Source organism: Glycine max, chromosome 5 (assembly GCF_000004515.6).
Source record: "Glycine max cultivar Williams 82 chromosome 5, Glycine_max_v4.0, whole genome shotgun sequence".
Taxonomy (NCBI): domain Eukaryota; kingdom Viridiplantae; phylum Streptophyta; class Magnoliopsida; order Fabales; family Fabaceae; genus Glycine; species Glycine max.
Genome location: NC_038241.2, coordinates 25,509,872 through 25,581,960, shown reverse-complemented (window position 1 = coordinate 25,581,960; position 72,089 = coordinate 25,509,872). Strand labels below are relative to the sequence as shown.

The window sequence follows — 72,089 nt, the reverse complement described above, 5'->3', positions numbered from 1 at the left end:
CAAGTAGGATTGTCTCCCATGAATGATAATTATGGTGTTTATCATTATATAAGTAAATGTAATTTATTTTATGATATTATTAAAAAAGTAATTTAAAATTTTTCTATGGTAAAAATATAATTAATCAATTTGTTTGATATACTTTATACCATATTTATGATAAATAATTTATCATTATTATATAAATATTACTCAAAGTCTTTGTGAAATTTATTGATAATTTTACTTTCAAATCCCATTATGCTCCATATTTTATTAACTCCGACTAGGGTTTTACATAATGTGGAAGGTTGAAAAAGTCTTCCCCAACCAACAATATCGTTCTTTCTAGTCATTGTTCATTTGTCCACCATGTAGCCGCCATCGACAAATCGATAACTCGATTCTATAGGAGCTATTCTATAAATCATGCAAGGTCAACTATAAGTGGTCCTCAGTTAGTGAGAAGGTTGCCTCCAGGTTCACATCGCGACTCGAAAACTTGCTTCCAATCCATGTTAAAGGGCTAGGGTTTTATGAAATGTGGAAGGTCAAAAAAGTCTTTCCCACCCAACAATATCGTTCTTTTTAGCCATTGTTCATTTCTCCATAATGTTGCTGCCATCGAAAAACCGGTAATTCGATTCCTATATAAATCCATGATGATAGTATGCATGGTAACATTTTGTGGAATGAATTAATTTGATCCTGGGGTATTGAAAGTGTGTGTGGCCATGGTAGTACAATTGGGGTCACTCAAAGCCTTCACAACTTGGACATTCAATACAATATAGTACACAATGATAAGCATAGCTATTCTATGAACGATTCAAGGTCAACTACAAGTGGTCCTTAGTTAGTGAGAAGCTTGCCTCATGGTTCACATCACGACTTGAAAACTTGCTCCCACTCCTTCTGAAACAACTGGGATTTTCTGCAACTTGGAAGGTAAAAAAATTCTTCCCCAACCAACAATATCTTTCTTTCTAGTCATTCTTCATTTCTAGACCATGTTGCCACCATTGACAAACCAGTAACTCGATTCCTACGTAAATCCATTACGATAGTATGCTCAGTAAGATTTGGTCCGCACATTCTTAAAAATGAATCAATTTAGTCATCAAAATATTTTAAACCGTTCAAAATTGTGCTATAGTTGTTAACAATTTTGGGACCAAATTGATTATTTTTTAAGAATTTGACAGCCAAATTGATTCATTTAAAAAAAATTCAAGATCAAATTGAACCTTTTAAAAATTTGAGGACTAAATTGTTTTATTTTTGAGAACTAGAGGACCAAATTCAAGATTTTAAAAAATTGGGGACCATTATGGAGAGAGTGACATGAACTTTACTTCTTTGTGGAATATTTAAGGCTTAAATATGTTCTTAGTCCCTAAAATTTGAGTTATTTCTTTTTTAGTCCTTGAAATTTTAAGTTGCCTATTTTGGTCCCTAGAATTTGCATATTGCTTTTTCTAGTCCCTTTCCACAGTGTGAGCCAAACGAAAAATAAGATATTATAATTTGTGACAACTTTTGACTACAACAAATTGATTTTCTATTTTAATGTGTAAAATATGACTTTGATTTGTTTAAAACTTCCATAATTAAGTCAATAAGAAAAATAAAAGCAGATTTTAAAGTTGTCAATTAGTTTTAAATTATTTTTTTTAGTATTTGATTCTTGTGGTTTTTAATTTCCAAAAAAGATTAATGTGAAATATAAATAGAAAATTATATTGTGATAGTTAAAAGTTGCTACAAATTGCAAATTTCATATTTTGTGTTTGACTTATACCGTGAAGGATTAAAAAGAATATTTGATAAATTCTAGGAACAAAAAAATCAACTTTAAATTTGGAGGACCAAAAATAAAATGACCTAAATATGAAAAATTAAAAACATATTTAACTAAGCCAATGTTTAATAATCACACGAGTGAAAGACAAAACCATATTTTTCAATTCAAATCCATAGATTAGTTTTATCAGCTCCCTATATGAGAAAGGTGTGTTGCTTAACAAAAACGGATGTACACGTCCTAGTACGTGCAATAAAAGGTTGGTGGCTAAAAAATGCAAGGTCTATAACCAGGGACAGACCTAAGATTCAACTTAGGGGAGGCCAAAAAGTTAAATGTTAAATAAACAGTAAATTATAGTAGATAAAATACGTTGTACCTTTTATCTAAATTGTGCATGACGTTCTTTCTTATCATAAAATTCATCAACGATAGAATCTGTATCAAACTTTTTATTGATCTTTCTCTCAATGTAGGTAATCAAACAATCAGCTAGAAATTCATCCTCCATCTTGTTTCTGAGACTGTTTTTCACAATCTTCATAGCAATTTATGATCTCTAAGTCATGGCAGTTGAAACAGGAAGAGTCAACACCAAACGAATTAACTGATCAATCAAAGGATAATTCAAATATTTTCTTGTTTTCACCCATCTTTGACATAGCTAAAAAATTGTTGATAGATTTCTCAATTCATAATGGAAAGGAGCATCAAGTTCATAATGTTGAGCTTGTATTCTAAGATGCAACTTCTCTTGTTTAGTAAAATCATCAGGATAAAAGTTTGTTGGCAAATCACAAATTTTCTCCACAGCAAGTGATTTGTAAAGATCTTTAGGATCTAAAGTTGAACTCAAAGTAATCAATTCCACCATATTGTCACATAATCTATTATTAAGCTCATGTAATTGGGTGTCAAGGGTAGCAATGAACAAATTTATACAATAATAATGTTCAACTGTAATATGATCAACATTGTGGTAAGCTCGACCTCTTCTAGGAATATACAAAGTATTAATGCCAGGAACAATAATTTCATGCTTCTCACAAATGATGTGACTTCCTTGAAGAATCTACCCTAACCTGATTCTTTCATTTTTTGGAGCAAACTTTTAGTTTTGGAAACCAAATACATTGCATTCGAAATATCTTGATTCTTGCATTGCAAAGCATGACAAAGATCATGTGTAACCACTAATATATCTATCACAAGATGTAACAAAAAAATAAACTCAAAAGATGTGAGAATATCATAAGCACCGTTAGCATCACCATGGAGGGAATAATTACCATCTTCACTAGCATTTTGAAGAACTTCACAAGTAGCATCAATAGGCTTTGGACAGAATTTAAGTGAGATCCCCATTGAGTATCTATGGTTCTTTGTAATGTTCCAATTTGATTTAATCCACTACCCGTTTCAATATCATCACTAGCAATCAAATTTGCTATTATTGTCGCATGTGGAGCTTGCAATTGGTCATGCCACTTAGTAGAAGCAGCCACAACATTCACAAACAATGATAAACTTGAAAATAATTGATGAACATGACTAACTTCTCTAGCAGCTGCAACAAGAGCAAGTTGTAGGCAATGAGCAAGACACTGGATATAAGGACAATCCTTCAAGAATAAGGCTTGTAACCCATTCCACTCACCACACATGTTGCTAGCTCCATCATGCCCTTGGCCACAAATATTTTGAATATCAAGACAATGGCGAGAAAGAACACTTGAAATTTCTTTCTTCAATGTTAAAGAAGAAGCATCAACAACATGAATAAGATCAAAAAATCTCTTTTGAACATGCCCATCTTTATCCACAAATCTCAACACTATTTCCATTTGTTCTCTTTTTTATTCATCTCTAGCTTCATCAATATGAAAAAAATTAGAAATATCATTCTCTTCACATATTGCAGCTCGTGCCTTCTAGCAAAAATATACAATATCTCTTTTTGAATACTTGGTGAGATATATTGAGCATTTCTTGGAGCATTTTCAAGAACATTAGCAACATTAGGACTATAAGACATCATAAGCTTTATTAGCTCAATAAAATTTCCTCTATTTAGTGACTGAAGACTTTCATCATTGCCTCGAAAAGCACATGCTTGAAATGTGAGCCATCAAACTGCATCAATAGAAGTTTTTAGCCCTAAGCGGTTGTTTGCTATAATTTCAACACTTGGTTTGTCAAATACTTTTTCAATATGTTGAGATTGATCTAGTAAATCAACACAAAATTTTAGACATCTTTTATGCATTGAGTTAGGACTAACTCCTTCATGACATAGAAATGCACAATTCTTTCCATCATTGATGTTCTTCCATTTTGAGGTGAATACCAACCAACTTGGAAACTTATTATACCAAGAAGGTTGAAATTGTCGACATATTTTCCAATGGTAGAAGTTGGAAACACTATATTTTTAGGTTGATATGGTCCAACATTGATGTAAACTCTACGAATCTTGTCACGTTGGTCAACCAAATATTTTCGAATAAAAAGATGCTTTCCTGGATCTTTCTCAAGTGAGGAGATATCTACTTCTAGGAACTTTAAATTGTTGTTCTTGTGAAGATGATGGAAGAGTTGATGGATTACTTATTACTTGGGGAGCTTCATTACGTTGTCTTTTATAATATGCATCAAAAGTAGTTGTTTTCCCATAACAATCTCTACAAAAATTATTGATAAAAAAATAAAATTAGAAACAAAAATATATAAATTATTGATAACAATTCAAATTATTTTAAACGCTCAAATATTTGATAAAATAGTACCACTATAACATAAATTTATAGATAAAAAATTGCAAGTATTTTGAAATTTGAATTATAAGTTATATTGGATTTGTATTCTTATACTGGTATATTTCATAGACAATAATTAGACATTAATTTATAAATAAAAAACTATGTCTACATACTACAATCATTCTCTAATAACATAAATCTATAAATAAAAGTCATTGAGTTAACTTTCTCTCCTAATAATATAAATCTATAATTATAAATAAAAAAACTACAATCATTATAAAAAAATACTGATTAAGAATGTTTCAATACCATATCATTTTAAAAGCTTTAATCTTGATGGATTGATTTAAGAAAGGTAAAAGAGAGGAGTTACAAACTTGTAACAGCTTGCAACCTGCATAAAAAAAACTAAAAAAAAACTTGGTAGTTGCTACAACGCATTATATGATTCATTTAATAAAGTATAAGTAGTTACCTTATTGAGAAGGAAGAGACAAGAAAATGGAACAAATATTTATGGTTTGTTGTTGAACAATGAAGAATAGCTGCGAGACGAGAAAGCCTTTTCAATTTTTAATGATGAGTTCCCAATAGGCAAGACCACTAAGAGAAACAAACAAAAAGTTTTTTTTTTACTTTAGTGTGAGGAAAAGATTATTTTATCTCAACTTGTCCAATAAATTTCTCTTACTTTTTTTGTTTTAATATATAATAATATATGTATCTAATAATAATATAATATGAGAAATTGGAAAAGAGGGGGCGGGGCAATGCTTGCCGTCCTAATACCTGTCACTATCTATAACTCTATGATTACAATTGTACTGGTAAAGGGCAGCAAAGACTAATGTTACTGCTTCGTGAATGATAATCCATTTTTCTGTCAACATGGGATAAGTGTGTCAACATATACTCTACAAATTAAATTAGTCATAATTAATTTTAACCATTAAAATTATGAAGTAATTAATTAGGATTTACTGTAACAGAATGAATCGTGATAATCATTTTGTCAATTAAATTTATTTATTTATTGATTGAATCAATTAAATTTATTATTCATATTAAAATATTTATTCTATATTTTATGGTGATGTAAAAAGTTAAAATTAGACAGTACTACTAGTATGAAAATCGTAAACACCTGGGATTTATGGTGATGATATGATGAATGCTTTGCCAATAACTTTATATTTCATAACTTTGTAAATAGTGTAGCCTAATGTATGTCTAAAATTAATAACTCTAAACCAAGATGCCCTAAACAACACTTTCATGAATAATGCAAATATCTCCTTGGTGTAAAATTTGGCAACTGACCTCTCAAGTTGTGGAAAACTAGTAACAAGCATGGGGTTGCCATAGCTAGAATTGAAATCATACTCCATTTGCCTATAACGCATGAAATTCAAACAAAGTTGGTAATGCTAACAAAACTTAGTCAAATTGGACCGTGAACCAACAAACTTCTTAATCAGCACGTGAAGTGCCTCAGCTTGAGATGTTGTCCAAGCTTGAAAAATGATGTTTATGTAATTCTCTAATACTGATACTACTAATGTCGAGATCAACAACATCTTGCAAACATTCGATGGCATGACCTTCATTTATATCAGAAGCCTGATTGGATTGGTCTACTTCACATTCATATTGAGAAGAAACCTCATCATCACAATCAACATATCACCACTCCAACACTGATCATTGGAGTACACTGACATGTCCTCATCTCCCTACATTTAAATGAACCAAATCAAATCAACAAAAATTAAAAATTAAAAATTAAACCTACAATAAACAACAGCCCAAACCAACACATTTTTTCCACTAACTATATGTTTACACTACATATAAACTTCATGACCAAACTATTACCAGTGCCATCTCTTCTTGTTTGTTGCTGCACCATTCATATCCAGATTCTTCATCAATGCCTTCAAAGTCCTCTTGTACATTGCTACAGGATCCAACTTCCCATTCTTCATCCATACCATTAGTGTTCCCATCTACATTGCTGCAGAATCCACCTTTTCATTCTTCATACATTCCTTTAATGTCACCTTGTGCATTGCTACAACACCCAACTTCACATTATCCATCCATATTGTGAACGTCCATGTCTACATTGTTGTTGCATCCTCCTTCAATTTTTTCATCCATACCTAAACCAACACACACTTTGTCTACCTGTTATTACACACGAAAACAATTAACCATTCGCACAAAAATATGTCCATCCAACATCATTATTTTGTCTTCCACCCAACACAGAACGTAAACACCAATTAAAAACAATATTGCTGACAAATCAACCCAACACATTATCTAATAATATAATCTTAAAAAATAGCACAATCAATTGAGGTGCAAATTACTAAATTAATGACAAAAAGATTAACTCAGAAAATAGATGCATTGAAACCCTATTCGCTTACAAATCTTACCAATTCCAAAGTCAGGTCTAATGTGGAGTCCAACTTTAGGGCATATTTACTAAAAAAAAATCTTCTTTTGAACACTTGACCAATCAAACCACCTTCAATTAGTAAAATCTTATCAGGGATGTGAATGACCTTCACACCTTCAGTTATACTTGAAACCTTCATGTCAATTTTGAATAGGCCACAGTGACGGACTGACCCCACTCAGCCAAGAAGACCAAACAGATTTCATAGAAACCACCATCAACCATCAATGTTTCGGGATAGTGGGGTTATAAACAAGCATATAAGTTTACTTTTATCAGGATGGTGATTTAAATGTGACATCATTCAAATCAATACATGTTGGAGCGACTTAAAGATAAATCTCATAATTCCCCTAAGCAGGTATGTTTTACTGGTGATTGTTCTACTAGAAGTCAGTTTAAGATTTGCGGTTAAACCTTTTTTCCTGTACTATATACTAGTACTAATAATAATGTTATTTCATGTGACATACACATTTGTTTAAAGTAATTGATTTATGACTCAAATATTAATAAGCATTTTGTTTTCATTTTGTAAGTTTTCTATTGAAGACTGAATTCTCTTCCTATAAAAGTCATACTTGTAGCATGTGTTTTGACGCACAATTTAGTCACCAATAACCCAAGCAATAATGCGATAACCTTCCAAACACAAGCCACACTACTTAGTATGATAATTTTATGATTTTAAGAGAAATTTTAAGTGCAAGGCAACAAACACAAACCTATTAAGAAAACAAAAATTTTGATCATTCATACAATTCATCAAACAATTCGTATACACTTTACCTAATTCAATCAATAAGAGCAAGACACAAGGTCCAACTAAGCTCTATATGGTCAATCACAATACAATTATAATCCTCAATAGTCGTACAATTAGAATGAACAAAACATAATACACATAAGCCATGTTCTAAGCTATTCTCATTCTTTAAAATCAAATTAATCTAGCCTTCATCCCTTTACCCACTCAATATTGAAAACTAAAATCAATATTACCGTATTGTAACATCTAACTAGCATCCTAATTGAGGGATGAATAATGAAAAAACCAAAGCTCTTAAGTCTTACCTTTAGGTCAAAACTAAATGGTTTCTGCCCAAAGTTTACATGCACCCTGCCAGAGATAAATGAAACACACTCCTGAAAAATTAAACACCTCAAGTAATGATAAAAAGAATGTGCTATTTGAGAGTAAAAAGTTAGTAAGTAGTGTTGGCAATAAAAGAAAGGGTTCAGATAAAATGATAGGTTGGGCCAAGCACCTCCCCCTTGCCATGTACACGGTAGAGCCTGAATTATTACAATTGATCTATTGCTGTGATCCTTGAGTGTTATGTAACTTTTAAGTTCTTACATTAACCAAGAACTTCACTCTTAAATCTTGATCCATACATTTACAATGTGAGATATTAGGTCTCACCATAATTTTGTTCTCTAACATGATAAAATCATTGGAGATATTATGTACATTATATATTTTCAAAATTGCAGAATAAAAGAAAAGAACTTACAAGAAAGAAATAACCAAGTTGAACAACCCCATGAGGAAGCAGAGGAATAAATACTATTGTCTGTAAAAACAATATGATATGGTATGAAGTATCATGAGGCAACAATAAAAAGCCTTTTTTATAACAACACAAAGCATAATGAAAATCACAAACCTGTATTCCAGGTGAAAATTGGTTATTTACCTCAACATATACCTAAAAATATAGCACAAAGAAATCAAAATGAAGTTCACAAATATATATACTCAAATTCTTTAAAATTATCTAGAAAAAATACATATTTGCATTACTACTACCAGTTGATAACCAACTCCATACCTGTGGAGGATATGTATCTTTAGTGAAATTGTTCAAAAGAGTCCATTGATGTTTTTGGGTTGAAATTGTTAAAAAAAATACATTTTTTTGGGTACCTTCGACATAATCTTTAGCTCCAAACATAGTAGAGCCTACAACCAGAGCATTGGCTCCAACCTCAATTACTTGTCAATTAAGATTATACTGAAAATTGGATCTTAACCCTTAAATGGATCAATCTTATTACTATGTCTTGTTGAAAGCATTTTAATTCATTGAATAAAGAAGAATGAGCTCCTCCCTCATTATTTATTTTTAATTCCTTATTCTATCCAAGAATGAGTTCTTGTTCTTCTTGAAGTTGTTGTATCTCTTGATCATTGATGAACTGTCTAAGCCTCTCCCTCAAAAACCCTAATTGATGTTCTAGAAGTTTCTTATGCGACTCCACCTGCACCACAATCCACCAGAGCGACTCGATCACGTTGCGTTGTACTGTTGTCGCTCCTTTTTCACTATCTTCCTCCAGGACATTACGTTGAACACCTCATCCTCCATACTCTCCTCTCTCAAATGCTCTTCCTCCTTCGAATTGTTGTCTTTGGATGATAAATGATTTCTTGTGGTTGGAGAGGAGAAGAAGAGAGCATAGCAACCTGAGACAGAAGAAAAAGATTAAGAGGAGGCCGAGGAGGTTGAAGAGATGCGAGAAGTAATTAAGGAGGAGGAAGCAACAACCGAGTTCACTGGCTTGGGTGAAGAACTTGAATTTGGAAAGGAAATCCATTAACATAAGAAGAAGGAAGCGAAGAGAGAAATAAAGGAACTTTTGGTAGAAACCGAGAATAAGAGCAACCAACAAACCCAGAGTCTGCATCTTATTGGACAAGCGGCCTCAATAACTTAAGAGGGGGTGAATTAAGTTTTAAAATTTTTCCACTAATGAATTTTAACCCCCTTTTAAATGATATATGATAGGCTCATAATGCAGAAGAAGAAGAAGCAATCAATTTAATAATGTTCTTTTAACTGTGCAAGACAAAGTAATCTGCAATAAAATAGCTGAGATAAGGGAAGAGAGAAATGCAAACTCAATTTATACTGGTTCGGCCACTTCCCGTGCTTACGTCCAATCCTCAAGCAACTCACTTGAGATTTTCCACTATCTCTGTAAATCCTTTACAGTCTTTGAACTCACCTTGGGATCTCTCACCCTTGTGTTCAATATTCTCACAATCCAAGAGACAAACAATCTCTTGATTACAACTGAGTTTATGAGATGTACAGGAATATTTCTCTCCTTTAGAGTAGATGATACAAATTGAAGTTCCTAGAAGAATTCTCAATAGATTTGTAAGTGTTTGGCCAATAGTTGTTTAAAGAGAATTTGGCAATTAAGTTTTCTGAATCATCTCTCTTGTACTTTTCGATGTCAGACACACATATATATAGGTCCATTGTGCCTTTTCAAAATAGTTTGAAGAGATGTGTCTTTTCACAAAGTTTTTTCTAAAATTTTCTCACTGGTAATCAATTACAGGTTTCTGGTAATAGATTACACAGTTATATTTTGGAAAGGTCATGACTTTTCAAAGTGTTTTATGAAGTTTCGTTACTGGTAATCGATTACAAACATTTGGTAATCGATTACAAGATTTAAAATTCAAATTTCAAAACCCTTTTTGAAAAGCCCATTTGCAATCTATCTCTGGTAATTGATTACAATACCAGGTAATCGATTACCAATGCCTTGAGTTGTTGAAAATAATTGTTTGAGGCCAAAAATGATCAACCAGTGTGAGATTCTTTTAACAAATAAATTAAGACCTTATCTTTTTCTTGATCTTGTTTGCTTGACCTTGAATTAATCTTGAAGGAATCTTTGTTTGCTTAACCTTGAATGTTTCTTGAAGCAATCTTGTTTGCTTATACTTTGCCATCAACAAAAACCTATGTACATACATTCACATTCTCCCCTTTTTTGATGATGACAACCATTATCAAGTAAATTCTTTTGGCATCATCAAAACCTGCATGATTCATACATCTGTGTCATCGTCTGCGTGGCAGAAGTGGTGGACAATGGACGACACGATGGCGAAAAGGACCAGTGAAATGGCTCGAGGCACAATGACAAAGTGGGTTTCGAGAAAGACAAGGGGTTAGTGGCTCACGAGACAAAGAAAAAGGGTTTCTTATTTAAAACCTCAACATCGGTTATTTGAAAATTGATGTTGTATAAGCACTCATAACATCGGTTTTTAAAAAACCAATGTTAAAATTGCCCTGTTAAACCGATGTTGTGGGCACTTAGACAACATCGGTTTTCAAATAACCGATGTTAAAATTTCCTTGTTAACATCGGTTTTTCTAAAACCAATGTTAATGATGATATTTTATTTACAAAAATTTCATCGCGCATTTTGTAACATCGATTTTCATCATAATCGATGTTAACAAGACAATGTTAAAACCTACTATTTTAGTAGTGTGCTGAATTATTTTTGGTGGTTCTAATATATTTATTAATTTCAACTATTTGGAGTGTTGAAGCTTGATCGTGTTAAAGTGATTGAAACTTCATATATCTTCTTGCGTTTATGTTGTTAATAAACTTATTTCTATCTTGATGTGTGGATTAGTGTTGTGAAAACCTTTTGAACCATATATATGTCTTGGATGAGTATGTCTTTCTTGATGTGTAAACGCATGACTACTTAACTCACTTTATTTTGTGTGTAGTCGTGAATGTAGTAGTTGAAGTTTGTGATTCTTTAATACATCCTTAATAACTATTAAATTCTTACTTCTTATATGTACGTTGTATACTTATTATAAGAACCTTATAATTCTGGGTATGTTAGTAATATGGTGTTTTGCCTTAATTGCATAAATAGTATGGTTGTTCGTGATTTCTTGTTCTTAGCAATGTTGATACTCTATAGTTCGAGGACTCGTATCGAGATATATTTCATATAGAATACTCTTTTGACCGTACCTTATGATTCTAGTGTAAATTATTCTTTGTGTTGCGTACTTAAGTCAAGTAATTCGATTTCACTTGCAAGCTTGAGTATAATTCAATGTTTGTGTTATGAGCCTACATCAAACAATTGGATTATTGATGTTTCTGTCACAATCAAGTGATAGTTGATGTCTCCATATGTGCGTACACTGTGATTATGTTTTCGTTTCTAGAATTCATTTGGAGTATCTACTGTTGATTCTAGATGAGTGATCCTTCTTGATTTAAAATTATTGTCTCCTAATCAATCGAGTGTTCATCTTATTATTGGCTGCTCATCTTCCAATCATGTCTAGTTAAACTGCTTGATAATCTTTCTTGTTGTTACTTCTAATTCGAATAAAGAGAGACTTCGCCTTTGACAATCACGTTAAGATGTTTTGAGAGGAAATACTTGAGTAGACATGATCATTGTTACCTATAGACGAAAGTCAAACTTAGTAAGACGTGTACCTGTGTTCCTTGAGGATATGCTTAGTTACCACCTAAGTGCAAGATTGAGAATCTTATAAGTGTAGTACCCATAGAAACTTGTAACCGTAGTTCGTGGGAAAAGTTATGAAGTATAGTTAAGAAGTTTAATGTGGAACCTTAAGAAGAGAGTAAGGTAGTTAGTAAGACATTAATTGTTAAGCATAGAAGGATTCAAGAGTGAGTGTTCTTGCGTAAGGTAGGTGACCTAAAAGATTATTGATGATAGTTGTATGATTAGCAAGATAAATATTAGTTCTTTTTACCTTAATATGGAAAAAGTTTGTGTATGCTTTAAAAAATACCTTAGTACCTATTGTGACCTCTATGTGTACCTGGTCATGTCATAATATGATTGATGTCCATGTGTGTTCGTGGAATGCGTGACAGGATCTCTCACCCTGGGTTAGCTCTTGTTGTGGTTTTGATGATTAGTGTTTAGTATGTTTCCAGTTAAGTTGAATTATGATATGCATTATAAGGTTGTTATAGACCCTTGGGCATCATGTTCTGAGCTAAGAGTTTTGTTATGCATTTTAGTTAGATGAAGATGATCCTTAGAGTATGCTACGTCTAGGTGAAAGATAACTACAAATCCTTCTTGGGCATAAGTTGTTTTGAGATGAGAGGAAACCTAAGATTAAGATGAAATGTTCTTAACAAGTAGTCGAACCAAAAGGTTATTTTAGGACTCATTGGACCTTAATGCTTGTTGGAGATGACTCAAGTAAGTTTAAGTTTTTGAGTGAGATCCTTGTAAGGAGTAAGCCATAAGTTCATAGAGAAGTCGACAACTGTAAACTGTTGAGTGCTATCTTAGCCGCGTAGGTCCTTATTGGAGTAGTAAAATATTCGAAATAATTTTTAAGTTTAGAGGAGTGCTTGTAGGAGGACAAATAGTTATCAATGTTTCTTGACAACTTAAGACTTATGAAAAGATTTATCCTATATGTGAGTTAGAATAGGTAACCATGGGGTTCACCATAATATTTTGGGAGACATTACCGTTAGTTTGATACATTGTGAGGATCTTTGGAGTTGAATCCGAGATAAAAGAGATGGGTAAAATTCTCAAGAATCTTGTTGTGAGTTTAGTTTTAAACGTTAGAACTAGCTTAGTAGTTAGAGCTTGAATAGGAAACCGATGATATGACTAGTGTCCTAGTTATAGAGTTAGATATTGTAAAAAACAATCGAAACCTCAAGTTCAAGTGCAAAGTTATAGGGTTACATGAGTATATATGTGTGAAGATTACCTTAAGGTGAACAAACTTACAGAAGTAGGGAGTAATTTGTATTGCTTATCTAATTAGCACCCAGTTAGTATCAGGTAGGCAACCTTAGAGTTGAAAATCGTTACAATTCTTGGACCTAAGTGAGAGTTATGAGTCAAGTATACCTAAGTAAGGAAGATTTTGCTCAGGGAAGAGGGATAGATTTGAGGGTAGTTAAAAGAGTTGAAACTCATTATTTTTTTGAAACGTCCGATGTTCGAAAAAGAGTCAACCATGTGATCAGTCGTGTCTTCTTGTGTTTGTTTGTTCATTTCAAATTGTCATTAGCGTCTCCTATGATATTATTATACTCCAAATAGTATGTCATTCACATTCTATTATCGTTGAGATGTTACTCTTGTGATACAACTTAACTCATGAAAAACTATCATTGAGGGAACGAGGATCACTAGATTTATCATCAAGTGTAGAAAACTCTTATGATCAAAGTCACAGATAAGTGTTTCAACAGAGCACACAACTTGATATTGAAAACTATATGTGCAATATCTTTTTCTCGATCTTTCGGCAAAGTTTCGGGGACGAAACTTCTTTTAAGAGGGGTGGAATTGTAACATCCCAATTTTTGTAATCTAGATTAAAAATGATTGTTATTTATAAATAAATAGAGTTTTAGAAAAATAATGAGATTTTATAAATAAATAAATAAGGAGATATAATTATTAATTAAAATAATGATTTGAGAGAAAATAAAAAGGGTATTTCATTTATTTGTTTGATAGAAAATAAAATAGAGTTTGTTTTTATAAAATAAATAAATAAATAAATATAGAGCAAATAATAGGCTGAATACCCTAGATATAAATAGTTATGTTAAGTCAGGTGTCTCTTTTTGGCCTCATTTTCGTTTTTTCCCTTCTCCTCTCAAAACCGTTTCTTTTTCCCGCAATCCACCAAACCTGTCTCAGAAAAACGACGATCTCGGATTCGTTCACCGTTGGATCGTCATGAAATTTGAGTATCACGTTCAAAACCCAATTTCGAACATTCTCACCGTTGGGAATTTCAAAATCATATCTGAGCTTAGAGGAAAACCCTTTGCATTGTAGCATTTTAATTTCCAGCAGAAACCCAAAACTATCTCGGTAAAACTACGATCCCAGTTTCGTTAACCATTGGATTTTCATGAAATTTGGATATGTTGTTCACAATTCAATTGTGCACACTTCCACCGTTGGGATTTTTGAGATAATATTCATGGATGGAGAAAAGGGAATCGCATGAAGACAGTACAAGTGGAGGTTTCAATCTCTTCTCCGTCTCTGTGACGTTTGGGAATTCTATCGAAGCAGTCGGAGGAATAACTGAAAGAATCTTAGGGAACTGCTAGAGATGTTACTATTGCTGGCTAAAGACACGTGAGTCCGCTCAGAGTTAAGGGATGAGTTATTCACAATTGGGAATTAGTGAGAACATGTGTAGGGATCCTTAGAGATATCAATTGGAATGGGTTTTGGGGTGTTTTTGCAATTTTCATTTTATCCTTATAATTATTACAGTGAATTATATATGTTTGACAGACCAATCTTTGTGAAATTGATATGCTATTGTGTTGAGCGTGAACCCTATAAATCGAGTACTTTTTTTAATTAATATGAATTGATGAAATAAAGTAAGGAGAAATTTAGAGAGAGATATTGATTTTGTATTTTCTCTTTTTCTTGCTGTTTAGGTTTTTATATATAATTTTAAAAAATTAATATCATAATTGAAACTGACCAAAGTGTTCATATAATTATTTAGAATTTGTGCATTGAAAGCTTACTTTGAAATTTGTGATTCAATATGATGTATGCTAGTTTATAGATATAGAGGTAGTTATTTATATTAATAGTTTATGTAAATAATATTGTAGAGTATTATAGTATGATTCCAAAAATTATTAAGTGTTGGAGTTTGAGAATATTATGGTTAAATTTCATGAACATGTGTATGTTGTACCTTATGAATATCATTGGGAATGTTATGAGATGGTTGATGTGATGTTATGAGATGTTAAAGTGTGGACATGATATTCGATTGTGAATAAGTGGATGTGTTAACACTTGATGTTACATTAATTATATCGTGAGCTATGAATTATACAATAACCCGACCAATGTTTATGCACAGTGTTAAAGAGAAAGTGTAGGTTCCTAGTTAGGAACCAGTGTTAAATTGTAGCGTAATTGTGTTAAATATGTTTGAAACATGAGTGTGAGGTCGTGGTATTATATAATTCATGAGCAGTGTTTATAAATGAGATATGTGATGAATTATGGAATAATATGTTGCCTTGAGATTATAATATTGTTATTGAGATTGAGTAAAAGTGTAAAGTAGAACATGTATTGAATTGTGAGATACGTGAAAACATGTGATGGTGGATTGTGACATTATGAGATGTGAAATTGTGAATGAGTTTGGTTGTGAATAAGTATGCGATTAACTCTTGATGTGACATTATTTGTGTTGTAAGCTGTGAATTGTACAATAACTCGACCAGTGTTATCTTGAGAAAAGTGTAAATGCGCAGTGTTAAAGAGAAAGTGTAGGTTTCCTATTTAGGAACTAGTGTTAAATTGTAGCGCAATATGTTATACGTGTTTAACACACGAGTGTGAGGTCATGGGTATTGTATAATTCACGAGCAGCGTCTGTGTGCTAAAATGATTTTAGGGGTTGGACCTGAATCCGGAGGGAGAGGCCCTGACGGACTCTTCGGAGTGTAGGCCATGGGGGTCACCGGGTTTGAGTGCTCCTTTAAGCCTATGCTGATCCCATATGGTTGGAACATTCTCGCAAAACATCGTGACCCTGACTGGTCTCCCTATGATCTTACTTAGTGAGAGTGACCTGACAAACTCATTGTTTGGTGTGTCTTGTTATGTACTCCTAAGTGCCCTAGGGTGGTTTTTCATTGACATGGTACCACATTGCATATAGGCTTGAGTCTTAGCATAACTGTTTCATGAGCGTGCTAAATGTTTATTATGAAATTGATGTGTTATTATGTCTTGATCAGAGCTTGTGATTCTTGTGTAATGTGATTGATGATTGAAAAGTGAACTTTGGTTGACAAAGTGGTGGAATTACGTGAATTACGTGTAACTAAGTTTTATTTGGTTTATATGATATGTATATCTAGTTGTTTTGTTTCTCTATTAGTTAGGAATGTGATAACTCACTCCCCGTGTGTTGTTTGTGTTTGGATCCTGTGCTGATCTTGAACTTTGTGTTCGGGGGAGCAGATGACTAGGTGAATTGCTTTAAGGAACCATGTGTTGAAGGACGTCGGAACACAACGCTCTGATAGGATGTGGCATTGGGGTATAGGATTTTATAGACGGTCTTGTTTGAGCCGAAGTGAATTTATTATTTATTTAGAAATATTTTATGATGATGTTAGAAAGGTGAATGTGAGCCTGCTACCCTCTTGAAAGGCTTGTATTTAAATATGTTTTAAAAACTTGAATTAAGTTTAATTTTTTTAATTATTTCTTTTATTATTAGTACATATATGTGTGGGGTAGAGAGTGTCACATAAAGTCTCTTTTTTGTGCACTTGTGCTTGTCTATTATTTAAATATAAATTTAAATTTAAGCTATTTGATCATACAAACTTGTGCAAGCAAATTGTGGCAAGATAGAAGAAAAACATAAATGGAAAATATTGATATTAGATTTATAGTTTATCACCAATTGTTGTGATAGGCTGTGTTGGGCCATGAAGTTAGGGAAAAGGGTGATCCACATAATTGTCTAGATGATGCAAAAGCAACTATGGATCTTGTTCTTGCGATGATCAAACATGGAGTTGATAGGGAATTTTCAATTGCATTAGTTCAAGAGCATGTAAGCTAATATATATGTATACACACACACACACACACACACACACACACATATCTTCAGTTCTAGATTTTAGTTGTACTCATGGCGACGGGTAACTAAAGATCAATACTATTATAGTTATCTCGTTTTAGGTTCCAGAAAGTGAGATGGCAAAACTTCTTCTTCACAAGATACCAAACAATGTAAACATTGAAAAATTGCATAAAATTGTTCTGGGAGATTTCAAAATTAAATTCAAGGTAGTGTGTCCTATGAGTATCTCAATGTTTTAGAAGAGTTTTGTTGGTAATTATTGAAATAGAGTGTATGCCTTTAATTTGAGGACATTTAGGTTTGTCTTATGGCACTCTTGTTGGCAGTCTGCCTTGGGGTTACATTTTTTTGTTTGAGTTTTGAATTTAATGCATTTTAAAATCTATTGCAACCTTTAAGGAAAGATGTTAGGATTTTATTTCACGTTAGATTCAACTTATAGGCCAAGTGTAGCCCAATCATGATGTAGTAACTGAACTATCATCCAAGTCGTCTCCTAAAGGAATAAAGGAGGGATTTCATGTAATTATTTAACTAAAAACTAGGTTTTTGTATTTTTGTTTTGTGATTGTCACAAAATTATTAACATAGAATAAATTGTAATAAAAATTAAATGACAAATAAAAAATTAAGTAAAGATAAAAATACTAGACTTGGATGGTAACGTCGATCTTGATGAATGAATGTCTAGGTTTGGACTTAGAATTCACTCGATCTACTATAACTTCACAATTCTCTACTCATCTCTCTTGTTCATCCCCAATTCACTAATATATTTTATCCCAGCTCCTTCATGTTTGCAAACTCTAAACTACTTGCCCGATACCCAATCCCTTGAACATACCAACACAAGCAATCAACATTAATGGTCGAGAATTAGCGAGGCTTAACCAAGAATATTCTATGCCTAGAGATAATCTTAATTAAGTACTTGATTCATGTTCGGGTTTCAACAAGGCTCGCCAAATCGCAAGTCAATTCCTGAATTCATCTATAAGATGGGCAATCAAATAAAAGCATTAAGTATGAAAACAAATAAAGATTTCAAGATGAAGTATTGAATTGATTGAATTAAAGCAAAACAAGGTTCACCCTTTCCTCTCCTAGGTGGAAGGAATTGCACTCGTAAAAATAATACAATGAAACCTAGAGTGTTTAATGGAATAATGGAGGCGCCTAGTAGATGAAATTCTAAAATATAGGTCTAAGAACTGCGTGAGACTTCTACCCATTATAATGAATGCCTAGTCTCCTATTTATAAAATTGTAGTAGGGTTTAATTAATGAGATCATCACAAGAAATTGCAAACAAATAATATCTCTAATTAATTCAAGTAATTATCTTCTTCTTTAATTGATTTATCCTTGAAAAATATCTTATTCTTGTTTTTCCTAGCTTTTATCTTCAATTTTTGTAATTTCTTCTTCTAGAACTTTTTACTAATTTTGGGTCTCTGGAGTTTTGGCTAGAATGATGTGTTTTATTGCTGAAAAATTATAAAAAAATTCATTAAAAATAAGTAAAACATAAAATTCTACTTAAAACAAAATAAAAACTGAATTTAAAATTAGTTTGATTCAAAACAAGGCCTAAAGTTAACTAAAATGCCTAATAAATGTCACAAAATACATATGAAAATCCGATAATTTGACATTTACCAAAAGATCAAGGAGCAAATTATTTTGGCTTTTCAATTTTTAGAAATCCACAAGAGGTAAATGAGGCCGATGAAAATGTCGAAGGAAGCTAATTAAAGGTACATATATTGTATACCAGTGTCCAATGAGTCTACTTGATATCACTAAAACTGCTTGTTGATTAGATGAGCCAATGAAACACACAAATGTGGATTCCTCTCTCCACCATAATATTTGAACCTATTCGTTCCAATAGAAATTTTTTCAAGCTAGACATGTATTTGATTCCCCTACCAAAATTTGATGAACTCGATGACTTTTCCTTTATCCCTTGTTTAACAAAATGAGGATTTTTTTTTCATGTTAATAAATTGATATTGCATTTGTATATCACTTAAACATGTTTATTTACTATGGGATTGCTAATGTATCTCACACTTGTGATGCTTTTTTTTTTTTTGTGATGTGTGTTACTTTATGTTAGGATACATATGGACGTCCCTAGAAACTTGTAACATTTTTGCTGAGTACCAAATTACCTGTCAATCTCTTTGTTCAAAAAATGGTAACTATAGAACCCAATGACTAGACTCCATCTAAGACGACATTACAAATGGATGAGGCAGTCGGTGTTTCAAAGAAAGCAAAGGTGGATCCAAAAATTGAAGAGGATGCCTCCTCAGGCTTTGGCAAGTGTGACACTAATGCCCATTCGAATGAGATTGAAGCACTGGATGAACGATTGAAGCAAAGTGAATTGGAGATTGAATTATTGAGGCAACAGTTGATAAAATAAGATTTTGAAATATCCATGTTGCATAAAATGGTATCCTCCTTAAAAAAGAAAAAGAAGCAAACAATGTAGCCATGGCATGGATTGGTGGATGGTCAAATGAATTCAAAGGCATGCTCCTCACGAGAGTCCTTATAAAGTTATGGTAATCTCTTAAAAACTGGTTGGGGGATCCTTGAACTTTTGATACATCCACGTATAGTTGTCATGTTAATTGTCGAGGTTCCAAAGCTTGCAATAAAAAATTCCAAATCTGGAATTAAAATTTTGCCCCTAAACAATAAGTGGACTGATGAATGTTTTGTCTATTAAACATATGCACCTGCTATCTCTGAATGTTATTAACACTCTTCTCTCTGCCGAATTTCAAAAGATATACTAATAAACAAATCCACTCAGTCATAGATTCGAAACCAAAAGAAGTAAATAAATAAACAAACAAACAATAAATTTATTGAGGATAATATGTGAACAAAGGGATATAATCATGTGCAACTGAGGTTTAAATCACTTGAGCTTTGTTCATTATTTTGTTTAGGATGGAAAAGAAAAGAAATGGGCAAGAAGGGTGAAGTATATCCCTTTAGGCTTTAGCAAAGAAAAATAAAAAAAATTGGCATGACAAAGTATTTATAGACTTCACCAACCAGTTGTTTCACCCTAAGCACAATACTATAAATTTCAGTAGGTGTTTAAACACCATCAAATCACCCAAATGGGTGTTTTGGTCGTGTTCTTTATGAGAGTAAGAGGTGCTAATAGTTTACGAAAGACACAACAAGTTGGGTTTGCTGAATGATCACTTTAAAGGAAGTAGCAATTCAAAATTGATGATTTGTCAAATAAAAAGGAAGTGGCGATTCAAAATTATTGGTTTGTCACGTAAAAAAAAAAGTAACAATTCAAAATTGTTGATTTGTCATGCCAACATGACCAATTCAACAATTTAAAATTGTTGGTTCATTGATACAACAATCCACACTCGTTGGTTTGTGTTACGTACAAAAAATTTATTTTAGTAGTAAAAATAAATTTCAAATTTCTTTAAAAAAAAATAAAATTTATTAATTACACATACTAAATCACTTATAACTCAATTACCATAACAATTTCCACATACAAAAAAAATTAAAAGCAACGATTCAAATAAAGATACTGTAAGAACTACAAAACATGTATCTGACTTCCAAATTTTAGAAGCTAGCAAAACTTGAGTAATTGGTGCAAAGAAAGCCCACCAATTCTGAAATGTCCCAAAGTATCCAAACACAAAGGGAGAAAGTGAAAGAATAGAAGTAAAAATAACCACAAACAGACGAGTCTCATTATTTAACATAAGTAAAAAATATTATTTTAACTTGGGGAGTTAGCATTTTACATTTGTTGGATCAAAGCTATTTTCATGGGACCTTCTACATCGACGGGACAAGGGAAGTGACCTCTTGTTGTGATGAGACAAGCAAGCAAGCTTATGGTGACCAAGAAAATGAATTTGTTGTTTCAAGTACGCATCACATCAAATGAATAAGGACCAACAAAACAAATTTGTTGTTATGTAACCAGAAAATTGATGTTGTTGTTTTATATATGGCCGAGATAGGTGGTGCGCGTTGCTTGAACCAACAATTGAAGGTTGTTGTTTGTTTGTGTTCCATCTACCTGCTATGTGTTTTTGTTGTTTCATGGAGTATCATTAGTCTCAACTATCTAACAAAATGCAACTAACTTGGTGGTAGTTTTGAACCAACAATTGTAAATTGTTGATTTACGTGGAAGTCTTAATTTTTTTAAGCAAAAAAAATTCGTGATAATTGAACAACAAGTCAAAATAGTTGTTTCACCTTTTTCTGAGTCAAAAATAGACCTATGACATAAATTTGTTTTAGAATGAACCCATTTTGATAAAAAAAAAAATGTTTGTAAAAGTGACCAAATAGGTCAATGCCTCATTCTTTTACACCTTGTTAAGTCATTTTTGTAAAAAATTTATGTAATTTGAAAGTTGTTCTAAAATATTCACTAACTTGATTATAGGTTTATATTTTTAGTCTCTATAATGTATGTGTTGTGACTTTTATTTTTTTTTGGTGAATAAAAGGAGGCTAAAAGTTTCTAGGAAAAGCAATACATGCAGAGTCCACTCTTAAGGCATTAGCAATGAAACTAGGAGCAAATTCAAAAATATGAAAAGAAGTTGGCAAAGAAGCTTCGTGTTTGGCTAATGAATCCGCAACTTGATTTGCCCCTCTTAGCACATGCATCCAATAGATAAATCCTCCATGATGATGGATATCATGAATACTTCTCACTAGTTGATAGCAAGGATGAATCATGTAGCACCCTTTCATAAGCAAACTGACAACATTCATAGAATCAGTATAAATTCTAATTCTACGGAAGCCTCTCTCCCAAGCTTTTTTCAAACCATGATAGATTTCCCACAATTCTGCAAACAGAATTGAACAAGAACCAAGCTTCTTTGCAAAAGCCCAAAGGAATTCACCATAATCACCCTTGATCACGCCTCCACAAGTTTCTAAGGCTCCCAACTGAGACACTGTAATCAATATTAATAGCAATCTCCCCTTGATGAGGCATCTTCCAAGAAATAAGCTCACTTCTACCATTCAAAATATTTCTAACAAAATAATGACAATCATGACCTATAGAGATGGACATAATACTCTTCGAAATTTTCTCCTTCACATCTCCAAAATTCCAACCTTTATTTGGAATCATTCCCAGACCACCAAATCTTATCCAAAGTAACTCCAAATCTCAAAAACTAATCTCTAACTGGACCAATATAGCATAGACTATGCAGCAACCGGGCCTTCCAAATAGAAACTTCAAAAAAGGAATCAATCCTAGATATATGAATAAAAGGAATCCATAATGGCCCTACTTTCACACAATCACCAAAAATATGAAAAAGGGACTCATCCTGATCATTGCAAAGAGGAAAAGTAGCCATCTACGCTAACCTCAACCTCAATCTTCTACCATTTATAAGCAAACCTTCATGTTCAGCTTTCCAAATTAGCATTTAAACTCTTTCAAGTCCTCTCCACTTTGTAATTTCTTTTAAAACAAGAGAACTCGATTGAGAAGAAGTTTCTCCCAAAGAGTTATAAGCAAATTTACTTGAGAATTCACCATCATTAGTTAGACTCCATGCTACCAAATCCCTCCCAGCATTAGACTTGGGGCAAGGTGAAGCAACAATATTCTCCTTAGTATCTTGAGCTAACAAATTATCCAACCTATCCCAAGCCCAACCACCAGAAATAGAAGAATACTCAGCCACTGACCTCTCCAACTCAACTTCTGGAATAGAAGTCAACACTTAATCCTTCAAAATCCCACCATCTAAAAGCCATCTTGCCAAAAACGAATACTACTTCCATCACCAACCCGCCATATGAGGTGTTTCTCAAACTACTCCCAAATTGTGCAAATGCCTTTCCAAAAATTACTACCTGACTTTTTAGCATTAATATTTGGAATAAACTCATTACCACAACCGTACTTACTCCTGATGATCCTTGGCCAAGCACTACTTCTATTTGTCCTTAATCTCCAGTTTGCCCTCATCATGAAAGCCAAATTCACCTCCCTTGTTCCCCTAAGTCCTAATCCTCCATTTCGTCTAGGGGAACAAATCGCATTCCATGAAATTACATGCAATTTCCTTCCAAAATCATTATCTCCCCAAACAAACTTTCTACAGGCTCTATCTATATCTTCACACACAAATTTCAGTACAAAGTTGAATGCATTACATAAGTAAGAAGAGCTTGCAAAACATACTTTGTTAGTGTATCTCTACCAGCAAAGGAGAGATTTCTCGCTTTCCACGCACTTAATCTTTGATTAACCTTGTCTAAAATGAATTGGTACGTACTACGAGATGTCCTCTTATGAAAGATAAGAATCCTTAAGTGTTTGCCAAGGTCATTCATGGCTACAATACCAAGCTCATTTGTCAATTGTTGCTTCAATTGCCATTCCACATTCTTTGAGAAGAAAATACCAGATTTATCTAAGTTAACCTTCTGGCCCGAACTCTTGCAAAACAAATTCAAAATTGTTTGGATAATTCGAACTTGATCCATAGATGCTTCAACAAATAAGATCAATTCATCTGCAAAAGCCAAATGCGACATCGTTGGACCACCCCTATTCAACCAAACTGGCTTCCACACACCTTGACCAACAACCACCGAAATCATTTGAAGCAATCTTTCAAGCCAAAGCGTAAAAAGATATGGGGAAAGGGGATCTCCTTGACAAATACCCCGCCCAGGTTTAAACTCCTCAAGCTTTTCACCATTCCACAACACCTGCATATTGGAAGTTGAAATACAATGGGTATCAAACTGATCATATTAGTGGGGAAACCAATATCCCTCAAAATGTCTTCAATAAAGCTCCATTTTAGGCAATCATATGCCTTCTCCAAGACCAATTTAATAGCCATCCAACCTGTCTTACCTGTTTTCTTCCTCATCAAATGAAATGCTTCTTGTGTAATCACTATAGTGTTCCCAGTTTGACGAGCAGGGAAAAAACTTGCCTGAAACGACCCAACTAGATTCGCCATGATGGGTCTTATACGCTACACAATTATCTTTGTAATTGTCTTGTAAGAGACATTACAAAGACTAATTGGCCTGAAATCTTTAACGAAAGTCACCTTATCTTTCTTGTGGATAAGCATGAGAAAAGTATCGTTTATCTCTTCTATTCTCCTTGGATCAACAAAAATATCTTGGATCAAACGATATAAATCCCTGCCAATAATTTTCCATTGAGTTTGAAAAAATATAGCAGGAAAACCATTTGGGCCAGGCGCTTTCATGATGCCCATATGATGGACAGCATTAAAAATCTCCTCATTCAAAATTGCCCTCTCCAAATTCCTCAAATTCACATTATCAAAAGGAGGAAAAACATTAGACAACTCAAAAGGAAAGTTACCAACCTCATCTTGATACAACTTTTTTATAAAAGTCCGTAATCATATCCTTAAGAACTTGCGCATTCTTTACCTATTCACCATCATCCTTCTGAAGGGCACCATATCTATTTTTTCTTCTTCTAATAGTTGTTACACCATGGAAATATCTCGTGTTCCAAATCTCTATGCTCCAATCATTTGGCCTTGGATTTCTGATACCAAAATATTTCTTTTTCTGCTAATACTCTCGTTATCTTTGGTTCTATATGCGTCTCTAGAGCTTCCTTTGCCTTCTCCCTGTATTTAATGGTAGGTGTTGCATCTTTCTTAAACCCTTTCTCATGGGTAGAGCTTCCCCTATCTTAAGCTTTTGGGGATTTTTACCTCTTGCCTGGTTCCTCACTATCCCTTGGTTTTGACCCGCAATACATCACCATCGTGGCCCACCACTCTCTCACCTATAGCAATTTTTTTCTTCCTCACGTGATCAACTTTACTACTAGAGGCTTGTTCATGTGTTCTTTCTCAGCATGCTTTGTGGACCCCACCACGACCACCTCTGCTTCCTTATCATGCACCTCTTTATCCTTTCCACCGTTACCTAACTCCTTTCTGATGATTGTTGAAATCTCATGAGTTAAGGCCTCAAATTATGAGGACTCAACTAACTACTTCTGCTTGGAATTAGAAACTGACCCCGTGCCGCCATTGACCCTTTTCTTCCTTGAATTCCGTTTAACAGTCAACCATGGCCCGTAATCTCCCCCCTCCTCATTATTTACTTGGGTACAATTAATCTTTTGCTGATTTTGGGCGGTTACAACATTATTACAAATAATGACTCCTTGATTAGGCACCATAAGGCTTATGTCAATAACCCTCATTGCTCCTTCACCTCCTACGACCTCCGTGGGCTTAGGCGGCAGTTGAGTTACCAGATGTTCACCCTTGTTCTCCCCCAGGAATTCAACACAATTCTCTTTCTTGTGCCCAAACTTCCCACACCAAAACATATGTAGCATGCAAGTCTTCTTATCCAACATTATCACAAATAATGACTCCTTGATTAGGTACCATAAAGCTTATGTCAACAACCCTCATTGCTCCTTCACCTCCTACGACCTCCGTGGGCTTAGGCGGCAGTTGAGTTACCAGATGTTCTCCCTTGTTCTCCCCCAGGAATTCAACACAATTCTCTTTTTCTTGTGCCCAAACTTCCCACACCAAAACATATGTAGCATGCAAGTCTTCTTATTCAAGGTTAAGTTAGTTTCAAACCTCTAACAAGAATAGCTGGGACTAACTGCTTTTCCTAGTCCATCTCAACCTTGATTTTAGTACATTTTCCTCTGGATGAGTTGATGTTAATTGGTCCACTTTAAGAAAGTTTCCCAACTGTGATTTTGTTTCCTATAATTTTAATTGTTCCAATTTTGTCTTCATAATTTTTGTAATTGTTCAAAATGAAATCGTTTCAAATTTCCTCAAAATAATTTTTCTTTGTTTATACCTAGAATATCTTCAAACAACCAAAGATCTATTGCTAAGGCGTAAACTTCATTGAAATAAGTATTACTTTCTTTCTTCCAACACAAAGTCTTTTTTATAATAAGATAAAAAAAATTCCCTAAAAAAATGAACCTCTGATATTATACTCAAAAAAATTCAATTATCTAATGTTAGACTTTGTTGGTAAATTTTTTTTTTATATAAATAATCAAAATATAATAAAAGTTTGACGTGACATAGATTTGTTTAATTTATAAAAATAAAAATATTTAAATAAAATTGGGAAAAGAAAAATATATATCCATATTTGATACAATTTTATTTTAAATATTTTATTCTTAGACTAAAATAAAATTACAACTAAACACCGATGAACATGTGAATTGACACAATTATTTTAACTAATTCATAACTTCAAACAAATTTTAAATATATAACTATATTAAAAATTGAGAGGAAAAATTTTAAGTGCAAATTCATTCACCTTTACCAAAAAAATTAATTTATATATCTCAAAATAATTACCGTGTTAGATAATTTTACACAGATAAATAAAAGCAATAAATAGATTAAAAAATAATAATTTTATAAAATTAATCTTATATTATTTACAAATAAAAAATAGCTAATATTATATTAAAAATTAAAATAATAATTATTTTAAAATAAATTTTTTGTATACAACAATTATAATGAAAGTAGTACGACAAAATTTTGGTTACTTAATTTTATAAAGTTGAAAATCTTTTGTGTTTGGTCCAAGAGAAGATCAATTTAAAGTAAAACAAATAAAAATAAAAAGATGGTGTATTGGTCATTTGGTTTGGACTGAGACCAACAGGACAGGGTATAGTTAAATTGCAAGAAGCAGCCCCTACGGGAATAAAACCGACAAATCGTTAAACCTCGGAGCCAGATATTCAGAGCGGGTCCCACCGATGATGGATACTGGCGGAGGAGGCGGAGCATCGTCACCGACAGCCACCATGTCGCGGTGGAAGTTTGCGGCGTGGCGGCAGTTCCAGCACCTGCTGGATAAATCGACGCCGCACGTGGGACGCCGGTGGCTGGGGTTCGCGGCGGTTGCGCTTTTGTACGCGCTGCGCGTGTACTTGGTGCAAGGCTTCTACGTCGTTTCGTACGGCCTCGGCATATACATCCTCAACCTTCTGATAGGGTTCCTCTCCCCTCAGGTGGACCCCGAGACCGTGATTCTCGACGCCGACGTCCCCACCCTCCCCTCCACCGCTTCCGACGAATTTCGTCCCTTCGTTCGCCGCCTCCCCGAGTTCAAGTTCTGGTTCGTGCCTTCTTCTCCCTATTTTCAGATTCTAATTTATAATTACTTCATCGGTCCCCGAACAACGGTGATTCCGATGAATCACAATCATCTCGGAACCCTAATTCGGCGGCACAATGAAGCTTCGTGTTGTGTTTTGTTTGTGGTTTTATAGCTTTATTTTGTGAGGTTACTGTTGTAGTGTAGTGTTATTTACATGGTTATGTGTTCTGCAAGTTTTTTTTTTGTAAGAAAAGAAAAAAAAAACAGTTGGTAATTTCAATTGCAGCCAAGATGTTGAAGTTTGTGGGTTATCTGCGCTGCCATTGTGGCCGGATTTGGCTACAATTTTTTGTGTGGTGTTAAGGATTGTGATGAAATGGCACGTCTGTCTGCAACCGCAGCAATTTAAAACCTTGGTGTTTTGTATGATAATTGCTGGTGCCTACTTGGCACTGACAGTGCAGAGTAGGAAAGGGAGACTGGTGCTAGGTTGGTTGAAGGGCTGGTGACCACTTCCGACACTCAAGTCAGTGTAACAAAGAGTAACAACTAGTTATGAGGGAGCCGCACCAGTCTCTCACCCCTACTCTATACCAGTGCTATCCATTGCGAAAAATGATGGATTGCCAATAATCTGCTATATCATATTTGATTCGAATCTTCTATATTATGTAATGGATAGCGTTGTGGGCAAATAGCGAAGTTTCATAGCCATTGCAAATTGAAATATAGACATAATATGAACTCAAAAGTTCATTTGGCAAGACTTGCCAAAAATGATAAGAGGGCACATGCCGCAATGACGACATTGACTGCAATAGTGGCAGAAGTCGCAATTTGCTAATTTGAGGAACTCTGTGATGGAATAGCACTATATCATCACTAAAGTGGCTATTTAACAACATTGCATTGCTCCAGACTCAGCCAGTGCCACGTGGAAGTTAGATAAGATTATGTGGAAGTTGTTGACAAATGTGGCCACAGTTGCAGTTTTGTCGTGTTCTTATATATTACAGGAAATTGTTGACAAATGTGGCTGATGCAGCCACAATTGTAGTCATGGACACCAAAACCTTGACATTGCAGTCATGGTTGTGGACTGTTCTCTAAAACCTTGTTATATGTGGAATTGAAAGAATAGACTGGATTTGATCTGTCAGTTCTTCCCACAAAAAATCTAGATTTTCATTCCTAAAAATAATGAAATTGTTTAGAAAGGCTCCCGTTACAAATCAGCACTGCATTGTATGTGTGACAACTATGGGTTTCTTATGTTCATTGTCAGTGTTCCTCCCATATTGCTTGCTCTGCTAGTTTGAACTTAAGAGGGTTTGGCAATGTTATGAACTTAAGAGGGTTTGACAATGTTGTATACTTGTATTCACTTCTTTGCATTAAGCTAATGACATTTTTCAGTATAAGAAGGTGCCATTTTGATGTTCTTTTCTATGGGTATTGTGCATTTGTGCTTCTAAGTTAGTAGAAATTCTTGATTCACTTCCAATTCATGCTTTTGCCTTCAGGATTTTGACTGCAGATGTTGCGCTTCTACTAAAGCTGCTTAACTTTCCTTTGCGAACAGGTACTCAATCACGAAGGCATTTTGCATTGCTTTTGTGATGACTTTCTTTAGTGCGTTTGATGTTCCTGTGTTCTGGCCAATACTCCTCTTCTACTGGGTGGTCCTATTCTCACTTACAATGAGGAGACAGATATCTCACATGATTAAATACAAATATTTACCGTTTTCATCTGGAAAACAGGTAAACTAACATCTTCATTGGGCATAATTATTGTCATAGACTCATGGTTTTGTATGGCTTGGTCCATTTTTTGGTGTTCTTAACATAATTACATCTTTGTTGCTAATGGTAAAGATTTGGTTTTATTTATTTTACTTTTAGCGCTATGATGTAAAGAGAGCACCACCAGAAATCACAAGCCTTTCAGAGGACTGAAATTTTCAGGTTAATTGAACTTTATTTGCTTCATTTAGGTCACAAACCAACATGTGGCTTGATATTATTTGCCGTATATTTTGACAGATGGAGCAATCTGAGGATTTGATGGAAGTTGAAGAAAGTTGCTTTTGAGGTCTTGTATGGACAACGGGATGTCTGATTTCCATTTGAGAAATTGTTTAGACTTTGGGCGTCTTGGATGTTCTTACGCCCTAGTAAAAGATTCAGTTTAGGGAGATATAATTGGAGTTTCTAAGGGCTCTTTCTTTTACTCCTTTACTTTCTATTTCTTTCTATATAGGTGGGCTAATGGCTCTTGTTCTTGAATTAGTACTAGTAGTCAAATAACGAGAATTTTAGATAGCTAGCTTGTGTAGAATGAAATCTTTTTCATTTCTTACAATGAAGTTATACCGATCTATTTTTTTTATTGTATATATAAACATTTTAATTTTTAATCAATGATTTTTTGGAACTATATTTTCTAGAAATAAGCTCATGCAAGAGTCATTTTGGATAATTTTTTCAACAAATGATTATAGGAGAACAAATTAAAACAAAAATGAATTAAATTTTCCATATAAGTTAAAATGAACTTATATATTTCAATTTTTTACTAGTTCCCTCATTGAATTTTTTTCACAAGTACCTAAATTTTTTCAAGGTTTTCCTAAGTTAGAAGTTGAACACCTATGTTTTCACGGTGGGTTGCCCATCAAGCATTTCATTTATGGACGTAAAATACAAAGTGCCAAAGAGTATCTGCATGTTTGGATTAACATACTTTTGAGGATAATTGGTTATGTTTAGATTTTAGGTGATGGTTCAAAAGTATGTTTGAAAGTAGAATCATTTTGGAGTCATGTTTGATTTTTCTTCAAAAGTATGTTTAAAAATAAAATTTTGCTTGTAAACTCAAATTTAGGAGAAACAAGACTTGAGATACTTTTACAAACTTTAATTTAAACATGTTATGAAACTGAGTTGACTCTCCAAAATTACGTTTAACACTTAAAAGTACTTTCTTAATGGCCAACCAAACATGCCCAAACTTTCCTGATGTAAACTGGAGAGTTATTAAAGTTGCCCAAGAAGATTACAAGACAAAATGTAATTCCTGTAATTGACATGATTCTTGAATCTGGTTCCAGTCTATAAGCTTAATTGTTGGTAACTGTATGTATGCAATGTGCTGCTGGTTGAGTCATACTGTAATGACACTGCCATTTTTGCATTGTACTTGGGATCACTTCACTTTTTTTTATCCCCTTGATCAATCACTATAGAAGTCAACACGAACTTTGTACAGATTTTTCTCATTCATGATTACATTTAAACAGTTACATATACGCTTAACGGAAAAAACACTGATCTTTGTCATTAGCATATGGCGAAAAGGTAATTCTGAATCATATTCTTTCAAACTTACTGTCACAGATTTTAATGTTCATTTACCAGTCTAGCACTATGACATCTTCCATGCTGATAGGGAAAGAGAACGTCTGCAGGAAATTTTTAATTGGTAGCACCTGCAATATAAACTCTTTTATTTTAATCAGCAAATATTAATTTATTAGTTGTTAGTGAGAGCAATTCAAAGTTTCAAACTCATGACCTCTTCTATCTCTCTTCACCGTTAAGTCAACCTTCTAACTCTACAATATAAACTCTTGATTTACTAGAGTTTATATAGTGCATCAAGAGTCATTATTGCAGTTGCTACAACTGCAATATAAACTAGATAGACCCCTGCTAATTCTCAACAAAAACAGAATATAGACTGCTGCTAACCAGTTGTAGATCGGTGTTCAATTGAATTTTTACATGGCACAATGATAAGCAATTCGAGAGTAGCATCGTAATATTTTCAAACTTTCAAGTGCTCAGAGTATCAAGCTTGAACAATAAGGTGCTGATTCAGAGAATTTCTAACATTGTACCGAGTTTTTCACATTGAAGAACAGAAGCACAGGGTCTTGGCAAACATTCAATATCCATATCAGAAATATAACTAGCGAATTGATATCATTAAGGATTTCAGATAAAACATTCAAATGGAATAACAATGAGTGAAAACCGGTACAAATTGATTGATAATCAGGTTCACTTTTAACCTGAAGAAACCTATGTACAAGAATAGCCCAGCACACATTCAATAGAAGCATCTAAGATATAACAGAAACATCACTTTCTTGCAACTTCAGCACTTGTTCCTCTTTCCAAATTCAAAGGTCATAAATAACGATGAAGGTTATATCAAGCACTGCTAACATACACCTCAGTGCTTTCATAAACTGAATTAGGAACTGCAGAGTTTAGACCATTCTTCACAGGGTAGGAGGCCTCCATTGTAATTCCACACTTGCCCGTGGAGGTTCTCACGTTGCGCTGCATCTTGAAATAGCCATCCTCACCCCATCCAGTGCCCCATGAATTCCTCACCAGCCAGTAATCCACACCATTTTCAGAGCCATATCCAACAACCACTACACCATGGTCTAAACTTGTCCCACATTTACCAGTAAACACACCCTGAAAAAAAAAGAACCAGAAATTTGTTAGCACATATATGACATCTATACATTGATGAATGTTGTTGTCTCAAGCTTGTTGATATTTTTTTATCCATAAAAATCGAATACAAGTACCAAGAATAACTTGTGCACACTGTTCAACCAATTGAGCTAGACTCCCTTTATAGCTTATAAAATTTGTAGTTTGCACTTTGCATAGTGCTTACCACTTAAGAACATAGTCTCAAATCAAAATCAATGTAGTAATCATTGTGGACCTTTTTAAAGAGTAAGCTTACCGATTGATAAAGTTGCAAAGCCCTGCCAGAGGCTTCAATAGCAACGCTTACAGGTTGATGAGCCACAGCTTTCTTTAAGGCATTCTCATCATATGGTGGAACATCCTCGTACCCATCAATATTCACTACCTTAGCATTTTTCTGCAGAAGTATAAGCCACTCAAATCATTAGCAACAAATAAATTGTCAAGTTTAATAATATCAGGCAAAGTTAATTTATGTGTTTTTTTTTTTTTTTTTCTGTTTTCAAAGATTGCTATAGTGAGTTAGTGACCTTAGTTGGATCACAGATGCCATCAAAGCCCCGGTATGGGTAATCTTTGTCAGTATCAATGCCACCATTTTGAATGATGAATTCGAATGCATAGTCCATAAGGCCACCATTGCATCCTTCATTGTAGGCTCTGTCACAGTCCACAAGTTCTTGTTCAGATAAGGACACAAACTTCCCTGTCACTATCTTGTTTATCGCTTCCACTGTGGCCACCGTTGAGAACGCCCAACAACTTCCTGCATAAAGTAAAATTAAAAAATAAAAAAAGAATAACTTAATAAATTATATTTTCTATTAATTAATCTTCGTACTCTTTTATAAAAAAAGTATCAAATAAAAAATTATATATTTAATGTCTTAAAAATATAAAACGTATTTAATATTTATCTGAATGTTGAAAAATAAATAAAAGGTTTAAAATTATTCATAGATAAATAAATAGGATCTAACAGTCTTTCCAATTGCAAGATCCAAATCTACCCTTCAAAGTCAAACTCCAATCAAATCAAACCTACCATAACATTCCAAGTTTTTAATAAAAAAAATTGTTTAAAAGAAACTTACGTTACATTTATTTTTTTGGTTTAGGAAAGTTAGGTAACATTATTCTAACAGAAGAAAATCTCAAGAACCACATAAAACATAAATAATATAGCACGTCAATCAACATATAAACACATAAAATCTATTCAGGCACATTAAATTGAAATATTTTCCTTCAATTGTAGTTTTTTATTTTAAAGTAAGACATGCCACTTTTATTTATTTTTTATATATGTTTTCAATTTAGAGTTTTAAAATTTAATCACACGCCTTTCTTTGCAATCAAGTTAGTTATTTGTACACCGAAAAGAAGTTAGTTATTTATAGTGTTAAAAATATAATCTCAAACAATGTAAAATATCTACAAAAACCATTAAAAAAAAAGAAGTATCTTTTAGTAGAGTTAGAGAAAGCTATTATAGTTGAATGTAAAACAAATCCTTATCTGTTAAGTAACCTTAGCAAGCAAAAAAGCTGTTACGCTTGAATTTAAAACAAGTCCTTATCTGATTTACTAACCTAAACCTTAGCTAACAAACATTACTTTATCAAAAGAAAAGGCAAAATGATAGGGAAAAAAAAAAAAAAAACTCACCACAACTTCCCTGATCTTTGATGGGAGCAACTGCACCTTTCATCCTCCAGTCCACATGCACCGGCAACCGGTCACGGGCGCTGAACGCGTAGCGGTGACCGGTGCTCTTGGTTTTCATGAGTCTGCGCTTGGCATTACTCTTGGTGCCCAAATACATGGCACGGTATTCCTCATTGGTCATGTCAGCAAACTTGTTCAACCCAAGTTTGTAAGTGTTGTTTAGATTGTTGTTGTGCTCTTGTATGAACCCTAAGTTGTCCTTGAAAACTTGGAATCTCTTGTCCTTCTTTCCCAACTCATTGTACACCTTTTGGTGCTTCACCAACCACTCCTCGTACATGGCCATGACCTCATTGTCGGTGTAGTTGATGATGGTGGAGGTCTTAATAGCATATGACAAAGTGAAAGAAAGAAAGAGTAAGGTGTATATCATGGTCATTGAAGCCATGTTGGTGTCTGGAAGAGGAGAGAACAAAGGGTAAACAAGTTTTGAAGTGAAAGGTTGTTGTTGGTGATGTGAAGAATGGGGAGTAGTGAGGTTATATAGAGGGAGAAAAATTGTTTAATATTTGAAGGGGGTTGATGTATGGTGCCAAAAGGGAAATAACTTGGGCAAGTGGGTGAATCAAAAGTGGGTGAATACATTCGCGATGGAAATTGGAAATGTAACGCAATTACTAAAGATAATAACTGCCACACCACGTGGCCTCTGAGTTGATATGATGATAATTGAAATCTACGATTATGGAATCAGTACCTATTCCTTTCATTATTGCCGTATTAATTAATTCGTGAATATACAACAGACTAACAGGCAGTTATTTAAAAGAATGAAATTCGTATAGTATAGTGTACTAGTACTTTCAAAGAATTAAATTATTTTTTTTGAAAGGAATCAAACACTAGCAAATGCAATAACATGATAATACATGCAATTATATTATTATTATTATTTTTAATTTTTGGAAGAATAGTAAATTAAAATTAATTACTTTTTCTAATTTTTTTTTATCTATCTCTTAGTATTTCTACAACACAAAATAAGAAAATATATTAATAAAATGATTATATTTTAATACCAACTAAAAAATTTAACCTAATTTCTTATTTTTTTTTCTATATATTATTTTTAACATATTTAGTTCTATCTTGAATTTAAATATTTTTTAAAGAAATTATCAATAATTAAAATAGCAATTATATATTAGATTTATGAAAATAAGTTGTGATATATTTTTATTTTTAATTATTGGTAAAAAAATTAAATTCAAATTAGAACTAAATATGTTGAAAATAATATATTGAAAAAGATAAGAAACTAAGTTAAATTTATATTAAAAATACAAAATATATATCATATGTATGTTAGGAGCCCATTTAGATTTTCAAGAGAAATTAATATTTGTGCATTGATAATGTAAAATATAATTATTTTATATTATTATTTAATCATAAATCATCATTTGAATTACTTTAAGAAAATTAAATTATTTTAAAAATCAATAAATTTAATATAAATGATAAATTATGATTAGATGTGTAAAATATTTTACACTGCACATTTATAATCTTTTTTCTCATATCAATATAAATATTCTATAAAAATATTATTAATAATGATTTGTAATTAAATAATAATATAAAATTGATTTATACTTTATGTACATTTTTACGCATTGCAATGTACTAATAGTATGATAGTGGCTACTGATAAATTGTTGACATTGAGAGTAAAAAATTCACTAAGAGTATGTTTGGATGGGAAAATTTAATAGGAGAATTTAATTTTTTAAATAATTTTAATTACTTTTCAGTTAAATAAGATGTTCATATAAAAAATTTGAAGAGAAATTAAAATTTCAGTATTTTGGTAAGGTATTTTAATTAACTTAAATATTAGGATTTCAAATTCTTTCAAAAATTAAAGAATTTGAAATTACACGTTCTTCTTCCTCCTCCAACAGCTTCTCACCCTTCTTTACGCTCAATCTCTCTCTACGCTCATTGAATCTCTCTCTTCTCCCTCATTGAATCTCTCTTTGCACTCAATCCTTTCTTGCAATAGCACTCAAGCTCAACGTGTTTTTCTCTGAAACACAGCTTCTCTGTCTCTGATTAGTCTCTCTCGGTCTTTCATCTAAGTATTATAGGGTTTATCTTTGTTTCAATCCTATTTTTACTATTTGATTTCATTAATTTGCATTTCATGTCTATAATCTAGGGTTTGTAGGTTGCATTTCACCAAACTATGTTGGATTTGGATTTGAGTTTGTCTGATTATAAGATCTGATGTTGCATCTAAGTAACAGATACATTATACAATTTGTTATCACATCTCCTTTCTTTTGTTGAGTATTCTATTGGAAACCGCGACAGAGGATGCAGAGGACAATTTCCTAGCTTGGCTATAAGATATGATGTTGTTCTTTGCATGTTGTCGTAGTGACCTTAAGGCATAGTTCCATTTGCTAACCTCCATTGAGCCAGAGAACAAGAGGCTTTGAAGTTGGATCATTTTCTGATCCAAAAAAAATAGTAAAATTGATAATATAATATTAAATGTAGAGATTTTTTACCGAGTTGTTAATTCCTGCTATAATGGACACTATAGTGGTAGAGCATAGCTGAATGATTCTTTGCTGCTCCTAAATACTTTCGGTGAAGTGTGTCAAAGTTGTGTCTTAGAGAGTTGAGATCACCTCTAGATGCCCCTATAAAGAGAGTAAATAAGATGGAGGGTATCCTTGTCACTAGAGATTGAGAGTGACTAAGAAAAGTTATATGCAAAATCATTCAAAAGAATTTAGCGGTCAATGGTTTGTCAAAATTACTAAAACATGTCATTGTTTGATCAATGTAGCCGATCCAACCTAGTGGGAAAGGCTTGGTTGTTGTTATGCCATGTAGGGTTTAAAAGGATAGTGTGTGACTCTGATATACTATACTACATCAGTACATCCTCAACCCAAACCACATGTTCTCTTTTGATAATTATAACTAAGCAAGATATTTTTCCATGAACTCATAAGTTGTCTGATATACTATACTAAGAAAGAAAAGAGACAAGGTATGTGACAGTATAGTTGGTAGAAGTTATTTTTGTTGTTTCAAGGAAAAACTTACAGTTTATAAGTGAGAATTAAACAACCTTTAATTGTTAAGAGCAAAAGTAGGGAGACATCAGTGAACTAAGCAACAGCCACAATAATGACATCACACAAAAGTTCATATATAGATAACATAGCAAACCAATGCATACATGCCTTAGAGGCATTCTAACTTGAAATTGCCCAACTTGAAATTGGGGAAAGTAGACACAAAACCATAGTATTTCCAATCTAATGCCATGAAAACTTCTCAAGCTAAAAAAAAATTTTGTCACAACAATTCTAATAAAAAAATTCAAAGGAAAGAAACATATTAAGAATACATGTAGGCTGCTTCTACCTACACTGTCTTTGCCTACAAAAAGGGTTATATTAAAATAAATTAATCTTGCAGCAACAATAGAATTAAAATCCCTAATTTTGTTGTACTCTAGACTAAAAAATCACATTCACAAAAAGAGAATTAATTAACTTAACACTCATGTAATAGAATGCTATTTAAAGTAGTTAAATCAGTGTTTGGCAAATAATTGTGTTTGGCAGAATGATGTTCAAAAAGTTTAATCCAAGTATGTAAGGACCTGCTAGCATTTCCTGAAACATTTTTTTACAAAGAGCATAAATTATTTTTGTTGTTAAATGTTCTTTGAATTTATTTATTTTAATGGTCAGAGGTATATATAAGTCTCATAATTTCTCAAATGCTTAAATGGTTTGCTTATTGACTTATTCATGTTAATTAAGTGCAGTAAGTCTGTTACTCAAATGACCAAGCCAGATATCACCCATACAAATACAATATTGATACAAATGAACTAAAGCTGATATGCTTATCAAATTTAACTCATGCAATCAAAATGGGTTAGAAGTATAAAAGTATTGTGTACAAAATGACCATAAAAATATTGCTTATAATTTTGGTAAAAATTCTTTGACAAATTATCCAATTTTATATGAAACATATCACATACCAATACATGGATATGAGCTCTCAATTGTGAAGAGCATAATATCATATAGCAGTAGTGCAGTACCATCAGACATTGGTCCCCACTAATTAGATACCAGTTAGGCATTCAAAATTTATAAACTAATTTGTGATGTAGCTACTACCTACTAGCATTTCTCTAAAATTTATAAAAAAAATTTATAAATTAGTGGTTTGTGACTTCGAAATTAAAAATTTTGATATCTATAGATGTTGTCTAATTCCAGTGGAGAACTGGAACATTGGACCTGATGATCATATGTCTGTTCATGAAAACTAAAGATAAAAAAAAATGCTCCGACATATATAGTAATCAGACTCAAAATATATATAATACATATAATCAACACTCAAAGTATAACGAGGAAATATAATTTTGATATATAATAGTGATAATAACAACAACCCTCAAAGATTGTCATGCATAGCCAAAATAACACAAATGAGAAAATGTAAGGACTGAGTAGTTAACTTCAAAACATTCAAATCAATCTGAATTTGGAAGAATATATATGTCTTAAAACTTTACTTTCTAAATAGCTATTGGCTTTTCTTAAAAAGTATCATTGTAGCAGCAAATGCTCAGCTTTCTAGATAAGCCATGTGAGATATGACAACATGTTTTTTAAGATGTCCTTATATTATTGTTTAGCCATAATGAGCTTATTATTTAGCCATATTGTTTACTGTACTATATTTGTTTAGAAGCCTATACAGGTATATTAGACTTTGTGTAATAAGCCTTTGTGTAAGTTTCGTAATTGTGTAAGTTACATAACCCAAACAAATAGTAGCCCAAACAAATTACCATTTGAAAAGTATAAAAAAAAAAGTGAATAAGCCTTTGTGTAAGTTACGTAATTGTGGAGTTAGACGGGAGCAAATTACAAAGTATAAAGGAGAAACAACTTGTTCACGTACACACCGTTCTCTATTTTTCCTCTTTGTTCCTCATAAAAAAAATTAAACTTTACAACACACATCTTTTGTTGTTACACGATGCTTTTGGCTCCTATCAATTTCTCTTGTGGAGTTGCAGTTGCGGCCCATTCCCTTCTTTATCGATAATTTTTTTTAATTTTTTCTTATCAATATTTTTGCTATATTTTCTTTTGTTTTCAGGTTTTTTTTACTGCATTATTGAAGCCACTACTTTGTTGTTAGCCTATCACCTAGAGCCATCTTAAGAATTACATATTTGAACGGTTGAGAACTTGAGGTGTGTGTGGAAAATGTCATCTTTTATTAGGTTTTTAGACTTCTATAATTAGGAAAAAATATTTAATGAATGTCTTATGTCTTGTTACATGCCCGTAGCTTTGGCTTTTCATAGTCTGGTCATCCTTTATTTTGCCAATGTAATTAATTAGATTATATAGTAGTTTTTTTATTGCATTGAACTCTTAATTTTTCTAGTTTTTTGTGGCTTGTTATATTATTTGGATTTATATTCTTATCATTTTTTAATACTTTGAGTTATATTATATCATTAGTGTCACATTAATTTGGGAGTAATATTTTTAATAGATATAACAATGAAGCATAAAAGAATAGATGCAATTTTTAAGAGGATAAAACAAGGATTCTAATAATCCAATTGTTCAACTAGAGGAATTTGTGACTAGCTAGGAATTTGTTACAACATAGTTTGGTACCCTTTTATGCTTCAGTCTTTACCCTTTTATAGCTTGGTACCTTTTTATGCTTCACTACTTTTATTATATTACTTTTTCTTTAAGTTATATAGTGTGGATAATCAAGAAATGGAAAGTAGTATAGTTGATGTTTCAATTGCTTCAAGAAAACGTAGAAGAGATGAAGAAGAGGAAGAAGAACTTGAACAAGCATTTTTCATTATTGTTAGTGTTGTCACTATGCTTTTGGGTGCACTGACTTGGTATCATGACAAGTACTTTGTTAAGGAACCTATCCGAAATTTGGAATTAGAAAGGCATAGTTTCCTTAATCGTTTATACAGGGGAACAAAACTGATTGCATTGAACAATTAAGGGTTAGTAAAAAGGCATTTTTTAAGCTTTGTAGAATTTTACAAGAGAAAGGGCAATTGGTAAAAACAAGAAATGTTCCTATAGCTGAAGCTGTGGCAATGTTTTTGCATATCCTTGCTCACAACCTAAAGTATAGAGTTGTGCACTTTAGTTATTGTAGATCCATGGAAACAATAAGTAGGCAATTCAAGAATGTCCTGCGAGCTATAATGAAAGTAAGCAAAGAATATTCGAAGTTCCATGACTGTAATCTAGAGGGCTCGGTGGAAAATAAATGGAGATAGTTTAAGGTAAGTTTGTCATTTGTTAATAATTATAAGGTACTTTAAGTGATTACAACTTATTTTTTATTTTGAAATATTTTTAGAATTCGATTGGAGCACTTGATGGGATATATATTCCAGTAACAGTTGCTACAAAAGATACACCTAGATATCGTAATAGAAAAGGTGATATCTCTACAAATGTTTTAGGAGTTTACGGTCCAAATTTAAGGTTTATATATATGTTGCCTGGGTGGGAAGGGTCAGCAGGAGATTCTCGAGTATTGCGAGATGCTTTGTGTCGTCAAAATTGTCTCCATATTCCAAATGGTAATATCATGAAATGATGAAACTTTATTTAACATATAAAAGAAATATGCATATTTCTTATATATAATATTTTTTTAAACCATTGTAGGTAAATATTTTCTTGTGGATGCGGGGTATACAAATGGCCCTGGATTCTTAGCACCTTATCGAGGGACTAGATATCATCTTAATGAGTGGATCGGAAACACCCCTCAAAACTATAAGGAGTTATTTAATCTTCGTCATGCAAGTGCAAGGAATGTTATTGAAAGGTCATTTGGGGTATTGAAGAAAAGATGGAGTATATTAATAACTCCTTTTTTTGATATAAAAACACAAATAAGAATTATTAATGCTTGTTTCATGCTACATAATTTCATAAGAGATGAACAACAAAGTGATCCAATTTTGGAAGCCCAAGACTTGGAACTTTTATCTGTTGTTGACAATGAGTTAATAAATCAACAAATGGAAAGAGTCACAAATAATATTGGAGATGAAGTCACAACTATTCAAGCAACTGAGGAATGGATAAGATTTCGTGATACTTTAGCAATGAATATGTTTGCCACCTATTAGATAAGAAGAAACTTTGATTAGGGAGATGTTTTTAGTGGATTTGGATTTTGTTTCTTATGTGTAATTGACTCTATACACATGTATGTGTGATACTTTGGATTTTTGTATTTCATAATACTTTGGATTTTGTTTTCTTTTTATGTGTAATTAATTTTATACTTTCATAGAATGCTAATTTGACATGTCTCACCTTTATATATATGTAATTATATATGTGAGATTTTTTTTTGTCTAGAGAAATGGAATCAAGCAATGTGAAGAACAAGTCAAGTGGAAAAAGAAAGATGTCTAGTGAGGACACAAGAAGTTACTTCACATGGAACTTGGAAATGGAGCGTGTGCTAACTGATGTGCTTAGAGATCAAAGAAATTTGGGCAATAAAGGTGATGGAAATTGGAAAGCAGTAGCATACAGTACTGCAGCTCAAATTTTGTCCAAGCGTTTTGGAGTTCACCTCATGGCAGATAATGTTAAAAATCGTTTTAAGCTTTGGAGAACATGGTATGGAATTGTGAGTGACATTCTTAGTCAAAGTGGATTTGACTGAGATAGCACAAAGTACATGATTACCATTGAAAATGAAATTGCATGGAATGAATATGTAAAGGTAGTCAATCATCTTTTAATTTTATTCAATTGTAGTTATTATTTGTGTTGTTATTAATACGTTTCTATTTTTTTTCAAATCACATGAAGAGGCCAAACGATTTCGATTCAAAGTCATTCCTAATTGGGATGATATTGTTGACCTATGTGCAAAGGATAGAGCTACTGGACTCGGAGCAGAAAATGCATTAGATGCAGATGATATCATGAGCAAAGAAACAAATGAAGAGGAAGCAATTCATAGTGTGAGTTTTGACTTAGAGGGATCAAGTTCCGCCACAAGAAAAAACATTCGCCCAAGTAAGAGTGGAGAGAAAGAAGGGATGATTTCCTCAATGAAAGAAGTAGCCGAGTCATTGAAAGAATTTGTTGAAGTGACTAAGAAGAAGATGGAGAACAAAAAAAAGATGGAGATAAAAGAAGCTCAAGAAGTGGTACATGAAGTGGTGAGTGAGCTAGATAATATACCTAATTTTAATGGTGCACTTCGACATAGAGCAATCGATTGGTTGACAGAAAATCCCATTAAGTTTACGATTATAAAAGCTCTTTCATTGGATGATAAGGAGGATTACATCTCGTCTTTTATGCCTTGATGCCAACTTATAGGTACATTTGATATCATGACAAGTATATTGATGTTGTATAATTATGTTTTACATTTATATCTCTCATTTTATATGGCAAATTATGTTTTAACAAATATGATTTGTTCAGTAACACTTAACATTATGTTTTCTTCTGCAGAAAAGATGTGAAGGAATTCCTCTACTAAAGCAAATGCAATTAGAAAATTTGGAATTATTTTGAAAGTTGGACTTATTTTGTGACTAGATTTTGCTTCAGTCCAAGTTTTGTTTGCTGTAATTGCATTACTGGCCAATGACTTCTATAGAAAACAAGTTTTATCTATAGACTTTTAAATAACATTCCAATATGAAATTATATTAAATATTTTTTATGTTGTGAGTTTTGTAGTGGGCCGTAAATGGAATAATGATTTAAATAGTTAAATTAATATATTTTTAATTGAAATAGAGTAAAATAGTATATATTTATTGGAATACCACACTCGACAAATAGTACATAGAATTTATTAATGAAAAAAATAATTCTTTTATTAAAAAATTGTTTTATTCAAATATAAAATTTTAAAAAAGAATGCATTTGATTATTTTATCAAAATAAGAAATTTTAAAAATGAAGAAATTTAATTTCTTTATCCAAACACAAAATTTTAAAAATGAAGAAATTCATTTTCTTTATCCAAACACAAAATTTTGGAAATGAAAAAAATTAATCTTTTTATCCAAACATAGAATTTTGAAAATGAAAAAATTTAAATTGAAGAATTTGAAATTCTCAGAATTTAAAATTCTTTAAAATTTTAAATTTCTCCATTCAAATATACCGTAAAAATAATAATAAGTTAAATTTTGAACGAAAACTAATCATCTATCAAACCAGGGGATAATAAATATGGTAACGAAAAAATAGTGTCGCATGTACTAACAGATTTCTTCGATGAGAAGGATTCCGTTTACTTTGTGTGGTTAATCCACCTCGGAGAGCATTTCACTTTTCAGCCTTTTCAGTGGGTTTTTTAGTGCGCGATATTATATTATAAGATTTTTTTTGTTAATTATTATAGTATAAAGCACATATCATTTATTTATTATATAAATAAAAAAAACCACATATCATCTACGGAATAGATTCAGTTCAATTTTTAACTGCAAACAATTATGATCCTACAAAGAGATTATATTTGATATAAGTATTGTTTTTTATGTTTTTACAGCGATATAGGTACGTATTGCTATGGTAGTATAAATACGGTAATGAAAATAAATTTTTAATACTTATTTTATAGTACATTTAAATTATATTAAATATGACTAATTATCTAATACTTAATAAATATCATATCTTACCTACAAGATCCAACATAATGGGTAAATGACTCAATTTCTTACACATGCCGGCAGAAGCTTGATTTCGTGACCAAATATATAAAGAAGACTTTATTGTGACAAGTAAAATCTATTTGGGTGATATGTAAATCTCAAAGGTTAGTCTCATATGACTTTTAACTGTAAGAATATTTTATTTCCCAAAAAATAATAAATATCTTTTTTATAGAAAAAATATCATACCTTCAAAATGGACATTGAAGAAATACTTTTAAATTCTCCTATAAAATCATCTTACAAATCTTTTAGCTTACTAAATTTGAAAAAATTAAATATATTTATATTTTCAAATTGTTAAATATATTTGTTTTCTATTTAATAGTATTTACTTTCTATAAAGTATTAGGAGAATTTGTTAGAGAAAATAAAAAAATATAATATTACTCGTAATGAAATAATGCTTCATGAATATTGGTATGTGTGATAGGCTGATAGCATGGCCTTAGCAATGAAGGGAACGAATCCCTACCTTTTCATTCATGGGCATGGCTCCCCTGACTTTGGAAATAAGAAATCCACCCTTATCTTTATAAGAATTAAATAATAGTAAGGTGTCACAAATTGTATATAGATAGATAGAGATATATTTTTTTTAAACATTATTGATCCATATAGCTCTTCTGCCTCTTCAGAAGCATAGAATTGGCCAAGTTAATTCTCTATATATATGGTTTTATGGATGGATCTGGTTAGACTGTATGTATTTTTTAAGAACATTTGCTGATTTATTTTCTCATTTTACACAATATTCTTTCAAAGATGTAAATCTCTTGATTTTGTAGACCATCAAATCTCAAAGATACTTGATAACTAGCATCATAAATAAGTCTTTAGATGAGATTTTAATTAAGTAATTCTAGACTCTTTAATATAGTGTGTATTTGGATAATAAATGAAAATTAATTTTAGTACATAAAATTATGATGACACCATAAAAAAATTGAAACAACTATTTGTTATTTTACTTCTAACGTAATTTTTTAATCAATTATGTTGGAAATGAATCTAAACCAAACATGCTAGATTTCTCTTATGTATGTGTGTCATTTTTAACAAGTGCAGTTCTCTTTTTTATTTTCTTTAGTTTTAGCTATGAAATGCCATTACTTATTTATCTTTTATATTGGATTTTTTTTTCTTCAGAATATGATAATATTTTTTATCACCTGATTCAAACCAATCTAATTAAGGTCGAGTTGATTCGATTTGAATTTCTTACCAAAACACAAACCCTAAGTCATCCTTATTCTATTTCTTTGAGCTTTAAAATGGACCGATTCCGACTTTATTACACTCCTAATAAATAAGGATAAAATAAAATAAATATTCTTAAACTTACCAACCATCCAGTGGAGATATTCTGCTTTTCTGCAGTTAATGAACCGTAAGAATGTTTATCATTTAAACTGTTTCTCTAATAAAGTAAAATATTTTCATATTTTAAATGCATACCATTTCATTATAATTATATCGCATGCAGTTTAATTTATAACTACGAGGATCCTAAACACTGAAAAAGGAATGGTTTCATTTCAACCTTTAAAATCTATCTCTTATTCTTATTTATCCTTTTAAGACAATGTTCTATTTTTTAGAAAAATATATTAATTATACAAATTATTATGATAAAATAGTTTTTTTATACAAAGGTATCCTTATTAAAAAGTTACAACATAATTATAAACTTGGCGCGTGTTTGTAAATTTTTTGAATCCATGTGATTTTGCAAAATTAATTTTAAATAAAAGTGAATCGGTTGTAACATAATTTCTGTTTGAATAATATGTATCCACAAATTGATTCTGTCGCAGGGTTATTTGAAAAGTTGTAATCAAAATTGATTTTGAGAGTTAAATTTACCAAAATATGCATGCAGGTGTGTTTTATCTTTGTTAATCATCAAGACATAGATGGTGGTGGTCTTAGAACACATTTTATTATACTCAAGTTTAAGGTGATGGAGAAGATACTTTTAATTGCTTCAAAGAGACTTGAGTCCAAAATTCAAAATGATGTTTTCACTCACATCCAAACATATTGGTCAATGCAAAAATTATGTTTGACCAATTCAAGACTCAAATTTAGATGAGATACCAAGAAATGAGGGTATTACTAAAAAATAATTATTACTTTCTTATTTTTTTTAATAACAAATATATTCAAACTAAAACACATTGAAGAGGCATACTGTGTATAATATGAAAGGAAAAATATTCATGAACACCCAATATGCTATTATATATAAGAGAAAAAAAAACATAAGTATTATAAATATTATGATATGACATGAAAAGAGATGAAGATAAATTTTGAGAGTTGGTTACATGCTAAAAAGTATATATGTATGTATATCATTAGTCTATATGAAATCCATGGACTAATTCAATGAATCCATGAATAGTTAATTCTTCAAATGGCATGAAAATGCATAACTGTGGTCAGGCCAGCATAAGATGACCTTTCAGGGTATGCTGCCAATGCTAAAACAAACTAGTACCGAGGAAGATAGATTCTAGATTGGTTTGAATCTTCATGTCATGTGCTATGGTGTTAGAATATGGCCTGATCTATGTTATAAAAAAGCAAGTATAATTTATGACACAAGACATGTACTTAAAATGATTGCAGACGAAGATAAGTTAAAAAATGAATTGGAATAAAAAATGATAATAGTTGTGATTATATTAAACAAATAAGAATATGTTAAAAATAAATAAAGGTCATTATATTGAATATAGAGTCATTAATCATGATTTATTAACCGTCACACATTACAAATACATTACAAATAAGATTAATTTCTGACTTAATGAATTGAAAGATATCTTTATTCTTTGCCAAAAAAAAAATGGACAATAATTTTCAATTTTATGAAACAAGGTATAAAACGAATTCATTCTACGCTTTTCTTTTACTAAGTGTTTTCATGAGAAGTTAAGCATGATTTTTCGTAAGTACTAAAATCCTTATTTGACAAGATTACGTTACTCGTGTATAAAATGTACCTTTGAAAATATGTCTTTACATTAAAAATGTATATGTGCTTAGATGATAATCCAACACAAGGAATAGAGTAACGATTCCATTTACAAAACTTTACATTAGTTTTCATGGATTCCCCGTGTAAGGGCTAGGCCTATGTGAGATTGTGTGAGGGGCTTCGTGGATAACTTTGTAGCGGGTGTTGCTAGGTGCACCCAACATTATTGCTGATACACCCAGCACTTAAGGTAAAATAACGAAAATACCCTTGATCCGTAAGCCATTTAAGTTGATCCGTAAAAGTCTTACGGATCAACTTAATCCGTAGAAACCTTATGGATCAACTTGATCCGTAAACCTTTTACGGAACAATACGGATCAACGTGATCCGTAAGCTTTTTACGGATCAACTTGATCCGTAAGACTTTTACGGATCATGTTGATCCGTATTGTTCCGTAAAAAGCTTACGGATCAAGTTGATCCGTATCAATCTTACGGATCAACTTGATCCGTACGATTTACAGATCACACTCACACACACCCATCACAAATGCGAAAAAAGTGTAGGGGTAGTTTTGGTATTTTAATTAAATGTTGGGTGTACCAGCAATAATACTGGGTGCACCTAGCAACACTCCTTTGTAGCTCTACTATGATTAATGAAATATACCTGTTGGGGAAAACAAGAGGAATCAAAAAAGAAAAAAAAATGATAAGAGAAGGCAACTGTATGGATAAATTCCTGTCAAGAAGAATTCCTATTACATTGAAAAGATTGGAGAAAATTATACAAGCTTCATCTGATGAAGCAAATGCTGAAGAACAAAGTTGACATTACCTTTCAGGCGAACAGAATATATATCACCCCAACAAAAAAATGAGAAAAAAAAACCAATATAACTTTTTTTTGCTGAAATCAGACTCGAATGCATCTATGCTAGTCCACCGTAGTGACTACCCACATTATATGAATCATATTCCTATCCAGTAAGAACATATCAGCTTCTTCATTGGTTCAATCCGGAATCTTTCGACGAGGACCCGCAGTTTCGTATCCACAAGGCAGTGTATTTCTAAAATGCACTTATTAACATATTTCAGTTTTGTTCAGAATGTGTAGAGACTTGCACACCTATCACTTTGGTGTCATGCTTTCTTTTACTTCGACTGCAACGCGATCTAGATATTTTTGTCTTTGTAGAATGCTTGGTCGTCCGTTCTTGTGTGGCAATTAGCTCCTTTTCATTGATTGGGAGCTGAGGAGGAGCATCTGGCCATGGAGTGTGTTTTGATGGGATAGTGATGTCCAGAGGAGGGTCAATTACCCATCTGCATGGAATTGCACCAAATGGTAAGGGATATGCTCATGCATTGAAAACATGCTAATTTAAAGTTTTGAGAAGATATGAATCGACTTATATTTGCTGGATGACACATTACAATTTACATGCATAGGAATCTGATAGAGATGAGCCCTGAAACTATAATGCGTTAGGGAAGGAATGATGTTCAACATCTTTAATGAATCAAACTTCATAATTCTAAGAGAAGATTTAAGGATGAAAAAAAAATGATGCCACGAAATTCGGGAAATGGCTTCAGCTTTCAACGTAGGGCACGTATACATTATAACTCCTAGAATGATTTTGGGCCTAACTTGATGTGAACCTTACGAAACGAAACGTTTGATACAGGCTACGGAGATTTGGATGACGCCACTTCCAGTGAAGGAAGATAAGTCAGGGTAGACGTCACGAGGATTACCTTGATAAGTCTGAGATTGGTTCAACAAGGAACCCAGAGAGAAGCTCTCACCAAATTTTATCAAAATGTCAAAAGTTTCTTATTGAAAACAAAAACCAATACTTATAGTGTAACTGAACAAAAAGATAAAAATAGACATGGGCCTTCTAAACAGTTTGGGCTAAAATTATAACTAAAAAACATATTTAACTTGAGCCTTCAAATTAGTTTGGGCCTTTAGCAATAATTAATAGTTTTGGTAGTGCCTCTACCTCTGGGCCTTCATCTTTCTCTACTTGGGCCTTCATCCTTCTCCACTCGGGGACTTTGTCCTTCTCCACTTGGGCCTTTACCCTTCTCCACTTGGGCCTTTAGCCTGCATTTGGCCAGTTTCAGGATTCTCATCATTCCCTCCTTCTTGGAAAACATTTGCCCTCAAATGTACAGGATCATCATCGGGTTCAAGTACCACTTCCTTCCTTTTCTTGTTGGCTTGCTTGGCATAGCTTTCATTCTTCTTTGCAATTCGCACCTTCACTTGGTCATACAATCTTTTCACATACTCAACTTTGGCATGTGCATCCTTATGCTGAGTCTCTTGGGGCTTGCTGTTGTAAGTTGGCCTGTTAGGCAATGAAGCTTTAGGAAGGAGATCAACTTGATGTTCTATGCTTCTTGAAGGTGGAAGTCCATGAGGAATCTCCTTGGGAAAGACATCTTTAAATTCCCGCAATAAGGGTTGAACACTAGGAGAAACATAAATAGTTAACTGATTAGAATTATCACTCTCTCTCTCTCTCTCTTGTGTATCACTCCATCTCTCAAGTGTATCACTCTTCCTTTCTCTATTCCTCTGTGATGCCTCACTATTGTCTCTCTCTTGTTCTCTCTTTTCTCTCCTTCTGATTTGGTCATCACACACTTCTCTGAGGGATAGAGGTTTATGAATAATTTTCTGGTCATGGTGCTGGAAAGAAATCTTGTTGGTGAAGCCATCATGCATTGCTTTGGTGTCCTCTTCAATGTTGGCCCTCACTTGTGCCATCTCCATCTCCTTGTCCTCAACAATCAAACTTCCCTGGGATAACCTCTGGAGTTTCTGTCGCATGGTTCTACTGTAGCTAGTTGGAACATACCTCTTACGCATAACCCTTCTTATCTCAGTCCATGTATCTATCTCCCGCCCTTCTTCTCTCTTCATCTCTCTTTGATTTTTCTTCCACCAAACAAGGGCATAGTCTGAGAATGTAGCTGCTGCTAACTTCACCTTCTGCTCTTTCGAATAATCATTGTAGGAGAATGCATGTTGAATCTTCATCTCCCAGGTAAGGTAGGCGTCTGGGTCACTCCTGCCTTTAAAAAAGGATACATTGAGTTTTACTCCCTCAATTCTGTCTTGCCCCTCTATTCGGTTCGATCCATCATTGACCCTTCTGTTGCCACCATAAGGTCTCCCAACATTTGGATTCATTTGGTGCTCTAGTCCTTCTATTCGCCTGTAGAGCTCTTCATTGTTACGTTTCAACAAACGTTGTATTTGTGTAGTCATCGCGTCCAGTAATAAGCGCTGAAATCCGTCCAGTTGATGATATACACCACCATTGTCACCAGCTACTGTCATGATTAAGGAACAAAGAATTTTGCAGTAATTTAAAAAAATAAAATTCAGGACCTCACCACACTCTACTCATGTGTTTCTCTCTTTGATGGTAGTTCACTCGTGTTTGATGCTCTTAATATAGGCTTTTGTGTAATGTATTCCCTCTTGCCTTTTACCACTCGTGTTCACTCTTAAGTTCCAGGATGGACCAAATTAGACACACAAGGTAATATAAAATAAAAGGAAAGACAATATAATTATCACAGACTGAGTAACAGATTTGATTTGGGATAACAACTTGGATTTGATTTGGATAAAAGATCATATTTGATTTGGATAATATATTAGATTTGATTTGGATAACATATTAGATTGGATTTGGATAACAAATTAGATTTAATTTGGATAATAGATATAATAACAGATAGGATAATAGATAAGATAACATATATGACAAGTAAGCTTCAAATGCTCATAACTTTTGCTACGTTGTCCGTTTGAGGCCCACTATATATCAAAACGCTCAAAATTCAGAGGAGAATCTAGATAAGGGAATTTGGTACACGATTTTCTGCCAAAAAAAAGTCTCTTACTGTCTCAATTTCATGTTCAAAGATCAAACACCCACTTTTTTTTTCTTCTTTTCTTCTCTTTTTTTTTAAAAATTATTTCTGCAACTTTTTTTTTACTTGAAACAGAACTCAAACAGATTTTTTTTTGACACAAAGTCTGAAAGACACATGAAACAAGAACAAGAACAAAAACGTAACAAGAACAAGAATAAGAACGAAACAAAGACACAAACAAGAACGCAACAAGACACAAACAAGAAAACAAATAACAGAACAAAGACAAAACACGAACCTGGACAAATTACAAAGAAAGATAATAGGATAGGATAGAACCTGTATCAAGAGCTGAATCTCTGATACCAAATGATGTGAACCTTACGGGGCGAAACATTTGATACAGGCTACGGAGATTTGGATGACGCCACTTCCAGTGAAAGAAGATAAGTCAGGGTAGACGCCACAAGGATTACCTTGATAAGTCTGAGATTGGTTCAACAAGGAACCCAGAGAGAAGCTCTCACCAAATTTTATCAAAATGCCAAAAGTTTCTTATTGAAAACAAAAACCAATACTTATAGTGTATCTGAACAAAAAGATAAAAATAGACATGAGCCTTCTAAACAGTTTGGGCCAAAATTACAATAAATAAAAATTATAACTAAAAAACATATTTAACTTGGGCCTTCAATTTAGTTTGGGCCTTCAATTTAGTTTGGGCCTTCAGCAATAATTAATAGTCTTGGTAGTGCCTCTGCCTCTGGGCTTTTATCTTTCTCCACTTGGGCCTTTATCCTTCTCCACTCGGGGGCTTTGTCCTTCTCCACTCGGGCCTTTGCCCTTCTCCACTTGGGCCTTTAGCCTGCATTTGGCCAGTTTCAGGATTCTTATCATAACTTAACACCAACAACTAACTTATTGAATGAGGGTTGTCTTACTTATATATTCTATGTTGACCTTATCTCTAACCGATGTGAGACTTGAGTTTTTCCCAATACATCCCCTCACACTCACTCTGGACTATTAGGCTTGGTGCATAGATGACATGGTGATTGACTCATTTAATGAATCTATGATAGATTCTTATATGATCTTAGAATGTGGGTTTAGACCTAACTCAATCCCAAAAGCTAACTCATAGGGTGAAAATTGCCTCTTACATATCATCTTTTGGCTTTATCTCTAGTCAACGTGGAATTTGAATTTTTTCCAATGATAACATTCAGAGAAAATTTAGGGATGAAACAAAAGAAATGCCATAATCCACACATTTGAAAAATGACTTCAGTTTTTTATGGAAGTAGCTGGTTGAGATTTTAGAAGTCAAAAGAAACAACAAACGACTTAATGAAGAATAAAAACCAAGAAAAAACAAAGAAAGGTTACGAAGAGTCTGAGATTGCACTAATGTGTGTGTGCATGCCTAGGCACATGTGTGAGTATAAAAGATGTATTCCCTCTGTCCCTATTTATATAACATAGTTAATAAAACTTTTTGTTCCTCATTATAAGACTTCATTTCATTTCTCTTGTGCATTAATTATTTTTTTTATTAAAATATCCTGAATTGTCTCGTTCTCTCTCTTATGGAGATTGGAGAAGATAAATAGATTCTCAATAAAGCTAAGGATAAATTTGGAAAAATATTATAATTATAGAAAAATTTAGTGCTAATAACTAAATTAATTAACTTTCTTAATAAGCATAAATTAGTCAACTATATCTTATAATTAGAGACAGGGAAAGTATCTAGTATTCATATATAATCTTACAATCATATATTATGCCACTTGAGAGAAGGCTTCTATAGACATTTCTCAAAGACAAATGACTAATAAGCAAAACAAAAATTCAGAGATTGCACTAATGGAGAAATTAGGAACCCCAAATTCCTCTCTCAAGGAAACGAAACATAACAAACCTAGTGAAATAACACATTTGTTGTTGTAAGTTGTAACTTAACAAAAAAAATTGAAATATCCCTCCCTTGCACCCTTATACATGTCATTTAGAGAAAGCCTCTTGTCTTTCCATGGTGGGACAAATTCAACAATAATTATGCACAACTCAACCTTGTTTGGGACTTCTTATCCTGTATTTGGTTAGGCATTACAATCCTGAGACTTCTAGCCTATATGTTGATTTTATGAAAACACAACCACGTGTTATCACTTGCTGGAAAAATATGAATTCTGTAAAATAGAAATGAAAAATCACATTGACAGTTTTTCACTTTCAAGGACCTTACAAGTTACTGTTGTAACAATAGTTTATGGCAAATCAAAAAAATTATTGGGTGAGTCGCGGACAATGTCGCTTTCTTTAAGACGTTTCGTGGCACTGCCAAAAATTGTGCAAGCATACTATCAACCACGAAGTCCCTAGGATAAAACAGCCCAAATCACTGTATAAGATTCCCATTGCACTGAGGGAACCTTTCTAGAATTACACCCTCTTGTATGAGTTGAAAAGTCACTCTAAAGCCACCCGAAAATATGACTTGAAAAGTCACTATTATAACCAACCGAAAATATGACTTAAAAAGTCACTCACTCTTATAGCCAACCGAAATTATGACTTAAAAAGTCACTCTTATAGCCAACTGAAATTTTAGAGCGACAGAAAGAAAGAGGGAAAAGTTTGCCGGAAATGCATCGGCTGAAATATGGGAGGGAGAAAGAAAAGTTGAGGAAATGCTTCTCAACTGGGACAATGAAAAATGAAGAAAGGAGCTCTCTATATATAGGGAGTGAAACACTATTCAAGTGTTTATCCTGAGCGATGTGGGATTTGAAGTCTTTTTTTTCTTCTTTTTTTCCTTTCTTTTTTTTTCAAACTTTCATCCACATTCTCCTTTGTTCTAACAATTCCCCACTTGAAATTTGAAAAGAAGATTTTCGAGGATTTCATAAAATTGTGCATAAACAAAGGTGTCATACAACTTGAACCTTTGCATAGTGAGTAAGATTCAGATTTTACTAGAGTGACTCGAAGTCTTGAACTCTATCTCCGACATCAAACCACACACAACCTTTTCATAGGTGTATTCTATAAACCCCGTGTGTTAAAGGTCATGCACGTCTATCCCGGTATAGTGAACGCTCTAGAAATTTTTGCCCAAAATTTCATATGAAGTGGCCCCCACTTCAACATTCACATAGGTGAGTCTATCAAGAGTACTCCTGTAGCCTAGGTACTCCACTCAACATAGAGTATAGATCTCATTAAGAATTATGAATTTTTTTCATAACTCATCCTCTTGTTACTTCAGGAATCATGCTGCATTCACTTTTAATAGCATGTTCATCTCATATCACTTCATAACTTGTTATTACCCATTGAACCTAGTTCTTGGGATCTCCAATCATTTAGGTCGGGTTACCATCATAAATGATCATCGCAATAAGGGCAATAGTCTCATTCTTTTAGAAGTGTTTTGGACTTTCTCTCTAGCTAATCTTTTCGTCAAAGGATCTGCTAAATTATCATCAGTGCGTACGTGATCCACTCTAACAGCTCCTGCTGAGAGTAATTCTCTAACAGTGTTGTGCTTACGACGTATCTATCGTTTCTTACCATTGTAATAATGGTTATCAATTTTTGCAATCAACACAGTTGGTATCGGTCTTTCCCATAACGAAATCTCTGCAAGTAAGTTTCTCAGCCAACTTGCTTCCTCACTAGCAGTTGCTAGTGCTATCATCTCAGATTCCATAGTGGACTGAGCTAAGATAGTCTGTTTCTTTGACTTCCAAGAAACAGCCCTACCAGCTATGCTAAATATATAGTCGTTGGTTGCTTTGGAATCATCTGAAAGAGTGTTCCAATCTGCATCGCTGTATCCTTCAAGTATAGCGGGAAACCTTTTATAATGTAATCCAAGGTTTATGGTTCTTTTAAGGTACCTCATTACCCTTTCAATAGTGTGTCAGTGCTCCATACTAGGTCTACTGGTAAACCTGCATAATAATCCCAAAACATAGGCTATGTCGGGTCTAGTACAATCAATGACATACCTAAGGCTGCCAATGATACTTGCGTACTCAGTTTGTCGTATACCTTCACCAGTGTTCTTAAACAGTTTTACACTTGGATCATATGGTGTACTAGCAGGTTTACAGTCAAAGTAATCATATTTCTTTAAGATCTTCTCAATGTAGTGAGATTAATCCAGAAAAATTCCCTCTTTTGACCTAGTAATCTTAATACCAAGGATTACACTTGCTTCTCCGAGGTCTTTCATATCAAAGTTGTTACACAACAATGATTTCACATCGTTCACTACATGAATATTTGAACCAAATATGAGAAGGTCATTGACATATACACATATTATAGTGCAAACATTATTTACAGATTTGTAGTAAATGCATTTGTCACTTTCATTCACCTTAAACCCATTCGAGACTAATAAGTTATCAAAATTTTCATGCCACTGCTTAGGTGCTTGTTTTAGACCATACAAAGATTTATCTAACTTGCAGACTTTATCTTCTTGTCCATGAATCACAAACCCTTCAGGTTGCTCCATATAGATTTCCTCTTCCAATTCACCATTTAAAAAAGCAGTTTTAACATCCATTTGGTGTACCACTAGACTGTGAATAACAACAAGAGATATTAGCACCCGAATACATGTTATTCTAGTAACTGGTGAAAAGGTGTCGAAGAAATTCACATTGTCTCTTTGCCTAAAACCCTTGGCTACAAGGCGAGCCTTGTATTTATCCACAGTACCATCAGGTTTTAGTTTCTTTTTCAAGATCCATTTACAACCAATTGGTTTGCAACCAGGAGGCAAGTCTACTAAATGTCAGGTCTTGTTAGATTCTAAAGAATCCATTTCATCATTAATGGCTTCTTGCCACAAGTCAGCATCCAAAGAAGACAAAGCTTCTTGGAGGTTTGATGGATCCTCCTCTAATGTATAGGCCATATAATCGGGCCCATAATCTTTAGAAATTCTTTTTCTCTTACCTCTTCGAGGCTCTATATCTAGTTTTGGTTGTGCAATTTTTTCACTACTAATAGCAGGAAGATAACTGGATGAAGTACCCCCACTATTCCTTAATTTAAAAGGAAATTTATTTTCATAAAAATCAGCATCATTTGACTCTATGATCACTTTTGTGTTTAGGTCATAAAACCTATATGCTTTGCTATTAATAGCATAACTAATGAACACACATTCATAGGCTCTACTTGCAAGTTTAACCCTCTTGGGGTCTGGGATCCTTACATAGGCCAGACATCCCCAAGTTCTCAAATAAGACAAATTTGGTTGTCTTTTCTTTAATATCTCGTAGGGAGATGTCTTGCTTTTTGATTTGGGGATTCTATTTAGCACATAACAAAGAGTTAATAAAATTTTGCCCCACCAAAAAGATGTTGCACTAGAACTCAACATAGTAGCTACAACTAATTCTATAAAAGTTCTGTTCTTTCTTTAAGCTTTACCGTTCATTTCAGGTGAATATGGAGCAGTCGTCTCATGTATGATTCCATGCAAATTATAAAACTCATTAAACAAACTGGAATCATACTCTGTGCCTCTATCACTTTGAAGTTTCTTAATTTTCTTATTGAATTGATTTTCAATTTCTGTTACATATAACTTAAACATGTCAAGCGCTTCACTTTTATTTTTCATAAGATATACATATGTATAATCAGAGAAGTCATCAATAAAAGTGATAAAATATCATTTTCCATTTCTAGTCAACGTTCCATCAAATTCACATATATCAGAATGTATTAAATCCAATGGCTCAGATTCTTTAACTATCGATTTATGTGATTTCTTAGTTATTTTAGATTGACTGCAAAAAACACATTTTTCAAAGTGATTTGAAGATAGCTTTGGAATAAAACCTAAGTTACTCATGTTAAATATGCAACGACTATTTATATGACAAAGTATAGAATACTAGATATTAAAATCACACAACATGTAAGCAGAAGGAGAAACTTTATTAATATCAAGATTCAATTTGAACATGTCATCAGTGGCGTACCCTTTCCCTAAAAATACCCCATTCTTGGTCAAAGTAAATAAATCTGCACCTATGGTCTGAGTAAGCCCAACCTTGTTTAAAAGAAAACCAGAAACCAGATTCTTTCTCATCTCTGGAGTATGCATCACATCTTTGAGGATTAAAGTCTTTCCAGAGGTAAACTTCAATTCAACATTTCTAGTTCCAACAACAGTAGTGGTGTGGGAATCACCCAGAAACACTTTCTTATTTTCAACATTCGTGTATGTTTTAAACATAGCACGATCATAGTAGACATGGCGGGAGGCGCCAGTGTCTACCCACCATCCATCTGATCCTCCAATCATATTGATCTCAGTTATCACAGCTATGTATGACTCTTGAGCAGTTTTCTGTATCTCATGGGATTGAGACTCTACTGATTTATCATCAGTCATTTGATACTTGAGGTAGCGACTAACAACATACTTTTTAGTCCCAACTTCCTTAGTATCATACTTCTTTTCCAGAGCCAGCCAAACTAATTTGGCAGACTTATATGGGCTATAATAATCATAGAGATCATTAGCTAATCCATTCAGAATGAAATTCTTGCATAGGTAATCATTTTCATTCCAAAGAGCTAATTCCATAGTCATTTTATCCTTCACTTCCTTCTCAGCATCTTTAGGTATCACTGGAATATCAATGTTCAAAACATAGGCAACTTTTCTCATACTTAAAGAAAACATCATCTTTTGTTGCCAACGTTTGAAATGATACCCTTCAAACCTAAAAGGTTTGTTGAGGTCATTGTTGTTCGAGCCAGTAATATCTACGGTAGCCATAGCAGAATCGAAACCTTCTTAGGCTGAGTCGCGGACAATGTCGCTTTCTTTAAGACGTTTCGTGGCACTGCAAAAAATTGTGCAAGCAGACTATCAATCACGAAGTCCCCAGGATAAAACAGCTCAGATCACTATATAAGATTCCTACTGCACTGAGAGAACCTTTCTAGAATTACACCCTCTTGTATGACTTGAAAAGTCACTCTAAAGCCACCCAAAAATATGACTTGAAAAGTCACTCTTATAGCCAACCGAAAATGACTTTAAAAGTCACTCTTATAGCCAACCGAAATTTTAGAGCGACAGAAAGAAAGAGGGAGAAGTTTGTCAGAAATGCATCGACTGAAATATGGGAGGGAGAAAGAAAAGTTGAGGAAATGCTTCTCAACTGGGACAAGGAAAAAATGAAAAAAGGAGTTCTCTATATATAGGGAGTGAAACACTATTCAAGTGTTTATCCTGAGCGATGTGGGACTTGAAGCCTTTTTTTTTTTCCTTTCTTTTTTTTTAAACTTTCATCCACATTCTCCTTTGTTCTAATAGTTACTACTTAATTTATACTTTGCATTTTAATCACTGTTCACTTTTATTTACATTCACTTAGTGAAGAACTTTAGAAAAGATGATGTCAAAATACTTGTTTTTGTGACACAACACATACAAATGTAGGAAAATATTCTGATAATCCAATGGACTATAATAAAAAGATCCTCAGCCCAATATTCACAATCAAACATCCAAGAAGTCATGGACAAGTGATATGATTGGACTATATTCTCTAAGATAATAACTAATAACTTCCATCCAACAACACTGGGTTGTATAGTTGGATGTTATTTGGCTTCTTCTAAAGAGTTCAGCTAAGTGTGAAAACAAACACATACGTGTCTTAATAGTTTCTAGCGTTTGATGGGAAATGAAGATCTCCAACGAGAAATGATTGTTGCACAAGAGAAGTTATCTCAAAACTATTTTAGGTGTGGAAAATTTTAACATGACTTTAGATTTGTAAAATATCAGATAGATATGAAACAAAGGTAATAGTAGACTATATACTACTACTATTACTTAATTGGGAATTATTAAGTAATGAAATCTCCCATGATTATTATTCATTATTTAATATCCTACTCCTTTCGTCCCTAATTACAAGATCATTTTTAGAACTTTGTTTGTCCCTTTTTATAAGAATCTTTTATAATTTGAAGATGTATTAATTATTTTTTCCCTACATACCTTTACTTAATTATTCTCTCTTCAAATATTAATGAGAAACAATTAAGTGAATAGTTGAACAAGAAAAGAGTAATTTTGAAATAATAGTACAATTAATTGATAGATTTAATATAATTAACTAAAGGGACCTGAATTAGTTGAAAGGAAAGAGAAAGTATTTAATAATTGCTACATATTACAAGTAATTTATCACAAGTAATAAGATATTAAATAAGAATATTTTAGTCCAAATACAACAATATTTTACATATATTAAATGCTCTTTAATATGTGTGCATTATCCTTAAACATTAATACATATGGAATGGAGGTAGAATATTATCATTATGATCATGGAATGCTGAAATCACGGACTTTTAGATAAAGAAGGAGAGAATAAAGAGAAAAGAAACTTCAAATAATATTTACTTCTGTACTATAATGTATTACAATAAGATATATTACAATAAGAAGTAATGTAATGTTAAAACCTAAAGTACTTATACCTCTTTTTATACTAATAACCCTAACTAAAAGGAAAACAAATAATGAAATATTAGAAAATATTGAAACCTAGAAAGGTCTCATACTTGACCAGTTGTCCACAATGAAGCAATAAAAAGGTCAACAACCAAGGTTATGCACTCATGTATCAACAATGAAGGCTGACAGCAATAACAAGTCAACAATGAAGGCTAGGCAATCACATATTAGTATTGAAGGTTGAACACTTACATAGTCTTAACAAATTGGCTCAAAATTAAGGCTGGACACTCACATGTCAGCAATGAAGGCTAACAGTAGCTACAAAACTTTGGGGTCTGATTGGAAAATGACTCTGAATCTTCTGTTAGTGGTTGGTTCTAGTTGTTCGGAGGCACAACAACAATGAAGGCTGCTACAAAGTGGCCACAATGAAGGCATCCAAGGATTTTGCAAGAGACAAAACAACACCAAACAGATTTGAAATTATAGAAGGAAAACCCATGACCCAAACTAGGGTAAAACAGACAGAGAGGAGTTGATTAACAAATCAAGACCAGCAAAAAGAGGAGGAAACACTGGCAAGACAGTGCATGGTCCCTTTGAGCCGTCAAGAATGGCAAAAAAATATGTGGAATAGCCCATGAAAGGTGCTCCAGCAACGACATTTAGAGGGATGGCTGTTCGACAACAATTCTCACAAGATGGAGGAGTCCCCTTGGACACCCAACGATCACACATCAGAGACAACTAATTTTGAAGGGGGACAAAAGCATGAAAATAAAAGAGAAATTTGCATTTTAAGGAACTTAATAGATGAATAGTGGAAAAACATGTCACAGTGGATTTTAATTGCAGAAGGAGAGAATAGAGAGAAAAAAGATTTTGAATAATAAATACTTGTGTACTGTCATGTATCACAATAAGATGTGTGATGTTAAAACCTAAAGCAGTCACTTCTATTCATACTAATAATCCTAACTGGATAAGGAAACAAATAATGAGATATTAAGAAATATGGAAACTTAGAAAATAGGGAAACTAGTCCTAAAAATTATCTCTAAGATATCCTACGATACTGATATTTGTGAGATATTCAAATATGCAATTACCATCCAACAAACAATTGCATTAAATAAGTTAAGCACTGGTGGGGAACTGGGAAGGGAAGCATGATTTGTCAATTTCTCCCATTCAGAATAAGTTATTTCCTACAAAACATACAAAATGAGTTTTTCCAAGTCAACAGGACAGTGTTGCTAAATGGTCAGATTTCTAAAACAGTTTAGTTCAATTTGGCAGCAGTTCTCACTGTCAGCAAGGTCCTGTACGTCTGACCTAGATCATATTAGCTAGTGCTTCAAAAGATCTACTTTAACAGGAAAACTATGAACCATCCCTGTCATGTGAATGCATACCTCATGGAGACTAGTAGCAAATGGAGGTAATGCAGCCAGGATCATATTAACCATAGAAACACCATTTGCATTGTATATTCTTTTATTTTACCATAGTATCAAGAACATTTAAATATCTCAATCTAAAGTGTTGAACACTTTAATTTTCTGTCAATGGCAGCTTCTACCTTTCATCTGTGGCACAAGTAGCATCACAAAACTACTGGCACACAAATTAAACTACATGTTTTCCACGATATTCCATGAAGTTTTCCACATTAATATGAAAAGGATAATAAAGAATAATAAAGGCTTAAGTACTATATTTTTATACTAGTCAAGTAAGCTGTTTCAAGGGGTAACTTTATAACAGTAAATCATAGGTAATCGAGAGAAGAGGACTCACTGAGCAGGGAATTTGCTGTCTGTGCGAGCTTCAACCCGCAGCCACCAAAGCAAAACCTGGCGGCCACAACTTCCAAGTGGTTCAACCACAGAAGTGTCCCCGAGCAGATACAGTGGACTCTCTATATCATCAACCCCATCGAACACTTCAAGATCCTTAATCCACTCCGGCTTATCATCAAGATCCTTCCAAAGCAACTTGGAATTCAACACAAACCCAGCCCACTCAAGCTTCCTGGGCAGCACAGGTGCCAGATCATCTATGTAAACTGCACTTTTGCCAGCATATGGCAACGTATTAAAGGTATGCCACCCAACCAAATTATTGGTCCATTACAAGCAGGACCTTGCACCGGCATTGGCGGGGCCCCCTCCTCACCCTGTAAGGTCGAAGATTCATCCACACCACCTGAATGAACAAGAATTCCAACAGAAACTGCACCTATGCATATTGCTATCATCCGCAAATATCACAATTCCATCAAGTCTCTCTTTTCTCACTATCCTGTTCCACCACACGACAAATCAATCAAATGTTTTAAATAACAACAAACTAAGTATGTGTTTGGTTTGCAGTTGGAAATGTTGCAGCGCATGCTCCAATGCAAATCCAACATATAAAAGCAAAATGAACACCAAACCAAGGGTCCTGATCAGTTGGCAAAATTACTTTTGCCTCAAACGAAATTTTGCAACGGATTCCCAAACATGTTCTAAATCTTGAAACAATTACAACAGCTTTTAATTTTAATCTTCAAACAGATACAATCCTGGGTGAGCCAGGTAAGACTAGTATTATAGGTAACAAATTATTCCTTATGTGGAGCAATTATTTCTTATGCGCCAAATAGCGGGAAAAACAGTATCTCTCAAATTGAAAATTTAAGCATTGGAATTTTAAAAAAAGGAAAACAGAAATGTTGACCTCAAAGCATGAAGGCGCATCATAGCCTCCAATTTGTGTCTATCACTCCACGAAATCGTCATTCGGTGATTGAAGCCAACGTGGATGGTTCTGAGCCCTGACTTGGCTATAATGGAAGCGGTCTCATTGGTGACTCTTCCGGCCTCCACCACGATCCAAACGACGTCATACGGCACGAGCATGAGCGAGTGCATGACGCTGCTCAAGTGAAGCTTCTGGAACGTGCGCACCTGCGTCGGCGTGACCGCAATAACCATTTTCGGCTTTTTCACTCCGAACAGCATCCTCTGCTCCCTCTGGATTCTCTCGATTATGCGGTGTGCCCTCATCACCTCCTCCGGATTCGGATGCGGCCACGGCCGGACACGGATCCCGTGCCGCCCGACCACCACGCGGCTTCCGGCGGCGGTCCGATTCGCCGGAGGACACGCGGCGGACACGCTCTTCGCGATCGGGCTCGCGGTGGCGAGGGCTGAATGCACGACGAGCAGAGCGGAGATTTCGCCGCCGAGGGAGGCGGCGGAGAAGAGGAAGAGGAAGACGAGACGGGAGAAGCGGAAGCCGATGACGACGCTGACGATGCAGCACGCAGCTTGGAGGAGGAGCCAAAAGGTGCTCGCCGGAGGAGTCCAACGGCAGCGATCCTCTGAAGCTGTTGCTCCGGCGGTTGAGGTAGCTCTGCTGCAACGCCGAGAGCTTCATTCTCTCTCTCTCTTTCCCTCTAAGTCAAAGATAGAGAAAGTGGAAGATTGTGACGGAATTTTGAATTCTAATAATGTTGAGTTGCTTTGAAGCTAGAATTAAAAAAAAAAAAAAAAAAAAGAAAGAACGCGAGGATGATGACGGTAGTGAACGGTGATGACAAGGTTTTTTTTTTTTTTTTTTAGTTTGAGTAAATTGGGATTAAGAGGTTGATAATTGGGATTATAGGTAGCAGCGAAAGTACAGGGGTACACGTGTGCGAAGGCTGTTGGTAGAGAGATTTGAGTTTCCTTAATTGCTGTTTACTGCAAAATTAAAGTGCGTAGACTCATTTATTACCTAATCAATGAAAAGGGACGAGTTACTTACCCAGAGAGACTAGGGATAGTGGGATACTAGCTATGGTCAACGAAGCTTTTGGTTCTAAGTTCTAACCGCCTAAGGCGCCTAGTAGGCTTATGGTCAACGTTGAAAATTAAAGGTAGGAGTGTATGAATTATATTTTCAATAAAAATATTTTATTTTAATTTCATAACTATAATCTTAAGGTATTAATTTTTGTTGTTTTTATTCAACGACAAAAAAATAGTATTTTCTATGTTTTATTCTTCTAAATTATATAATTAATATTCTTTAAATATCTTGAATAAAATATGGATAATGTTAACACGTATTTTCTTTATTAAGGTTATATTTGACTAATTATTTCAATTAATTTATCGTTTTAATAAATTTATAAATTTATTTGATTTGAATAAAAATAAATAGTGCATAAATTTATTTTACTAATTTATAATTTATAATGTTTTTCATAAAATATTTGAAATAAATTAAAAAATTTAACCTATAAGTTATTATTAATTTTTATTTTATCCTTAACATTTTAATAATATTCATTATTTGTATTATCTTAATTTAAAAAAATCTCAAAACCATTTTTTCCTTTAATAAGTACAAGCAGATCTCGAAACAAAACCTCATGTTCAATTGCTCACAATACTTATTTCTATAGGTTTCCTATCTTTTTAGTATCTGGATTTTTTAGGATTTTATTTTTAGTTTGTAAAATTTTTATTTGTGTGTTTAATTTCTCAACTTTTTTTCCCTTATTTTTAATTTTTTAAGTGACTAAAACTAAGAATAAAAATATGTTAAAGGACAAAAAGTAAAGACAGTTTTTTTTCTTACATGTATCCTTTTAGGAGTTAATCTTATTTTAGGCAGGGTTAGATGTTAAATATGAACATCTTTCTTAATATAAATTTAAACCTTTGATTAAAGAAAAGTTAAAAAAATTTAGAAAATATAGACAAAGAAAATTAAAAAAAATTAAAAAATACAAAGATAAGATTTAAATACATTTTTTATTCTTATAATTTAACTTTTTTCCTTTTCGTCATTGTAAAATTATTTTATGTTTTTAGTTTATACAAATTATATTTTTTTTAGTCTTTAAAACATTTTAGATAACTAAAAATAAAAATTAATTTTACAAGAACTAAAAACAAAAATAGAAAATTATAAGAAATAAAAAAATATTTAAGTCAAAAACATCTGTTTCTCTCCAAATTATTCAACACCACTTTACCATGTCAACTTTCCTTGTCTCTATCACTGCGTCCTCATACAAGTCTACAATAATACCTAGTTCAAAAATAAAGTCTATCTATCTATCTAGTTTTTTTTTTTTTTTATCAAATACTCTTCACTCTTAATTTAATAAATTAACTTACTAACAATTTTCACCTAAAATTGACTTTGGTTAAATTGTTTTGAGTTATGACTGACGTTACGCCGTGCTTATGAGCTATGGCCGTGACGTGTTTGATGTCTTCTAACTACTCACTTGATCACTACATTGTACCATAATTAATGCATACACAGCAGACTCAATCAGCACTCAACTGGTACTATTGTGCCCTATATAGTTTCCAGATTTGCTGATGATCGATAAATAAAAAAATCGTTCTTCTTAAGACCATATAAAAAATCGTTGATCAAGTACCAGTTATAGAATTTTAGAGTTTCCAAATTGTTTCAGACTATTGTAGAAAGCATATAGAGTTGTTGGTGCGGTGCTTGTGAGGATCGGTACTGACATTTTATTGGCACTAGAAAAATTAATAAATAAAAGACTCTAATATGAAAGTACTTATAAATGTATTTTTTCCATAAAAGATAAACACGTAATTTTATTAAAATTGATACGATTTAATATATTAAATTTTAGTTTAAATTTCCTTATAAGAGTTATTGTTTGTGTTTCTTATCTTCTCAAAAACAAATATTTTGAGTAATTATAATAAGTTTACTACATGATGTTATAGTTATTTAAAAGGGTGTGTTTAAGAGTGTTTTAAAAAATGTGTTTCTAACTCTCTTTTACTTGAAAATTCATTTAGCATGAATGTATAAATATAACATACAATAATATAAAAAACTAATTTTCTTATATTTTTTACTCACATGTCATATTTAATTTGACTAAGAAGATATAAAGCGATACAACTATTTTAATTTATTTATAAAAATAACACACAATAATATAAAAAATTTACTACATAATTATAAATATATTTTTAAAATTTTTAGGCTCAGGTCCTGCAAGGATCTAGTTTTTTAGCATCGAAAGTATATCACCTTTACTCAGTCCACTTGAACAATGATTAGAGTGGAATCTCAATGTGAGCCGATGGTAGATGTATAGGGATTTGGTGTGACACACTTTTCTCTCTCATAATTAATTTTATGTAGTGCATCAATTTCACCTCTCTCATATATATAGAAGAGTGAATTTATCTAAATCCCAATTAAATCTTATCTTTATCAAATCTTATTTGATATAGATGATTATCTTATCAAATTTTATTTGATCTAATAAAATCTAATTTGATTTAAATCTATAGATAATTATCTTATAAGATATATATAGATAATTAATTATCTCATCAAATTGTGTATTATTTAATTAAATCTTATTTAATTAAACATATATTGTTAATTAATTAAATCTTATTTTATTAATTAACTATGAACTAAATTAAATCACATTTAATTTATTTATTTGCTTCAATTGATTACTCTATGCATGTGATCCTATAGGCTCCCACCAAATTGACAATAATATCATAGACAGTGATTGACATCCAGTAATGTTTCACTGCCACCCAACCCATGAGAAAAATCGATGATTCGATTTCAACCTTACAGCACCATTTCCACCGTGTAGCCTTTGTCCCTTCATCCAAATATCTTGATCAAACACGAGACATGAGAGTGTCATTCTCGTTAAGTCCAAGCATTATTTTTTGATAACTGAGTGGACGCGTAATCACAAATGGATCCAATATTTCATATTGGCCCATTTCTGTGTATCCTTATTATCAAAATAAAAGGTATCCATATGAAGAACTCATTCAAGAAGGGCATCAGGACTTCGTGCACAAGTCTAAACTTTCTTCCTCATTAAAACATTTACTTATACAGTATAAACTCGTCCTTGTTAATAGCATATCCACTTTTGCATAACTGACTTATGCTTAACAGATTTTGTTTAAGTCCTTCAACAAACAAAACATCATCAATAGATGGATAATGATGAATATCTATCTTACCAACTCTTGTTATTTTTCCTTTTTGATTCCCTTTGAAAGTGACAAGTCCACCTTGATAGGGAGTCAGGCATTGGAGCATACATCTTTCTCCCGTCATGTGACGTGAGCAACCACTGTCCAAGTACCATGATAGGCATTTGCTTCCTACTATCAAAGACATCTACAACAGGAATTATATTTTCCTTAGGTACCCAAATCTTTTTGGGTCCTTGTGTTAGCTTTAAATGCATTGGACACACAAATTCTAGGTCAATCCTTGCACTTGGACATCAAATGTCCAACGTTACCACAAAAGTAACAAACAACAATGTCATCATCAAATGTCCTTCATCTTGTCGAAGTTCTTGTTCATGAACCTTGAGAGTACCAACTATGACACCCTCTACCCCGACATATATATAAATAAATAAAACATATAAAAAAACCGGTAAAAAAATTCATGTGGGTAAAAGGTTCACATTCACTTCACTATTATCAATTAAAACTTATTAAAAATATATTCGGCTCAAAACAAGGCCATCAAAATTTACAAAATATTTTGTTAAATCAATGAGGTAAAATGAAAAAGACTAACATCATGCAATTAATATAAACTTATGCCCCAATGTCACATCCTATCAGAGCATTGTGTCCCAACATCCTTCAGCACAAGGTTCCTTAAAGCGATTCACCTAGTCATCTGCTTCCCCGAACACAAAGTTCAAGATCATCACAGGATCCAAACACAAATAACACATAGAGAGTGAGTTATCACATTCCTAACTAATGGAGAGAAACAAGATAACTAGATATACATATCATATAAACAAAATAAAACTTACTTGAACATAACTTATGTAATTCCATCACTTTGTCATTCAAAATTCACTTTTCAATCATCAATCACACCTTTCAATCATCAATCACAATACACAAGAATCACATACTCCGATCAAGACATAATAACACAAATTTCATAATAAACAATTAGCAAGTGCATGAGACAGTTATGCTAAGACTCAAGCCTATATGCAATGTGGTACCATGTCAGTGAAAAACCACTCTAGGGCGCTTAGGAGTACATAACAAGACACACCACACAATGGGTATGTCAGGTCACTCTCACTAAGTAAAATCATAGGGAGACTAGTCAGGGTCACAATGTTTTGCGAGAATGCTCCAATCATATGGGATCAACATGGGCTTAAAGGAGCACTAAAATCGGGTGACCCCCAAGGCCTACACTCCGAAGAGTTCGGTAGGACCTCTCCCTCCTGATTCAAGTCCAACCCCTAAAATCATTTTAGCACATAGACTCTATCTATGAACTGTACAAAACACATGACTCCTCAATTGTTCTCAAAATAGTTTTAACTCGTCTCCCTTTAAGGGTCTTAGCATTAACTTGTCGCCCTTAAAGGAATTTAACATTAACTCATCGCTCAAAAAGGGACTTAGCATTAACTCGTCGCCCTAAAAGGGACTTAGCATTAACTCGTTACCCTAAAAGAGACTTAGCATTAATTCATCGCCTTTAAAGGGACTTATAGTCGTGTGATTGTACAATTCATAATTCATAACTCAATGCACACAATATCTCAATCACGTGCATACTCAGTTTATCACATACACTTGATCTCAATCACAATGGTATAATCTCAATAACAATACTATAATCTCAAAGCAACATATTATTCCACAATTCATTATATATTTCATTCATAGACACTGTTCATGAATTATACAATACCCACGATCTCACACTTGTGTTTTCAATCACATTTAACACATTGCGCTACAATTTAACACCGGTTCCTAAATAGGAAACCTATAATTTCTCTTTAACACTGCGCATCAACACTTTTCTCAATATCAACATTGGTCGGGTTATTGTACAATTCACAGCTCACAACATAATTATTGTCACATAAGTGTTAAACACACACAATTATTTGCAACCAAATATCATTCCCACAATTTAACATCTCATAACTCATATGCACATCACACAATAATCATATTTGCATGACACAAAACATATATATATATATATATATATATATATATATATATATGGTAAATCAAGCTACATTATTTTTAATCAAAAGAGTTTTTATAACAATTAATTTAATGTTACACCAAAAGAAATTATCACTAGGCATTAACCTTACAACTTTATTTAATTTATTATTTTAGTATTACAATAAATATATACACACAACATGTTGATCATCGTCGTGGAAAAATATAGAACAAGATAATAATTCATATAAAATAAGTCATTAAAAATAATACTATTTAGAATATAATTCACGTTAATAAAAAGAGCTCAATTTTTTAATGGTTCACACTCAACACAAACACACATTAATTTCACAACAATTTCTCATTGGGATATCAACTGGTTCATCAAATATATATAATTCACAATTATAATTATAAGGATAAAATAAAAATTGCAGAAACACCCCCAAAACCCATTTCAATTGATACTCTAAGGATCCCTACACATGTTCTCACTAATTCCCAATTGTGAATAACTCATTCGTTACATCTAAGCGGAATCACGTGTCTTCCGAAAGCGATAGTGGCATCTCTAGCAATTTCTTGAGATTCCTCAATTTTTTCCTTTGATTGCTCTGATAGAGTTCCCAAACGTTAGAGAGAAAGAGAAGGGATTGAAGCCTCCATTTTATACTGTCTTCGTGTGATGTATCTTTCTCAATCCAAAGATATTATTTCGTAAATACCAACGGTGAAGTCGTGCAGAAATGAATTCCGAACCACATATCAAAATTTGATGACAATCTGACGATTAACGAATTTGAGATCGTAGTTTTACCGAGACAGTTTTGGATTTCTGCGGGAAAATAAAAGGCTATGATGCGAAGGGTATTTATCTGAGATCAGACATTATTTAGAAATTCCCAACGGTGAGAATGCTCGGAATTGGGTTTCGAACCTGGTACTTAAATTTCGCGACGATCTAACGGTGAATGAATCTAAGATTTTCATTTTTCTGAGACATGTTTAATGATTTACGGGAAAAGAGAGGGTTTTGGGAGGAAGAAAATAAAAAAACGAAATTGAGAGACAGAGGAGGCTGAGGAGTCAGTCTGAAAACGGACCTTGTATGTCACTATTTATACCTAGGGTACTTATAACTTATTATTTACTCTATTTATTTATTTATTATTTTATAAAAACAAATTCTATTTTATTTCCTCTCAAATGAGTAAATCAAATATATATATATTCCTCAAACCATTATTTTATTACAACTATTTTTCTTTAATTATTTAATTATAAAACCTCACCGTTCTCTAAAACTTTATTTATTACTAAAAAGTCTTTTTAATTTATTTACGAAAAATGAGATGTTACATCAACGAGCTCTTCAAGGGACATTGAGTCAAAGATTCTTTAGAATCCTTAGCGTTGTTACCTATGGTCTCCATTTCCTAGACAAACCTCTTAAGATCTTGTCAATACGATCATAGTTATCATAAGTTCTTCCTAGAGATCTTAATTCATTTAGAATGGTTTGCAAGCACCCAAACATACTTTGTATGTCTTTGCCTTCTTCCATAGAGAAGAATTCATACTTAAGGGTGGGCAAACTTAATTTGTTCCTTTTTATGTGTGATGTTTCTTTGTAAGTTATAGCTATAATGTCTCACATATGTTTTGCACTCCTAAAATTGTGTACTTGGTGTATTCTCTTCTGATAAGGCATACAACATAACGTTCCAAGCCTCGGAGTTAAGCAGGAATCTGAGTTTTTGCTCCTTCGTTCATTGGCTCCTTGGGATTTCATTTAGCTCATCATGATATGGAACATGATTTCCATTTTCTACCATGTCTCATAGGTCAATCTGAATAGACTTAAAATGAGCTTTCATTCGCTCATTTCAGTAGTCGTACTTCATACCTCTGAACATGGGCGGTTTCTTGGTAGAGTATTTTTTTATTCATATAAAGATTTTCACCTCAAGAAAATGTGTTTTAAGTACAAAATAAAATGTTTCAGGGCAGAAACAACCATAAAACTCCCCCTTAACTTATGCTTTCTTCAGACTTTGTCATCCCCTTCAGATGATGCCAAGCTTCAACTTTTACTTTTTCTCCACCTTTTGTTTGGCAACTTCTTCATCAAACTTCCTGAGAAACTCATCACCAGAGTCATCAGAATCAAAGGAGAGATGAATAGGGCTACAGGAAGCATTGGAGGACAAGGAGGTTTCCAGCCAATGATCTTTGTATAAAAGTAATCTCCAATCATGAACCATTTGTGAACCTCCTTCTCAGCATAAGCATGATCCTGCAAGGCTTAAGCAAGGGCTTCTATGGTTCTAGCTAGTTTAGCTTCAAGCAAACAAACATAGGCATAAGAGGGTGGAGGATCATATACTTGGGCAACCATCGAATCACAAGAAACTTCAGCATTAGATTCAGTGATGTGTAAAAATATTTTCATACTAAAACAAGTGTACCCTACGCAGTAGTAACAATGGACTAAAATGAATACCAAACCCAAAGAACCAGTTGTGTTCCCAAAAAATTAATTTTGTAAGACTAAGAAATTAAGGTTAAATTAAATGAAAGGTAGTTGTGGTCAATTGGTCAATTTAGTAAACAAGAATCAATGATAGAAGAGTTGATGTGCAAATAGTAATAATAAGTAGTCTAGGATTGTGATTTCACACTTATCTCAATTTCCCTCAATTCTAACAAAAACGTAAATATTGTCAATTACTGGTATTTTGAAATTCAATTATTAACTTTTGTTCATTGTTTAATAAAACTCTTCGCCCTAATCAATACTCAATTAATGATAGGAATATCGTATCAGGTCAAAGGATTAAGTTCAAAACAAGGTGATCAATTAATTAATCTACCAGAATATCTCGTAACCAATTTGATCATGCAAAATAAGTAGAAGCAATATCTTCCTAGGTCAATCAATTACACACAAACTGCCACCATCATGCAATAGATTAAGATTCAAAGTGCTCAATTCCAAATTAACAATAAAGAATAAAGAAGAAATTTAATTAGTTGGAAAACATTGAGGGTTTCATTAAAATCAGAAAAAAGATACAAGAGTATGGCTGATGCAATCCTATACCCCAAGGGCATTAGATAAAAGACTCCAAGAAGATTGAGTCAGAGATGCAGGAGAAGGCCCTAGGGTTCTCATGAGCCTTAGGTTAGATTTTGGGCCCATGGGCTAAGTATGAGCCTACTTTTCTTTGTAAATATTAGAATAGGTTTTCCTTCTTTTGGACCTTGTATTTTGGCCATTTTAGGTTTGTAGGGTACCCTACAAATTAAGGGCACCATGTCCTACAAGTTAAGGGTACCCTAGTAGTATAGGGTTTTAGTCTCGTATTTTAGGGTATTTTGAGTAGTCTTTGTAGTAGGGACTTTTTTTTTTTTGTATTTTCATGTATTTGGGGGGGGGGGGGGGGGGAGGGGGAGGGGTGAGCTTAGCTATTGGAGGAGTGTGTGTTCCCTTGGGGGTGAACTTAGCTATTGGAGGGGTGTAACACTTGCTTCCCAAGGAAGCTTTCTTCCTTCATTTATTTTGGCATGGGATGAGCTTAGCTATTGGAGGGGTGTAACACTAGCTTCGCAAGGAAGCTACCTAGGCTATAAATAGAAGCATGTGTAACACTTGTAGCATCTTTGATGAATGAGAAACTTATGAGACACACTTCAAAGTTTAACTTCTCTCCCTTTCTTCCTTCAAATTTCCACGCCACTTTCTCTCTCTCTTTCTGTCATTCTTTTTCTCCATTGAAGCTTCCTCTCTAAGCTTCTTATCCAAGGCACTCCCTTGGTAGTGAAGCTTCTCTTTCCATGGCTTATTCTCTAGTGGATGGTGCCTCCTCTCTCCTCTTCTCCTTTATCTTCCGCTGCAACTCTATGGCTGAAAATCACCATTGAAGAACCTTATTGAAACTCA

General features: G+C 33.2%; 3 protein-coding genes and 2 pseudogenes across 4 annotated transcripts; 3 read left to right on the top strand and 2 right to left on the bottom strand.

The window, feature by feature from the left end:
- Positions 1-27,151: 27,151 nt before the first annotated feature.
- Positions 27,152-30,048, top strand: LOC100804538 (protein RER1A). Of its 2 annotated transcripts, NM_001415134.1 has the most exons (4): positions 27,152-27,684; positions 29,249-29,429; positions 29,571-29,633; positions 29,712-30,048. In NM_001415134.1, the coding sequence occupies exons 1-3, from the start codon at positions 27,323-27,325 to the stop codon at positions 29,622-29,624; spliced, it is 597 nt and encodes a 198-aa protein (NP_001402063.1). In that variant the 5' UTR covers positions 27,152-27,322; the 3' UTR covers positions 29,625-29,633; positions 29,712-30,048. The 2 variants fall into 2 exon arrangements, with proteins under 2 accessions (NP_001402063.1, XP_040871281.1); XM_041015347.1 differs by lacking the exon at positions 29,571-29,633 and having other exon boundaries at positions 27,194-27,684; positions 29,712-29,990.
- Positions 30,049-31,621: 1,573 nt separating this feature from the next.
- LOC100804015 (cysteine proteinase RD21a-like) lies at positions 31,622-34,364 on the bottom strand. Its single transcript, NM_001255655.3, has 4 exons — positions 33,852-34,364; positions 32,714-32,949; positions 32,440-32,580; positions 31,622-32,159 (listed from the first exon to the last, which is right to left on the bottom strand). Exons 1-4 carry the CDS (start codon positions 34,297-34,299, stop codon positions 31,884-31,886), a joined length of 1,101 nt encoding a protein of 366 aa, NP_001242584.2. The 5' UTR covers positions 34,300-34,364; the 3' UTR covers positions 31,622-31,883.
- A 5,689-nt stretch (positions 34,365-40,053) lies between these two features.
- LOC106798836 (uncharacterized) lies at positions 40,054-41,106 on the top strand (annotated as a pseudogene).
- Positions 41,107-41,345: 239 nt separating this feature from the next.
- Positions 41,346-42,309, top strand: LOC106798835 (uncharacterized). The gene is made up of 2 exons (XM_014776011.1): positions 41,346-41,640; positions 41,804-42,309. Exons 1-2 carry the CDS (start codon positions 41,346-41,348, stop codon positions 42,307-42,309), a joined length of 801 nt encoding a protein of 266 aa, XP_014631497.1.
- A 5,105-nt stretch (positions 42,310-47,414) lies between these two features.
- Positions 47,415-62,905, bottom strand: LOC100803477 (beta-1,4-xylosyltransferase IRX14-like; annotated as a pseudogene).
- Positions 62,906-72,089: the final 9,184 nt, after the last annotated feature.

Excerpts from the sequence above, each read along its gene's own strand:
- LOC100804015 (NM_001255655.3), bottom strand. The coding sequence starts at position 34,299 with ATGGCTTCAATGACCATGATATACACCTTACTCTTTCTTTCTTTCACT. Across the intron at positions 32,950-33,851 it reads CAAAGATCAGGGAAGTTGTG|GAAGTTGTTGGGCGTTCTCA; the intron begins GTGAGTTTTTTT and ends TACTTTATGCAG. Across the intron at positions 32,160-32,439 it reads CTTTGCAACTTTATCAATCG|GGTGTGTTTACTGGTAAATG; the intron begins GTAAGCTTACTC and ends TTTTTTTTTCAG.
- LOC106798835 (XM_014776011.1), top strand. The coding sequence starts at position 41,346 with ATGGAATCAAGCAATGTGAAGAACAAGTCAAGTGGAAAAAGAAAGATG. Across the intron at positions 41,641-41,803 it reads GAGTGACATTCTTAGTCAAA|AGGCCAAACGATTTCGATTC; the intron begins GTGGATTTGACT and ends AATCACATGAAG.
- LOC100804538 (NM_001415134.1), top strand. The coding sequence starts at position 27,323 with ATGATGGATACTGGCGGAGGAGGCGGAGCATCGTCACCGACAGCCACC. Across the intron at positions 27,685-29,248 it reads CTCCCCGAGTTCAAGTTCTG|GTACTCAATCACGAAGGCAT; the intron begins GTTCGTGCCTTC and ends CTTTGCGAACAG. Across the intron at positions 29,430-29,570 it reads CGTTTTCATCTGGAAAACAG|CGCTATGATGTAAAGAGAGC; the intron begins GTAAACTAACAT and ends TTTTACTTTTAG.